A 60,948-nucleotide genomic window follows, 5' to 3' on the forward strand; every position below is an offset into this window, starting at 1 on the left:
CTTCAAATGTTCATCTTCTTTTTGACTACCCCAAGGGCAAACTCAGTTCCTGTTTTATTATCACCTTTCTTTTTGCCACAGAGCTGGCGTGGAGCAATCTCCAAATAAAAGCACTGCTTTTTCATCCAGAGTTGACAAAGTGCTCTATAAAGGTGAGCAGGCAATGGGAGTCTCATCCACCCAGTGAGGTTAAATGTCCTGTTTCAGGCCACACAACGGGGTGTAGCAGTTCTCACACTCAACTTGTGACTCCTCATCTCTGCCCTACTGGGAAACACTGTTAAATCTGTACACAAAGCAAGCACCAACAGGACAGCTAGGTGGGAAGGTGGGCCCTCCCCAGGATGATCACTTCAGAAAGTCCCTTGGAAAAAAATCCAACATTTCTTCGGGAAGAATTTCTCTCCAAAAACTGTGAAACTGTCCAAGGTAAGCTGCTCATTCCAATAGTTAGAATGACTTGGGCTTTTTCCTTCATGTCATCATCCTATTTCACTGAAGACACCTCAGTAGCATCACCTGTTTTCTGTACAGGGTGTCTTTGTTGAGTACCTTATGCAGCTACATTATGCTATGTACACCACTACAGCAGAAGGACAAATTTAGTTATCAATGAAACTGTTGACTGTTATTATTTTTTCTGATGATCTCTCCCCTTGTCTTTGAAAAGTTTGCCTGCGTGCTCCTCATCTTCTGTTCGTCTGCCTTCTCCAATCTTCTGTCATTCACATCAAAATAACGCACAATAAAAAACAGCTTTAAAGCAAAGAAAAATTATTGAACACCAAAAAGGTCAGACATATAAAGTTACTTATTTCTGCAATGAAAGTGGGATGTGACTCTTCTTCCCAAAAGCTTTCTACTGGATGGAATCTTGCTGAACTGAAGACTTTTGAGCATCACAAGATTCATTCATAAAACAGACATAGAACTTGTGGGGTAACTTGTTTTTAAGTTAAAATGTATGTTTGTGTGCGGTATTATCTTTAAAAATAAAGATATTAAAAAAAATATTAAAGATATTTAAAAAACCCTAAGATACTCCTTTTTAATATTTACTTTCTAAACAGAAGTGATAGCAAATCAAAATTTCTTTAAAGGCAATTTTACACCAGGAGATTGTAAAATGAAAAAACAAAAACAAAAACAAAAAAAACAAACCAACAACACATTTATATTGAAAAACTTTAACTAAAAAGACATTTTTCTAGTCAATTTTCATGACTGATCACAGACTGCATAAGTAAAAGGGCTAGCATATATGCATGGCTGAATCTTAAACATAATACTGCTCACCATTTATATTGCCATTTGTTGTTGATTTGTGCTCCTCTTTTATCTACAGCTGCTTGGAGTCTGCAAAGCTTTAACACAGTCAAATGTGCCCAGGAAGACAACATCTGGTAGGAGTAGCTCATACACTGAGACCCAGAACCTACCACTACTAAGGAAGCCTACTACCAGTTACAGCTACCAGTTACCAGCTACTCCCAGTTACAGTTGCTCCTAAAATGGTGACTACTTCACTTGCAATTAGTGGAGCCACCCAGAATAATGAGGTGCAGAGGGATGGTGGAGATGGTGGCCACCACAACATCAGCCACCACCTCTTCTATTTGATGGGGCTCAGGAGGGACACCCAGGCAGCCTGAGAAAAAGGGGGAAGAGCAAAGCAAAGCTGGAACCCCATCCCAGGACCCAGGAGAAAGTGCCAGGGCAGTGAGGAGGAGGAACAGTGGAGGCTGAAGAAGAAAATGATGCACTGAACAATTAATTGCCAGATTTTAAGGTAATCTAAACATCATATAATCACCAGCTAATTTAGATATTTGTGCAGTTGATTGAATATATGCAAAGAAAGCATCATTATTTATAATTATTTTTAAATGTTTGGAATTTATTAGAGTTGACTGTGGAAAAGAGATAATTAAAGATTTTATATATAATTAATGTGCTGAGTTATAAAAAGCACTGCTTAGGGTAGGGGTTTTCCAGCAGTTAGCAAGATGGTTGAGACTGTAATGACAACTGTACATTTAAAGATGTTTTCAGTTCACATAAATATGTATAGAAAAATAATTTCACAGTGGGTGCACAAACAGACCTTCATCTTCAATTTTTGAACCATTATACATGAGCAAGTACAGGGGAAAGACAAAGTTATGGGAGAGAAGAAAGTCCAGACTGCTAGGAGACATGGATTTCTCTTGTCTTCAATATGTGCAGAATCCCTGCTTATGCAGGCAAAGCCAGATGTTAATTTCTGAATGTGTTCAAAATTGTTTTTTCAAATAAAGTTGATGCACAAGCAGTGCAAAAGAAGAGAAGAGTTTGAAAAACTGAAGGTACAGCTCTTTTTATTAAGAAAAAAACTCTTTAGAATTTCTTCATAATTTAATGACTGGGAGGAGGGAGGGCCAGACTTTTCACTTCAGTTTACTTGAGAGAATTTAGGTGGTGATATTTGTTCAAGCCCTAGAGGCAGGGAGGCATCCTTTAGCAATAGAGTCCAATTTAATGGAAGGTTCAAGGAAGATGGCAAAATTCATCCAGCAAACAGGTAAGTTTTGTTTGGTTCTGCATATGCTCTGCACTCACCATGATAAGAAATATTTGAGTTTCAGACCCTTTGTCATGTTTACCTGCATGTTCAAGTCAAAGTGGAAAGCCAAAAAACTGGGATGTATTCTGGGAAGGGCCAATTTGTGGTGCAGGGCACTAACATCAGCCCTAAAAGAATTTCTTTACAGAGAGGGTGATCAGACATTGGAATGGGCTGCCCACTGAAGTAGTGGATTTTCCATCCCTGGAGATATTTAAAAAGAGACTGGATGTGGCACTCAGTGCCATGGTTTGGTAACTGCAGCAGTAGTGGATCAAGGGTTGGACTTGATGATCTCTGAGGTCCCTTCCAACCCAGCCAATTCTATGATTCTATGATTCTATGATTCTAAGGAACCCAATGCAGTTGAGCTGCCAAGTCCTTTTGCAGAGTTCATGCCAGGGTGTGCTGCAGGAAGCCCAGGAATAGTGGGTTCTATTGGTACTTCATGCTCAGGGAATCAGCCTGGGGGGTGGTCCAGGAGTCTGTTAAATGCTCAGAGGTGAAAGTTGTCCAGACTCCATGATGGACAAAGAATTACAAGCATGAAAATTGTATGGAAAGGCCAAAGTTCTCTGGCTAGGAGCCTGAGATTTATCATAAAGAGACATATGCACCTACTGGTTTCCAGTAGCTTATATCTGAATCTCTGTATCACCTTTCAAACTGGCACTGAACATCTAAAGCTATCAAAACAGAATTTTCCATCAGAGGTACAGAAAGACTTAACACTTCACCCATCAGGAGGACTGGGCTTGCCAGATTTCCCCCACACTGTGCTATTTGGTCTTCATGCTCACCAGGAAAAATAAATTCAGACTGTGCACGGGAAAGCAAAGAGCAGATGGTGAACTGGAGCCTATACAGGGAATTCATTTTTCTCTGAAGGAAAAATACTAGTATTGCACATAATATTTCCTCAAAACAGGTAGGTGAAAGAAAAAAAAATATTTCTGTGTTTCTTGGGTTTTTTTACTTAGGTTTTAAGATCCTTACTGGGTCCTTGCTATTGCCTGACTGTCTGCTACACATGGAGAGACTCCCTCACATTTTAGATAACCACTTAGCCTCCTGGAGAACAAGAGCAGTCAGGGTGAGCCTTGTGTAACCTCCACAAACTGAAATCAATCCCTCCTGTAATGGCTTTCCCAACTCTTTGCTAGTGTTTCTCGCTAAGCCAAGGAGCATACCTGAAACCAACAAAGAGGATATGATGCAGAGTTTCCCACCACAGAAACTTCATTACATCTTTAAAACTAGAACTTAAGGCTGCTTTTTGAAAGTCAGATGTCCTTTTCTTCAGCACTTTGAACATGAATTTGAGGCTATACGTTTGTATGGACTTTAAAATGAATATTAAAGTCCTTGAAGAGAAGAGAAAGTCCCTTAAGTTGATGTTTTCCACATGTGCCTGAGATTTAAATACTACTAAAAGCCATTTATAGCATAGACCTTCATTGATGAGAGCAGCATTCAGTGCCTGCTGTCTACTCCCCTCCCTGCTGCAGAATATCTTAACTTTGCAGGAGCACTAATGGCAGAAGAATACCTGACACCCCCAAATTAGCTGACTATTGAAGGAATTTATCACAAATTGCCCCTGCCCCAGCATCCTAATAAATAAATAGCAAAGAAAAAAAAACAAAGGCTCATACCTCAGCTTCAAAGAGTGGAGGCTGGAGAACTCAATGCCACCCACCTGCTCAAGGTGTCATTTTGCCCTCATTGCAAACAGGCACTTACTCTGTTTCTCTGCAGAGTGAGATACTTAAAAATTGAGAACATATGCCTGCTAATGGAAGATAATACTGTGGAAAGAAGGAAGATATAACTCCTAGATATATGTTCCCTGGTTTTAGGGATTTAATGGGAAAGAAGAGAACTCCTGATGAGTTAGTTATTCTCAGCCTACTCTCCAGTTGTGGTCTTACTCCTGCTCAGGGTCCTGGTATTTAGCAAATAAAATTCTTTTTCCACACTAGTGGGTTTCTCCCACCAAAATCTAATGAGGTTCTGTCTGGGGGCATAACACTGAGGGATCTGAGGGATGGCCATAGATTTCAAAATGCCAGCTCTGAGATTGCTCCTCAGACATCCCCAGGAGTGCCAAGCTATCCTGGAGCTCACAGCCAAAGAGCCAAGGTGGGAGGGCACCACAGCAAGCAGATGCCAGCTCTGACCAGGGACTCGTTTCACCCTCCCAGGTCTTCAGCACTAATGAGCAGCTTGAGGACCCCACTAACATGTGAGATACTCTGTCAGCAGAAGAACACTGTCCTTCAGAAGAGGACTGCATGGTGGTTTCTGTTCAGGTTTAGAGAACTGCCATTGGCACACTGTGCCATGTGGCTGTCACCATGCCAAGAGCAACTCCAGAGGCCCTCCTGGTTGGAGACAAGAGCTGAAGATGCAAACCTCAAACTTCACCTTCTTTGTCACACAAGAGAGATGAGGAGGATCTGCATGAAGGGGAGAACAAATGGGCTCTGGCAGGACTCTGCCACCCACCCTGATACAGAGGCACTGACTGCCTTGCTTTCCCAGGTCATGAGCTGGGGTTTCTGCAGGAGAACCAATAGCAAGGGCAGGCTGAGCACAGGTGGGTTCATCAGACACCTCTGGCTTTACTTTCCATCCTGATCTCAGGTATGGTGTTACCCATTTCCTCTCCTACATCTGATCAAACTACAAATGACTCATTAAAAAAATCCCGATGATTCAAATCACAAACAAAATAAGTCACCACACCTCTCTAGAGCACCTCTTCTCCTCTGCCTGTGAACCCCAATGACAGGAGATGCTGGCTCCACCACACTGAGATGAAGACCTCGGGAGGCAGGAGGGGAGCTGCTGTGAAACTCAATGCCACTGAGGAAAGGATGTGAAAGCAGGTCATGCAGATGTATCTGCACCTTGGCTGGGGTCTGGGGTAGGTGAGTTTTGAAATTACATATGTCCTGGGGCTTCTAAAGATGCCCAGCACCATCCTAGGTAGGTTTTAGTCACATGCCTCTGGCTTCCTAATTAAGTGGGAAGCCACAAGCAGAGCAGAGTCAATCTATTGGAAGAAGTTTCCCTCTTCTGAGGTTGTTTCTGTCCAAGAGAATGACTAAAATGATTATAAATTATATTATTTTGTCCTTAAAAAGTCAGAAGAAAATCTGCTCTGAGCCAGGCTGCTCTTTCCCTGGACTTCAGAGAAGTGCCTGTTTGTTTCCCAAACAGACCTTTGTGGCAGAGGATCAGAGACCAAAAGGAAATACCTGGCTCTGGATGGCGACTGAAAGGGTGGGAGAGCTGGGAAGTGGCACAGCCCGGGCTCTCCCACGGCTCCATCCCTAGTGATGGAGTGCAGCACTGTGTGAGCCCTGAGTTTGTGCTTGTGACAGAGCTGGTGAGGTTCAGGAGAGTTGCAGCAAAATACTCAAGTTTAGAAATGATCTAGTTCCCGTACCATATTAGCTGTATTTCCCTTCTGTCATTGCCATTTACAAGGATATTGACATATAAACCAATGTTTGTTTTGTTGAGCTCATTTTCTCTTCCTACCTATTTCCCCTCTGAAATCATGAGGTGAACTATTTGCAGAAACAATATATTTGATAAATATACTCCTTTTTCCTTTTCACAAATTATCTGGGAAGAGACATTGATTTTTTTATTACTTTGTTCATTATCTACAGGTTTTGTCAAATTGTTTACAATAACACTCCAAACCATGAATTGCTACCAAGCAGCCTGTCACAGCTATCATTAACAATTTGACTTAGTGATTTACTTTCTGGAGCTGAATCTTGAATAATTCCTCATGTCATTTCCAAATCCCAAAGACACTGTTAATTTGCTTTGCAAGAGCATCTTCTCTTCCCTGTGTCAGGATGACACTGCTCTAGGTGCTGCATAAACACAGATGAAAAAATTCTTATTCCAGTATACAGGCTAAGTCCAGAAATTGCTGGGTATCACCAGAAAAGCCTGAGCACAGAAAAAGGCTGCACTGGTCAATATGATGGATGTCAGTTTAACATCAGAGCACACAAATAGTTGTCAAATATTTTGTAGGCATAACAGTAAAGAGCCTTTCTAAGCAGAGACAGGAAAAACAATGGGGCATTTTACATAAACACCTAGATCATTTTGGTTTATTCAATTTTTTGATAGTAATAATCCCCTATATTATTTAATATTACATGAGTTCTTTCCAAGCCTCACAGGCTAGCTGCATGAACAACTCTGGTATTAAAACACCTAGAAAAACAATATTTGTAGAGATATTTGTGCTCTCCATTACCATTTCTTGTAATTATATTTTCTGATAGTAAAAGACATCACAGTCAGAGCAAATATAAGAAAATATACTTTCTCAACCTTTATCTTAAAAAACAATTTCTCAAGTCCAATAAGGAAACATTCTTATTTTAACTGCAGTTTTTCCTGCCTGAAGAAGAAAGAGTTTACATGAAGTGGCAGAGAAAAGAGTCCATGTATGAAGAATTTTCCCCATAATTTTCTGCAAGGAGCTCACAGCTCTTTAGAACTAATAATCACCATTTCAATATATAAAATCAAGCTTCAGCAGAATCGAGGCAAAGCATATCATATGTGACTGCTGGGATTATATAATGGGGAAGTTCGCATTGACTTTTATAAAGCATTGGATTCCAGAGATTTAAAAATTAGGCTCGGAGGCTGACCCAGTTTGGGTGGAAAAAGCTTACAGAATCCCAAGGAAGAGCATAGCCCAGGGAGAAGTCTCAGGAGGTACAGTATTTTTAACCTTTCAGACCTATGTGACAAAGAATGAATTCTGAAAACTCTGGGTAGAAAAGAGGTATTTAGTTTTGAAATTTTAGAATCCTCTACTCCCTCCCTTAGAGCTTGACCCTGGCAGAAAACTTGTGCAGAAAACTTTTTTTTCTTTTTTTCTTTTTTTTTTTTTTTTTTTTTTTTATTAAGAAAAAATTTTGGAACAGCCTGAAGCTGCCATTTCCCTCCTCCCTCCACAAGTGTGCGAGACAAAAGCAAAACACTTTCTAGGATGCAACTCAGCAAAAGAACTATGCAAGGCTAGAATTCATTTTAGCTGGAATTGAGAAAGTTCTAACCAAATATGGCTTTCAAAAACTTTTGAAATAAAAACCATGTATTTACCCTCAGAAATAACTTTTGAAAATACTCTAAAAGTTTTCCAGTGATTAAGTGTGCCTCATTAGGGATTTCAAGCAATATTTGATCTGGACAAATATTCTGTTGAAATAGTAAATTAATCTACTTTCAACCTATTGCAGGTTTCAGCCCTTCTTATGAATGTGACAGGACCTAGCTGAGTAGATTTTATTAGATCTATTCTAGCTGAGAAGATTTTATTAGATATGCTGGACACCATGTCAGAGATGGATTTATTTGTAGTGGAGTACTATTGCCTGGGCATTTGTTTTTCAGATCAGGTAAAGATGAGATGCTCATATTGTTTCCTAATCTTACCTTACCAGTGCATACATTTTTTTATTGCTCTGAGGTAGAAAGAGGGCTGAGTACACATCATTTTGATAATCTAGTTATATAGTACTTGCCATTAATGGTCTGAAATCCTCATTACTGCTTCACCTTCATTGTATAGCATAAAAGGACTAGACTAGGGCTTTAACACACAGCCATTCCCAGATTCCCAAACATGGAAAGGTAGGGAAATGCAAAAAATAGAAGAGGCAGAACAAGAGTCTCATTTCCAAAGACCCTGCTAAAACCCAGGGCACAAATCAGGTGGGGAGATGTAGTGAAATGAGGCAACCAGGTGCCACTAATTGCCAGGGAGTGAGCATGAGCTTGTGTCAAGCCCACCTGTGCCTAATTAGGGCAGGCCCCCACTGCGCATGAGCAGGGCCAGGGGGCCAATAAAAGGTAAGGCCTAAGACACAGGTGAAACTCAGTCCTGAGCTAGCCAGCAGAGAGGTCAGTCGCTCTTGGAGCAGCAGCACCTATCCAGGCTAGTCAACTCTGAGAGCCATAGGCTTAGAGCGTTGCTCGTGAGTCTCTGCTGGAACACCTGGTTGGACTTTTAAGTGCTGTTCCCTAAGAGAGGTTCGTCTTGCTACAGGGAGAAGTCATTGAGATGGGAATGAGACCAAGCTGGCTTATGGCTTGTTGGACTAGAACTTTGTGGTATCTCACACAGGCATTTTAAGGATGCCTTTTATTATTCACTGTGGAAATTTTACAGCACAGGACTTGGGAGCTGCTCATGAATGCAGTGGCATGGCCAGAGAGAGACCAGAAAATCTCTGGAAGTGGAGCTCAGCCTTTCCTGATGCTTTCCTACCTTGCTCCACACCCCATGCTTTCTGTGTGGGATCCTCGCCCAGTGACCCCAGTGTGCTGGGCCTGGTGCAGGCAGGGCAGGACAGGTAGCTCTCCCCTTGCCAATGCTGTAAGACAAAAAAACCCCAGGGTTACATCCCCAGCTATTTGCTGCTGGCACAGGGGGCACAGCAGCAGCAGCTCAGCACTGGGCAGCTTTGGGCAATCAGGGCTGGGTTAGCTCCTGGTGCTGCTACCCCTCATTCCCACCCTTCACTATAAGTTGTCCCAAGACACCACCACCTGGAATTGAGGTGGGAATGGCTTGGGAGGGTTTACCTTGTTGGGTTGCTTTTTTTTTTTTGCTTTTTTTTTTTTTGCTTTTTTTTTCCTTATTTTTCCACTCAAACTAGATGAAATTCCTGATCGTGTCCAAGTATTGGAGCAAATGCCAAGGCAATGCACTGCAGTCCTGGCAGAAGGTGGCAATGCTTTGAGCTGGTACTGCCAATGAGGACATGGGCAATTTCTCAGATGGAAATCACTGGCCTCACAGTCATATTTTGTTAACAGAGCTAAACGCTTCCCATTCATTGCAAGCTGGCTTTGTTTGAGGCCTCCTTTTTTAGTGGAAGAAAAAGAATTCCAAGTCAATGCCTTAGAAATTAAGATTAACCTTTTTTGACATAATAACCTTCCCTAGCTCTTACATAATTTTCCTTTTTTAATTAAAAATTTTACCATGGCCACCTTCACCCAAGGATCAGGAGCACAATCCTGTTCTGCATTCCTCAGCCATCTGCTATTAGAGACACATCACAAAGCACACGACAGCAGAAAGGAGTTTGCACAAACTTCATTCTAGGGCAAGAAAGAGTCAGATTTTCTTATCTACAACTTGATATTCAGTTCCTGCAACTGAATAGAAAAAAAAAAGGCATTTATAACCTATTAAAAACCCAAGGATGATTTTAGTTTGGTGTGGTTGTTTTTTCTCTGCTGGAGAAATCAGTCTTTCAGAATAGCCTGGGAGTTGTGAATAAAGAAGAACTTTGCTGTGTTTATTTAGAGAACCTAACCCCTTGGAGCCAGCATTTTCACTAATGCATTTTACATTAGCAGGCTGCATCAGGAAATCCTGACTTTTGGTGCCAGGGGGGTAATTAATATCAGATCATGTTTGCAAAATGGTTGTGTTTATGTGGGAATGAGGACTGAGCTCTAACTGGCAGGAGGTGAAGTACCCAACTTTGCTATGGAGCTTCAACAGCTTTCTAGAGAGTGGGATATTGAAATTAAAGTATAAGGTCTTGATGGCTTATTAGAGCCACAGCTTCCAAAGAGAGCTGCAGTCTTTAGGATTCTGTTCATAAACCCTTCAGGAGAGTCTGAAGTGTTTTTCTGAAAAATGTGAGGGGACTGTAGAGAACATAGAAATGGTGGCTTTGCTCCTGTTGTCTCAGATGTTCCAGGAAGTGCCAAAATATGCAAAATATGGCTTGTGGCCTCTCTCTTCCATTGCTCCCTAGTCTCTGTTACTATCCACAGATGGTGCAAAAAGTATCTGTAACTCTGAAAAACAGTTCCAGCTGAGCTCTGTGTCTTGCAAGGACTCTGCTGTGCCACCCCAGTGCTCCTTGCCCTAGGAAGTCCAGTTCCTCCTGCATTTGGCACTCAGATGCTTGGCTGACCTGCTTCTTCCTCCAGAGAAAGAGGAACACCACCTCCTCTTCCTCCCTGCTCAAGCAAGTGTGCCTAGGGAATGGGAACTCCTTTCTTGATGGGGATTAAGCCTCCAAGCACTATCTGCAGCTCCAGCCAAGCCATCTCTGGCTCAGCTGAAGATGGTGGAAGGATATCCTGAGCTTCATTAGGGTCCCAGTATCAAAAAAAGAAAGGCACCACCATCTTCTATGGGTTGAAGAACAGCCTATTTTGTAGAGAACTTGGATTCTCACCTTCCTGAAAGCCAGAGTTTCTCAGCACCAAGTACTGATCCTTAGTAGGGCTGAAAAATCACTCAGGAAGATGGGACCTTCTGAATCATAACATCATAAATTTGCATAGACAAAGTTTAAATTAGAGAATGTTTTCTAAAGTTAAAAAGGAGTAATAGTACAGCTAAATAGCAGCAGCACTTGAGGTTCAAAGTAAGAGTTTCACCTGGTGGTTTCCCAGCATCCATTCCAGTGGGATGTGGCAGCTGGTTGATTCTCTGCAAGACCATTTCTTTACTCCCTCCCTGACAGATTCTTTGCTGGAAGCTCAGGGCTCCCTCAGCAGTGGTGGGGATAAAAGTAAAGGTGTAATCTATGTTAGAGCTAATATATGTTTTGTACAATAATGAGCCAATATACTATTATAGACCTTGTGGTCAGCTCATCGTGTTTGATAAATACAATCAATACATGTTATTCCCCTCTGAGATCAATCCACCACCATCCCTCCATACTCACCTCTTGCCAGCAGCCCTCTGGGGATAATTATCCCCACCAGAAGCTTACCTCTAATGTGCCCACTGTCTTTCCTCCTGCCATAAATTGGTCTGATACAGGCAGTAAGATAACAAAGCTAAACTGTATCATTATTATCACTGTTGTTCTACTAGTTTCTTGATCCTAAAATAGGGGTAGTAATCTGATAATTTGCTGTAACTATAGAAAAGGTCTCTTTACTTAATGAATTGTTTCTCATCTGGTATTTGGGTAAGTGATTATTCCTAAGTCTAGAAGCTTAAGTAGGTATGTCCTAAACTTGAATACCCTTTAGCAACACTGTCTACAGCTTCTGTTCTCTGTGAAGTGATGGACCACCTCTTCCTCTTCCATCAGTATCTCTGAATAGTTATAGTCCATTTTGAGGCTTGCCTTGATTTAATTTTAGGGTGCTCTACTATTCTTTTAAGCTTAATCCTAACAATGGGAGCTTTCTGTGCACTTCCTCTTTAGTCTGAAGATACTGATGAGCTCTTGATCCTCCACATTGGGATAATTTGTATGTTTACCCATAGTATAATTTAAGGACTATCCAGCTCTCCTGAACTCCTTTTTCTTTAGACTTTTTTCACCATGACATGTTGCCTTTTTATTCTCTCAGATTACAGATGTCTTCCTGGTGGAAGTTCCCTGTTTAACAGTGAGGAAAACCTGTTCTTTGCCACAGATCTCTTCTCCAGTGTCTCCAGCAGCATCTGTCTTCTCACACCTGTGTCAGGCTTCAAGGTGAGTCTTGCCTGCTACCCTTCTAGAAGATGGGCACGGTCAAAAGGTAAGCTGTCAACAGAACAGATATCTGAAGCTGTCTGTAACAGAACAGATGATCAATATGATGAGAAACAGCAACATAGGAGAGAGCTTCTCAATATTCACATCAATTATACAAGCTGCCTGCACTACTAATGGCATATCATGGGGTTGCCTACAGGTTACTGAGTTAGCAGACCAATGTGTTACAAAGACACAGGCAAACACACACCAGCAAGCATGACAGCCTGCAGCATCCTCCTGCAACAACTCTCAGCTCAACAAAAGTTGCTTTGGCCCACTCGCTCACTTCAAAAAACTGCTGCAAATTGGTTGTGCAGACATCCTGCCAAGTGTTCACTCTAATGGTGATGAGTGGTCACTTTAATAATGATAATAGGGCAGAGTATCAAGATAATTTAACCAGAAGGTCACCTCAACTATGCTTGGACCTCTGCTCTTCCACATTTTAAACTCCAGATTTCTAAGCAGGCAAAAGAACTACTGAAGCAGTCAAATCAACTCCACGTTCCTTGCTGCTTCCTCAGCAAAGTGGGTCTCACGTAAGATAGCTGGGTTTCTGCCATCCTTGTTTGCTGCCAGAGAGCAGGAAACATGAAGTAATGTGAACTGAAGGGCAAATAATCCAGGCTATCAGCTTTTAAGGTAATAAAGTGTCAGCACTCTTTATAGCGGAGCATAGCAACAGCCGTAACAAGCACCGATGAACACCAGGCTCCATCAGACACCTCAGCCAGGTACACAAGGTACCTGCAGCAGCTACAGGTATCCTAGTACCCACCAAAGCATCTACTTACAGTCCTAAAACCAACCACTTACCATCAGCAAAAAACTTCAAGGAACAGAATGGAAACCTTCACGCCTGCCTCAGTTTTGCTGTTGTTCTTCTTTGCCTGCATAAATGCTGAAGCAAAGGATGTGTCCAAAACTAGTGTCAAGCTAGCAAATAGTTTGTCATACTCAGCTGGGCAGGCTCTCTGACCTTAAGAAGTTAAAAACTTCATTGTTTATAAGCACAGCCCTTTTTCCCCAACAGGAAGCTTCTAAATAAGGTGTTTTCGTGATAGAAAGAAAACTTTTTATCCAAGCTGGAAAAAGCCTTGGGAGCCAAGCTACAGATGTAGTTATCTAGGTGCTGAAGTAAGAGTTGGCTCTGAAATTATCTGGATGACTGCTGGGGGGTGGGGAGGAAGATATATACAGATCATTAACCTTGTGAGATTGATACCGTATCAACTTGGCAAGAAACTATCTTAACAAGTAAGACAATAATCAGTATTTAGAGAGAAACTCTAAGAAATGTGGCACTTGTTTAAATTGTAGCCCTGTGGAAAGAAAGGCTAAAAGGCTCCAGGATGTGAGAAAAGCTATTACTGGAAAAATGCAAAGAATCAACTTAATACTGGAGATTAAAAATCTGATTTGAAGTTTGCTAAAAAACAGTCAGGAAGTATAAATGATATAACTTCATTTCATAAAAATAAAATATGCATTTCTACCAAGCCAGCCCTAGCAAATGGCATTTTTCTACACAAGTATTTGTAATGGATCCATGTCAAGATGCCAGCACACTCCTGGGAGCATCGACTGCAGTAGGTGATTAGAATTTATGCTGTGTAAAATTAACTTTCAGATTACATGAAAATTATGAACCAAAATGCAGAAGTATTTATATGGCAATTTACCTGTGCCATTTGTTTAAAAAGCATCAAGGTGAGTGCATGTAACACAATGCTCTGAAGAGTTCACAAACCAATAGCTCTGACTATTCCAGCTGCTTCCATTCCAGCCCCGCCTGAAACCTGAGGGGTACATATGCACCCACTGACATACTGCACTGCCTTCACTTGGTAAAGAACAACTGAAAAATGGTAAGGGAGAACAAGAAAACATTACATATAAAATAATGGGGGAAAATCCTCCTCTTGTAATATGATCAGATCTCAGGTATAAGCAAATCATACATTCTGCTAGATTAGTCAATGTTTTTTTTTCTTGAAAACCTGTGTCAAGGGAAGTTTATGAGAACTGAGTGAAAGCATTTAGCATCTTGCTAGTTTGAAACATAAATATTTCACTATTTGTATTATTTAGGTGATATATTTCACCACAGTGGAAAAAAGATAATTTTTCTGAACAGAACACTGCCACTCCAGATCTACCTTGCAGTTTAACTCTGCAACCTAAATCAACAGTCTGATGGCAATAATACCTATTCACAGGTTTTGCAGAGTGAAGTTCTAAAAGTTATTATTAAAAGAAAAAAATCTAAATACACTCCCAATACTTACTGCCAAGGCACCTGCAGAAATACTTTCCAAACTCTGGCATGCTGCTTGTTGCATAAAACTGTGAAGCATGAGGTTCAAAATTATTTCAAAATAAACTGTTTCATCTGATCTAATGGACCTGTACATGTTCTCATAGCTTGTCTATTGATTTTTTTGTTAATCCTATGTAGCCCCTGATTTCAATACTATCTTGACAACTGAGTTGGCAGTTACTCATTTCATAAAAATCATTCCGTTATAGATTTTAAAGGTGTTGCCTTTAATTTTCATCATGTTATTTGTAACCTTGCGAAAAATACACTAACTTGTACCACTGGCTAACACATACTGACTTCTGAAATTAAGAATCCCAAACATAGTTCATACGCTCTTGACCACTCATTACCCACTTACCTGAGCTATCTTTTCTTGATATGGGAGAGACAAGGATTAACACAGTAGAGTTTTGATAAAACTCTGATCATTATTACCATACCATGTTACCACTATTTCAACATTCTGGTAGCACTGTGACATCTGATACCTCCTGAACAGAGGTTTTACTGCATTAGCCACAGAATTTATCCTGACAATAAATGAATTGATATTATCCTACTCAGTACTTTGTTGGATTTGTGAATATTAGCCACTTCGGAAGTTCTGCTATGGTCCACTGCATACCACAGAATCAGAGAATTATAGAATTATGACCTTGAAGATCATTTATTTCCAACCTCCCACAGACCAGGTTGCTCAAATCCCCATCCAGCCTGGCCTTGGACACTGCCAGGGAAGGGGCAGCCACAGCTTCCCTGGGCAACCCATGCCAGTGTCTCACCAGCCTCACAGGAAAGAATTTCTTCATGTTTAACCTAAATAAATGTCTACAAAGATTTAAATCCCGCATAATCTAAGTAGCACCATTTCCACCTCTTTTGCTATCTGAATGTGTATGCTTTTCTGCTATTTATTTGCTAAGTGTTAATTGGTGCTCTCAAAAGAGCTCTTTATTATTAATCTCTATTTTTTTAATATTTAGCATTTATTCCCATCCACCCCCTCCCCTGTTACTTAATTTTCAGTGCTCCACAGCCCACCTTAGTACATGATTTATTTTTATAGTAGCAGCTTGGTGGAGAACTTCAGGCTTTGTGAACACACAAATAAAGAACAATGCCTTCAGTGTGGCTGTGCTGTCACCTGTTAAAATAATTTTATCAGATTAAGGGGCAGATTTTAAAAATGTATTTTAAAAATGCATTTATTATACTTTTTTTTTTTTTTTTTTAAATTTACCTTGCTACTTTTCTTTAGTTACCCATTAACTTCAAAAAAATTGTTAGGCTTTATTTCATACGTTTCACCATTATGCTTCCAATTTATGACACAGTACCTGTTGCCTACATACAGACAGAATACTTTCCAAAACTTCTGGCTTTCCAAAAGGGCTTCTGGCTGAATTCCACATAGACTTGGTGATGTAAAAAAGTTGTTTTCATTTTGTAAATTAAAGCTTTCTCCTGTTTCTTTGAATCTAAAATCTGATACTCTTTTAACCACATTAAATTCCTCCAGGATGGACAGGGGGTCAGACCCAGCTAGCACGGGTTTAGGAAGGGCAGGTCCTGTCTGACCAACCTGATCTCCTTATATGCTCTGGTGACCTGACTGGGGGATGAGGGGAAGGCTGTGGATGGAGTCTGCCTGGACTTCAGCAAGGCCTTTGACACCCACAGCATTCTCCTTGAAAAGCTGTCAGCCCAGGGCTCAGACAGGAGCACTCTGTGCTGGGTTAGGAACTGCTGGAGGCCCCCAGAAAGTGGTGCTGATCCAATTGGGGGCCGCTCACCACTGGTGTCCCCCAGGGATCAGTGCTGGGCCCAGTTCTGTTTAATATCTTCATTGATGATTTAGATGAGGGGATTGAGTCCACAATTAGCAAATTCACAGATGACATCAAGTCGGGTGGGAGTGTGGATCAGCTGGAAGGCAGGAGGGCTCTGCAGAGGGACCTGGACAGACTGGAGAGTTGGGCTGATTCCAATGGGATGAGGTTCAACAAGGTCCTGCACTTTGGCCACAACAACCCCATGGGGAGCTCCAGACTGGGCACAGAGTGGCTGAGAGCAGCCAGGCAGAAAGGGACCTGGGAGTCTGGATTGACAGGAAGCTGAACAGGAGCCAGCAGTGTGCCCAGGTGGCCAAGAAGGCCAATGGCATCCTGGCCTGGATCAGGAACAGCGTGGCCAACAGGTCCAGGGAAGGGATTCTGCCCCTGTACTCAGCACTGGTGAGGCCACACCTCATGTACTGTGTCCAGTTCTGGGCCCCTCAGCTCAGGAAGGAGATTGAGGTGCTGGAGCAGGTCCAGAGAAGAGCAAGGAGGCTGTGAAGGGATCCAACACAAGTCCTGTGAGGAAGGGCTGAGGGAGCTGGGGGTGTTCAGTCTGGAGAAGAGGAGGCTCAGGGGAGACCTCATCACTCTCTACAACTCCCTGAAAGGAGGGGGCAGCCAGGGGGGGTCGGTCTCTTCTCCCAGGCAGCTATCAGTAAGACAAGAGGGCATGGACTTTAAACTCTGCCAGGTGAGGTTTAGGTTGGATATTAGGAAAAAAATCTCTACAGGAATGATGATCAGGAACTGGAATGGGCTGGATTCTCTGTCCCCGGAGTTTTTTAAGAAGAGACTGAATGTGGCATTCAGTGCCATGGTCTGGTGACCATGGTGGTAGTGGATCAAGGGTTGGACTTGATCTCAGAGGTCCTTTCCAACCCAGATGATTCTGTGAAAATGTTTCAGCATCCTCTGTGGTGAAAACTGCAGAAGTACAACATCATTTTTGCACTGAAGTCCTTGCTCCTCTTTAATCAGGACTTTCTCAGAAAAACCTATTAGTTCAAACATTTAAATTAATTTTAGGTATGAAAATGAAAGCAGGACTATTTGCAAACAGATTTATTCTGCTTTATAAAGTGGCACCTTCACTCACTTATAATACTGTGAACTCAATTCACTTGGAAGAGTCAGCCAGCCACTGGCTCCCTACTGCAAGTCACTCACCGAGAAGGGAAGAAAAAAGTCTGAAAATTAAGCACAAAATACAACAGCAAAATCACAGCTTTAAGATAAATAAAAGGCACTTAACTCATTAACTCCCCCTCTTTACTCTATGGACATATGTATCATTTCTGTTCACATACTTGATATGCTGTGTCATTCAGTCTCTTAGGTTTTGTTTTCTACATTCTACATGTAAAATGCCAAATATAACACCACTTTTACTAGTTTCCTATTGGGTAGACTTTATTTACTAAAGAATACTTCCTAAAATGCTTGCTGTTTCGTTCTGGTCCTGTCATGTATTTTTTCTTCTTTTTTGTCCAGGGAAAACTAATTCTTTTTTAATATATAATTTTAGTAGAAATACTTTTGTGTGGAGCTATCTCCTCTCAAGTTGTTCCTCTGGCATAGTATCAGAGGAATAAGGTAATTTTTGTCACCACCAATTAAAAAGTTTTTACAAAACAGGACCGTTATAAAACAATTAAACCTTGCAAATGCAGTAGTCTCTAGGAGGGAAACCCTGGAGGAAATTCTGCTTATTAAAATTGCAATTTTAGTTTCCATTAAAAGGGAGAATAAGACAACAGAAGATGGGCTGGCAAGACAAATTATTTCTTAATGTCAGTTGAGCTTATTTCAAATGAGATAACATATCTACACCAGGTTGGGTTCAACACATTTTTGCCTCCTCAAGTCATTTATCTAATTCAGTCATCTTGATTATAGCCTCATGGACCTTCATTTTCAGAGTAAGAATTTTGTAACAAACGACCTACACAACATGCTGATTACTGAACAGTTAATTCTAATTAACTTGGCTATGGCAAGAGAATTTTGATAAAGTCCTAGACTGCAAATACAGTTTGGTTATTCTGGCCAAACTTCTATAAAATAAGAATCCACAGCAGTCTCCAGATGAGACATCAGAGTGATAGAGATCTAATTTAAAGAAACAAATGAGAAAATTAAAATCACAAATAATTTATTCTTCCGTTAGAACTGATGGAGTACAGTTTTAAATAGCAATGAAGTACACAGTGGTGGAAAATTGGCACAGAACCTACAAGCATTTCATTCATAATAATGTTCCTCATGCCTACCTGTTCAAACCTTGATGCGCATTTTCTACTGATTTTAAGAAAATTGTGTTCCATTTTAAAATGATGAACAAATTTAAAATCTTGTCTTCCATGTACAATGTCATACATATTACGAATACCAGTTTCCTCCCACCCCCCAACATGATCATCCAAGAAAAAGAAAACCACACAAAATTTTACTCCTGGGCTAATTTTAGGTTTTGTCCTTTTATAAAAGTTGTCAGGTATTCCTGAATGCATGTATTCCTGCACAACAGAATATCCTTGTATTTATCTGATATACAGAAGCAGGACAGTCTCAAAACCAATTTTTTTTGTGTACTATGCTATTGATCAAGGTGCTGCCTCTATCTCACATGCAACACTATAAGCATTAATGCAGTTCAAACAAAATTTGGCATTTACCTCACCAACAGGTTTTATATTTGATGTCAAAATACATCCCTTGGTCTCATGTTAACCAATAAGAAAAATGGACACACAAAAAAATGCCCCCTTTCTAAAGATATTAACTCCCAGTTAGGAAAGTTTAGATAGGTTTTACAAAGTCTTCTAGGCTATTTTGATACATACAAATTATTCAACTAAAGGTTAAAATACACTTACACAATATAGTCCTGTCCTCTCTATTCTTTTGCAAGTTCTTTGCATATTTAGCCAAGTAAAATTAACATTTGTCATTTTCTTTTGTTATTGCAATTATTAAGAGGGATTACAGCTTGCTTATGCAAAGCTGTGACAAAACACTTGAGAAATAAACCCCAAACATTTATCTTGCTACCCAAAAAACATTGCAGAAAATTGTCAAACTATGTTAGAAACAATTTTTATAAAAATGCTTTTCACTCAGAAAAACTGGAAAGCTTAAAAAATTAATCTTTGCACAAGACTATATTATACTGTTCTCAATTATGCTCCCATTTAGGTAACTGGGTTTCTTTTTCTTTGTACATGAACCTATCAGTGATGCTCTCCATCTTTTTTCATTATCACCTTTATTGTACACCATTTCGAGACTTTTACAAAATCACTTCTCTTGCCCTCACCCCTTTTTAACAGTATATTTCTTATCCTGCCCAGCGAGTAGTGTACTTGTCTTGCATATTTACCACATGAAAAACATAATATACAAAATATTGCTGCTGTAAAAAGTGTGCATTTCCCCTTTCCCCCTACAAAAAAAATCTGTGGAAAAAATATTAAATTCCCATAACCTTCATAAACATACAAAGCTGTTTGCACCTTTCAGTATGTAACAGTCTGTTTGACATACAGATCTCAACTCACTGCAAATTGTTATATCACATATTTTCTGTCCAATATTGCCATCTAGAGTAGAGATGTGAAATCAGTTTCTGAGAATCTACAGCCTTTAACAATTAACCCATAAAGACTGTATACCATGGAACAGCCACAACATTTTTCCAAAATCTAGAATGAATGGGAGGTTCTCATCTCAGGAACGTGTCCACAGTGCTGAGGAGACAATATGGCTGCTAGTAGATATTGCCTACTGGAATGTGAGTACTTTTTCACTGTTGATAATTTCCATACTGACCCTAAAAAAAAAAGGAACCCAAAATACATAATTAGTCCACAAGGCATATTTTCCTGTGTTTAAAGCTGAAAACCAGAAGACCATCCAAATTAACTATGATGTTAAAGGGTAAAAACAAATAACAATAGATAACAAATCAATGTAAGTAAGTGGTAGAGTTTCATGTCACTAAAAATCCTTTGTGTTTTAATGTAAAAGACTAATGAGACAGATTTAAAGCCAGGAACCTAATTTCATCAGAACAGTGTACCTTCAAATTCAAAAGACTTCTGTGAAATCTGCAGAACGCTGTCAAAAAGAAAAGATTTGCAACCTCAACTTTGAAAACAACTTCAAAAAGATAGCTAAATACAAAGTAATTTAGGAAAACAATCTGCTTTAAGACATACCTAAAAACATCCATGTATCAATCAATGGGCTGGTACATGTATCTCAAAAAATCAAGGCACATACTGGTGAACATGAAGAACTAGTCAACATATTCTACAGGAATGAACTGTTCTGTATATCAGGTACACAGCATTATTACCCTTACTGATAACCTCTATTTGTCTTGACAGAATGTCATGTATTGCAGAGGAATGTAGAGGTGAAAGCATCACAGCTGCATCCTTACTATCATCATCCTTCACCAGAGGTTCAAGGCTTGCAGAAACCAGTAGTGAGCTACTCCAAACTGCAGTCCCACCATTATCTCCTGTTAAGTACCAGCATGATAAGGCAGTATTTGATTATTCCATTTATATGTTGCAATGTCAGGGTTTTTTTCTGTAATATGTCAGGAAGAAGTTTCAGAACAGCTGCCAGATTAGAATTTACTAAGTGCAATTCCTTTGGGAATGGCTAGTATAGAACAGTGCAGAGGTCTTCTAGAAATGAATATGCCACTGGAATCTAGATTGCATGAGCTGGAGGTGTAGAACCTACCTACAGATCTACTTCTACTGTAAAGAAAGCTGCAGAAAGTTAGCAAACTGAGTAAGTTTCCTTAAACCTATACTTGCCATGAGCATTGTCCTGTAGCTTATTACTTGATGGAGGAAGCTGTTAGTTCAGTGCATGAGTGTTCTACCTGTTAAATATTTAGAAGTAATTGCATCCCTAGACTACCACACAGTTTATTGCTTCTTCCTTGTCTTTTCCTATTTCTGTAGAAAGAAACGGCAACTGTAACTACTGTCGCTTCTTGAAGCTTGACTTATCTTCTTCTGATATATCAGGATTTTATTTAAACACCTGAACCTCAACTTGATCTTTAGCCATGGTTGGTAACTGTCCATTTTATTTAATGCTGGAGAAAGCAGCAGTGTCAATAGTATACATTTCTAATGACATTTCTGAACCATTCAAATTGGTAAAAATTACAAAAAATGTAAAAATTACATTTTTACTTTTTAGTACCTTCTACAGGAATTAAACCTCAGTTTCTTTACAGGACTCCTCCACTATATCTCCAGCCTAGAGTTTTGGTGATTACTGTTTGTTTGTTTGTTTGTTTTAAACATTTCTTGGTAGTGATAGCAAAGAAGCAGTTGATTTTTCAGGTCACTTCTTTATAAAGTTCAAAGACAATCCGTGCAAAAATTGGCTCCATGTCTCCTCACACAGCTCTACAGGTGAAGTGGATTCAGCTGCACACCTGAGATGGTTCTACAACTGCAGAGGAGGATTACTGCACCTGTGTTTGTGCAAAACCAATTCAACCATTTTAATTGCAAAGCAGTAATAAACAATGATCCACCATGAGATTTCAGGAACATCATCTTTCATATTAGTCATTCTCCCATGAGAATATGAAAAAGATACTCCTAATTTTTAAGGTTCAAAACTACTTCCTAAGTACCTCACTTTGCCAAACTGCATTAAAACTTTGCAAAGTCAGAAGAGAATGACTCATTACTCCACACAAATGCTTCTGGGTAACTCAACTGGAAGTAGAAACCCTGAGAATTACACACACACACACACACACACACACCTGAAAGCTAAGCCCTCATATTTAATAGTTTAAATGTCCACAAGAAACCAGTATTATCAAGTAAGTGCACAAGAATCACAACTTTCTCAATTAATTAAAGAATACCTGGTCATATCCATAAGGCCTCTGCTGTGGTGGCTGTGGTGGCCCAGGCTGCGTGGGTCTGTATCCCCCATATTGCTGGCCTTGTCCTTGTGGATAATTGGGATACTGAGGTCCTGGACCACTCTGTGAGGGGCCTGGAGATCATTAAAATGTAAACAAACAAAAAAAGTTTGCTTAAGGTGTAAAGAAGGAGAGAACAATAAAAGCATTGCATTTTACAACTGAGCACATGTATCACCTACTGCACAAATAGGTCTTTTCCTGCCTAGAAACATACAGGGATCAGTGGTCCCCCTCCCACAGTTTAGGAGTTAGCTTATGGTGTTGGTCAAAGGTTGGACTGGATGATCTTGGAGGTCTCTTCCAACCTAAAGCATTCTGTGATTCTGTGACAGGGCCTGTGCTCCAATCACAAATGTTTTTGCCTTTACATATTCATTACCATACAAAGGTCCACAGGAGTTCATAGGACATGGCAGAACAAGAAAGGAAATGACAATTCATAAACATGAACACTTCTGGGATTTGGGGAGGCAAACTCTCCTCCTGCTGCATGCTGCTCCAGTTCCAGAACTTTACAGTGCCAGAAGCAGCCAGACCACCAGCTGCATTTGGACCTTTAGAAGAGACCAGCAGCAGTGCAGTGCCAGAAAGTCAGTTCTGACACCACAGCAGGCAATCAAATGGGATGTCAGGCAAGTAACTTACACACAAGAAACGTGAGATGTGACAACCAGTAAAATGCTATTGTGGTATGGGAAAAACCACCCTCTACTCCTTACTACACTGGTCATCTTAGCTTTCCAGGAAAAGGATAGAAAAACAAAGAACAAAAAAACACAACAACTTTGGCCCCAGCCAGTTTTGGCTATAAAAGGAAGCAGTTTTTTGGTCAATACAAACTTCTTCTGCTACTGCTCACAGAGACTACTATGGGAAGCTGCACATTACTATCATTGGACAGTGTGGTCCCATGTCAATCAAAATTAACCTCATCCCTTCCTTCCCTTCCTACTTTGGGAGAGATGGTGTCCTGTGTATTTCAGCAACACTGCATATGGATCTTTTGCAGTGGATCAAAGTTAGCTTTTGTAATACCATCCCATAAAAACTGGCAGAGTCAGGAAGATTTGCAACTTTTCAGAACTGCTTTCTTGTAAAATAAGCCAACATTTCCTATCTGCCACATCCCCCAAAAGAAACAGATGTGGTTTAGCAATAATATGATTCAGTGCTAGAGAAGGCTAGTTTTAGCTACAGGCACTGGACATTAAGATAACATCAGCTGGTAACTCTTAGTGACTCTAGATCTATGAAACAGTCAAAAAACATGACCTGGAGAAAAAAGATCCATAAGCTATTATTGTTCTAATCTGGTGTCAAATCCCCTTGAACTATGCATTATCAGCTTTCTACAGTGGAACAAAATCTTAAAGATTGATAATAATGACTGGGATGCTGATTTATTTTTTCAAATTAGAAGGCAATTAAATATTAAATCAAGACAGGATAATATATCCTGAAAAGTGATGTGTTCATCTGACAAATGAAACTTAGTTTTATTTATTCATGGTAATTCTTTATAGATTACTTCTAAATGTTCAGTGACAGATTCTATAAAATAAAAATGGAATTACAAAAATCTATTTCTGCTGAGAAATAGAAATTGAGAAGCATGATATTTGGATATACAAATTGCAGTTGGTAAGTCACTCCAACAGATTTCTTGAATCCCTTTCCTGGTATTTCTTAAACTAAAATCTTATTATGAAAATGTATTTCTTTAAAAATTAATTACAGTGAGCTACATATACCTTCACTCTGATCTCCATTACGTTCCTGTGTTAAGTGCAAGTGTATTATTTTAGAACTATGAATTCCTACATCACCTCCAAAAGGAGTAGATTTGCTCAAACTCAGTGGATTGTCTTACAGCTGCATTTAGTCTCAGCACAACAGGATCAAATGCAAACCTGGGATTTATCTACGTGGCAAACAAGTCAGCCATGAACTTCCTCACATACCCACAATGCTGAAAGTTTTAGCACTTAAACCTACAACAAAACTAAAAGTTAACATATATGGAATTAGATTTCAGAGAGCCCTTCTCCTACATACAAGATTAGTATGTACAGCTTTACAATATGCAACTAAGCAAAACTGAAAACAGCATTATCTTCAGTATGCTCTTCTGACCTCAAGTTTTCAGAAATTAAGAAGAGGTATGTATTTTTTTGTACATTACGTGTCCATTTCACAAGGTTTTCCTTGAATCCAAGGACAACATTACCTCATTTGTGGCAGAGGATTTCTCATTCCTACTGCACATGGGAAAGTTTGCACCACTAGTACAAATCCAAAAGACAAAGACTTGAAAACTGCATTGGCAATGCTTATATTCATTCCCTTACTGACCAGCACAAGAATTTTATGAGAATGATTCATGTAGCTTGGATGAAATCTTAAACTAGTCCTTTTAAAGATTTTGTTCTAAATGGCAAATCCAAGGATGAAAGGGTATAAAAGATCTCACTGTTATCTTTCTGCCTTCCTGACTGTGTTCACATACAGTGGACAGATAAGAGCAGTGTTTTCTGTGTCTTTCCAAATTACACACAACTGTTAAAATTTTCTCTAGCCACCCTCTTTTTCTGTGCTACATTGTTCTAGATTGCCAACAAGATCTACTTCCCAAAAGACATTGGCATTTATACCTTCTCAATTTGATGCAGAAAAACTGCATGCATACAGCCTTTTTGCACAACCCTGGCCTTTCAACCCAGAAAACAGGGATTAAATAACACACGAGGATCTCCCTTGGTCTTTTCTGTCTGTGTCTGCAGGTTCTTACCATAACCCTGCTGCTGTCCTGGATAGCCTTGTTGGCCTGGATATTGCTGCTGTTGTGGTGGGTAACCCTGCTGTTGGGGTGGTCCTTGATATGCATCTTGCTGCTGACCGTATTGCGAGTTTCCTGTAAAGATGATTGCAAGAAAGCAAAAACTTATAAAGATACCTACTTTATTCATTTTTCTCCTTCTAAGATGCACAGCCAACAACACAAGAACAAAATGAAAATGCAATATTTATTTCAAAAACTGAACAAAACAAAGAAAACTCAAACCAAACAGAAGAAATTCGGCCAAACAAACTGCAGTTAAAGCCAATTTTGCAAAGTTGAACTGCAGCATTTTCAGCATCTCTGCCAAACGAGCATTACATTTACTGGAACATCACAGTCATAAGATCATGACTATGCTAAATAAAATAAAAAAGAGACAAAATTAAGGACAGCTACAAGAGCACAGACTAGCTACACAAGATCAGCAAGCTATTTCCTAATGGCACTATAATCATACAAAATATATACACACACAAAAAAGATATACAACTGAACCAACAAACTTATGTTTAAATAAAAACTTCCACTGAGGTAAAAAAAAAAAAAATTAAAATATCTCTAGAGTGTTTTAGTCATTTTACTGTTGTTAGAAATGGCAAATTGTGGTTATATACTTAGGTGTCTGCAAGAAATTATTCTGAACGCTTCGGGTTCCCTGCCAGTCTCAAGACAGCCAGCAGCTAGTATTCTACAAGAGCTTTGCATGGGTATAAGTCGTGTTGGGCAGTAATCTCTGTTCCCGTTGCGGGTGAGGGAGGAAAGGGAATGTATGTATGTATGTGTGTGAAGGTATATAGATACCTCCTTCGTAGTAATGTTGTGAGGAATCCTCATAAGGCCTATCGTAGCCTTGTTCAGGATACGACGGTTGCTGATAACCGTAATCATTATGACCTACATCAATTCGACAAGAAACAGGAAGAAACGTTAATGGCCTCTGAGTGAAAACCCTAAAAGTATTTCATTTCTCAGAAAAATGAAAAAAAAAAAATTTTTTTTTCAACTGGATATACAGGAAAAAGAATTTTCAATTGTATTAGCCAAAGACTTATTAATATGATTTCCTTTCATATCGAATTAACATGTGACAGGAAAAGGAAAAAAAAAAGAAAAAAAAGGTTTAATGCAGTTGTTGTAGTAACATCACAGAAATGGATGGTCTTAACCTCCTGATAATCCTTGTGGGGGGGGTAGGGGAAAGAAAAAAAAAAATACTTTATCTTTCACTGAAAAAAAAATGAAAGCATTTAGGCCTTTCACATGTAAATAACCTGAATTAAATTAGAATGAACAAAGAAAGCAATTACCATACTTTGTCTAACACCTGTTCTGCTGATCTCCAATTCAAAAGCATATGCTAAAAGCAGTGTGATGTATAACAAATACAGCTCAATGAAGTTATGAACCAAAGTCTACATTAAGTTTTGCTTTTAAGTGACAGGAAAATAACAATTCAAGGTTTTCCCTACAAACAGAATTCCTACAAGCCTTAGGAAAACTTTTCCTCTTGCATTCCAGTCCTGAGTAGGATCATTACAAACCTTCCTTTTCAGAGGCTAGAGGCATCTCCAATTAAGAAGCCAACATATGTAGTGATCACCCCACCTGTTGTTGTTTTTTTAAAAAATATAATATCTTGCAATATACAGTCGTCTTGCAGATGACAAAAACATACCTTATTGATCAAGAAAACAAGCTAAAAATTTTGTTACAATTTAAAATTAAATTACACAAATTATATAAATTTGGAATAAAATTTTGGAATAAAATAAGGCAAGGAGAAAACAGTTCTAAAACTAAGTGGGTTTTGATATTAGTTCTGTGCCATACATCACTGACTGAATCAAATATAAATACGTAACCATTAAAGCAGGTTTTGTAATATGTTCTCTTTATGTTCTGGATAAGATTAATAATGAGGTAATGATAAAGAATGCATCTTTAAAAGGAATAGGTCCTTAGAGAAGAAATCTGTGCTTCCAGAGAGCTGTTGATGTTAAAACAGAATTGCCCTTACTACAGTAAGTTTCCTGTAACCATTTAAAATTCATGTGAATAATAGCAAAGCTCCAGTATGAAATTTTAATGAGTTAATGCAACTTGTAAAATAACTCTGCAGGTGTATCTCAAAAAACTACATACATGAGTTTATATAGACATAGCTTGATGTATCTTAAAATCAATTTAATAGAAATTAAAATTCAAACAACTTGTATAGTTGTGATTAGTAGTTGCTTTGGTGATGATACAACTTTGATTTGCGTATTTAAAACCTACGCCATCCCTTCAACTTTGTAAGTTGGACATTAAGTTGCACACACAGTTAACCCACTACTCATAAGGCAGTATTTTTCCTCTCCCAGTCTTTGTTCAGCCTAAAAATAGGCTAATTGCAACTTTCTAACTTACAGAACAAACCAATAGCCTTCAGCGCTCTAAATTCCAAGATGCAGAAGGACAGATTTGTGCAATTCAACATCATGGTTTTGTCTTGAACACACCAGGGCAATTTCTAAAAAGGATCCACAATTTTAAGATCCTCAGGGCAGGGACCATTTTATTCCATTGTAAAGATTAAGCTCAAGGTCCATGCCATCCATAGCAGCATCCATAACACATTTGTGCGACTTACAGTAAAACTAAACACTAAGTTAAACAGAATATTTACAGGAAAACCACATCTTTTAAACGAGTTTTTCCACTTTGATAAAATCTTTAATAAAAGGATATCGCCCCCTCTCTTATTTATAATAAAGTAATCACTGTTTTAATTCATCTCAATTATACTAGATATGCTAAGGAACCCTCCATACTTTGAGGTAAAGCAATTACAGAATTTTCGTTTTGAAATACTAGAATGGTTAAGAGTTTCAAATGGGAGTGTTACAAATTACATACTTCAAATTGTAAAATTAACTAGTCACAGTAAAGTAAACTGTAGTCACAATTCTGAAAATTTGGAAGGTTTTGTAAAAGTGAGGTATGATATCCAATTACTATTCTTGCCCCATTCCCTACCTTTGGGCATATGACTACATTAATATTGGGCAGGTATAGAAAATGGGAAAGTTAACATTTATGAGAGATTACCATCAGGGTAATATTGCTGGTTCATGCCTTCTGGAGGACCTTGTCCACCATGACTGTATTGGTCCCCATAATAGTCTTCCTGGCCTGAGTACTGCTGTGGTGGGCCTGAAAAACCACAACCAGTCAATACGTAAATAACTTGTTTTCTCTGTTATAAATTTCTATTTTCTGCTAAATTTCTGGTTTTACTATGAGAAATATTTCTCAAATGTACTCCCCACCCATATTGTTGCATTTCAGACAACATATGTAATCTGGTTTACTTAAAAAAAAAATAATGAAAATCTCTACATATACACACACACAGTTGTTTGGCTATACTAGATTGAGCACGTATATACCAAACTTCAGTTTTGAGCTCATTTTAGGAACAGGTGTATAGCAGACTAAGGTATTAAGTTATTCTTTTTCTAAAAGGACTAAAAAGAGTAAATATAAAAAAAAAAATGAAGCAAGGGTGTGGAACACTGTTCCCTTTTTTTTATTGGAAGAAACTCAGAACCAAGCAGGTACTTTGTTCCTTTTCTGTACCTATCATTTAAATATTGAAGCAGAATTCTGCATCAGCAAATCTTGTATGTGTATTTTTAGATACTTTTTGTCAGAGAGAACTCAAAACAAAATAAAAATACTTGTCTTCATGTTTCATGGTGATGCCAGTAATCTGCTGCTGCATGAACCACTCTTAAGAGGGTAACAAAAAGAGTCTGCAAACAAAGTCTGTGACACCAAATGATTTGATCAAAATTTGGTGTAGGCAAGGAAGTGATTTTAAATAGTTTTAAAGATGGTTATTTTAAATCAATGCAAAGACACTGAAATGAAGTCCTACCTTGCTGAGGTGGCCTGTATGGAGGAATCTGTCTCTGACCCATCATGTGATTTCCTTGGTTAACTTGGCCCATCATTCCCATGGGTGGCTGCTGCCCCTGGTAATGCTGACCACCTGCTTGGGGCATGTTGTACTGCTGGGAGGGAGGCTGCTGGTGCATCATTGGACCTGGAAAACAAAAAGTAGCAAACAGGTCTTTTGTAACACATGATTTCTGATGGCATCTTTCAAAAAAAAACCTTTTGGGAAAAAAAAATTAAAAAAAAAAAATCAGCTCTTTTAAAAATGGACAAAAAAGGCTCTATATTTCTAGTGTTCTCATTAAAATCAGCTGCTTCTGGGCCTATGCAAATGCAGGCAATCCATTCAGTAACCATGTTACAAAATAGTACTCAGCCTAAATAAGGCTGCTTTCCAGGTGATTTTTCACACATTAGAGACATTACTTTGCTCAAGCTCAAGGGTAACTGAAACACTTTCAACATTTTTTGTTTGTTTGAAATAGCATCTGCAAAGAAGATGCAGATGAAAAGCTGATGATGAAAAACTCAGTAAGCCATAGAAAAAACTTTTAACATTGTGAATTCCTCAGGGCATAGTTTCAATACAAATATAGTTGTTGTTATAGTCCATCAACAAACCACTTAGATATTACAGAATGATGAAATGGTTTGGGTTGAAAGGGACCTATTACAAAACAAAGTTTTATTTAGCAGGTATAGGTAAACCACATGTATCAGTGAGTCAGGCAATCACATGCCAGGCAGCATGCAGGAGAGCCCACAGGAACAGAGGCTCTGAACAGTCCCAAGAGTTCTTTCATTCCAAGCTGCACCAAGTTTCTGTGAACCACAGGAAGAGACCAAGAGAGATCAAATAATGTCCACGTTTTATCAACTGAGAAAGTCTTATTAAGGCTGAAGTTGGAGAAATGCCAGCTTCAGCAATGAAAGCAGACACTTAAAGAGCACCCTACTGACACCATACAATGAAAATTATGTCATCTCATTATGTGAGATTGCAGGTTAAGTTGATATAACTTTGAACAAAGAGCTGTTCTTCACTTCCTCTGTAGTACCACTTCAGAAGAGAGCTATTCCAGCATTCAAAATATGAGAAGAGTTATGATAAGCAGCTAAACTTCTTAATCAATGTATTTTTATAATACACCGAAACTAATTAACACATAGAGCACCCTTAAAATGGTGAAACCCTAAGCTTTACCTTTTAAAATAAAATTTATTTTTAACTTCAAAAATGAACTAGTCTCACTAAAAAAACCCCAACCAAATCAAAACAGTGAACTAACACAGCTACTCCTTATACCTACATCCAAGAAGACAAAAAAGACAGTACCATCTAGCCTTCTAAGCCTTAGGTTTTGCCACTGCATTTAATATTTTAAAATAACTAGGTGCTAAAGCACCAGCAAAGAGTCCTATGTTGAAATGGCACCACTGGGAAAACACCTAAATATATAGTCAATACTGACAATAGATTTATGTAAAGAAAGGAGTACAGTCACTTATATCCTGTCTATGTGAGGTTACAAGAGAAAGTTAAGCCAAATTAATTAATTGTATGAATTCAAAGTATGTTAGTTAAATCCCATTAAACCCCTGTGTGGAATCTCTCAGTGAGAAGTAAAGTGGCCTTATTTCTGTTAAGCTTCATTTTCCTCTGAAGATAAATATTGGCCACTCTGAAAATGATCCAGTTATGCTTCTATCCTTTGCACTGCAGTTTCTGTAGCCCAACTGGCAACTAAAAAAAAAAAAGATCCTTAAATTGATATTCTATAATTTTTTTTCCATTTAGTAAAAAGGTATTTCATTTTCTGATCTTCTGAACAAGCAGGAAATTTAGATCATTCCATTTCACTATTCCTCTGTTGGAAGGTACTGAGAAACATTAAGCAGCCTTGAAAAAAAATAAGAACTTGTTGCCATAATATTCCTAGATCTCAAGAAAGCTTGTTAATTAGCAATATTAACATTAGTCACAATACAATGTGATAAAATGTGTTAGGTCCCCATGGTGCAATGTGGAGGTTTTCTGTTTGCTTTTTAAATTAGAACTTCATTAACGCTTTGTAGAGCCACAATGAGAATTCACTACCCTGTATCAGACTGTGTATTGTGTTAATAACAGAGTGCCTGGCTTCCTTCCAGTTTAGTTCACATCTCTCTCTCATTAAGAAGATCTGTGAAAGAAGAACCATGGTATCTACTATCTCATGCAACAAAACCATTTTACGTAGTAGATTTGAGGGATAAGGAAACCGAATTTTTCTTTTCTTTTGAAAAGAATCAAAATTACAATAAACCTGCATTTATTCATCATATAATACTTAATATGACATAAACCTAACATAAAATGCCCCTTCACAAAACTTAGGACCACTAGTTCATGATCTCAGATCTTCTTGGTATTTGTAGAAAGTATTTTTACTCTGCACTTAATCAAACTCCAATCAGGTCCTAACAAACTGCATTCAGTAGAAGTCACAATCTTTACCAGACTTGGAGAGATTTCATACACAGAGGTTTACAAAACTGCAGTGCAAGAGAATGCTGTTTTCAGAAACTCTCCTAAGCATTTCTGAAACTCTCTTCTTTTTTTTTTTTTTTTTTTTTTTTTGGCAAATTCCTGCAACCATTTATTCTAGAAAAGACAAAATATCTGATTTGTACACAGTCCAAAATGAGTCCAAGAAAATACATGCAGGATTACCCTATGTGCAAGTACACAAGTAGCCTATTGTCTTCTTAAGAGACTATTTTAATTTTGGTAGTACAAAAGCCCTATACTTGTTTCTGAATGTTCAGAAGGCAGCCTTTAAGTGCCAATACACTTCAAGCATTCCTGGCATAAAAGTTGGGGGGGAAAAAAAAAACAACAAACCAACCAAAAAAACATACCCTAAGAAGTAATACTGTAGGTCCTGTGAGAAGTGCAGGCAATTTTGTTAACCATTAAACAGGCATTTTGAAAATGAACAATGTAGACCCAAACCAGTCATATGAAGTAAATGAATATACAAAGCAAGCCAAAGAACAGGTGAAAACTGAACTCCTCAAGGTTTGATTTAATTAGAAATAGTTTACATTATCAAGAAAACAAACCTTTTTCCTCAGCTGCTCAAAGTAACCTACACCTAACTAAGTGAAAAGTGTTCCTGCTACAGCCAATGTCTCATACGGAGGACGCACATACAGGGGAGAACAGGTATGTGAATTTATGTAAAAATGAGCTGGTATCTGGTCTTCGTTTAACTGAAGTAACCTGGTAGCAATCTCCTCACAAGAAATTAGTTCAAGAAACTGATAACAAATCATCAGATGTGTAAGATGAAGAGAGTGAAACAGAAATGCAAACTAGAAGTCAGTTTCTGATAAACCTAACAAATCTTGAGACCAGGAGTGCACTGAGAATGAAAAAGCTGCACAAAACCTTAGTGGTTTCAAAATCTCCTGAACTTAGTCTCTTAAGCAGAAACCCAAAATATTGGTGTCAAATGCTATGAGAGAACCAGATTACTCATGTGGCTGAAACTTCTGACCAAGCAAAGAAACAAACTAGACTCACAAATGAACCGGTGGCTTTGATGTTCTGATGAAAGAGCTATGGGAGAAGCTGGGTATAACCAAAAAAGCAACAGTACAAGTCATGGTTTCTTTAGTCTTCAAAATTATGGTGGTTTTGTGGCTAGGAAGAGGTCTATGCTTTAGACATTTCACAATGTGCATTTGTATCGACAAAGCGATCGGATACCCACACCTACAAAATGAAAGTACACCATGAGAGATTCACTATGGCAAATGTCATCATCACACTGACAGTTATATAAGAAAATATATACCTAGCAATGAAGCAGGGCTCAGCAAAACATGTTTATTGATTTTCTTCATGTTTACAAAAAAAAAAAAAAGCTCACTTTTAAATAGAAGAAATGGTGATAGCTCTTCAAAGAGCTAGCTTGCATATGATAAAATTAACTTTCAATTTTCTTTTGAGTCTTGACAGAAGGAAGCTACAATTCAGATATCCATGGTCAAATGAACCAAAATCTTAAAGTTGTTTAAATTTGAAGAGAAGTTTAAACATTAGCTCAAGAGATTCTGAGGATATGCTTTTTTTTGCTACCCCTAACGCATGATTTAGGCTGAAAACTAAAGGTAGTAGTAGCTTCTCCACACTTGCCTATTCCACAAAGTCCTCATCTCAAACTGAACCATAACTTCAGGTGTCATTTAAGAAAAACAATGCATGAAAGTAAGTAATAAAAAAAGGTCCTTTGTTACCAATGCCTTCTTTTGGACACTTCTTCCCACGGAAGAAAGATGAAAGAACAAACAGTGTGACACCTGTGAGTATCTTTGTTTTTCAAGACAGGAGAACTGTTGTGTCTTCTACAGGTAGATATCCTACAAATCCAGCTATAGCACAATGCCACTTCGGAATGTGGAGGTAACTTTGATTTTAATAGGCTAGATGTCCAAAACATTGAGATTGCCCTGCTTTGTCCAGTGGATGGCAAGACATTCACAAAAAGTCCTCAACCTCAGAAATCATTTTATCCTGACCTGTCATACCTTGAACACATTTGTACTCCAGGTAACACTGGATGTTTGTATCTTTATGTTCCTTTAGGTTGAAAATAAAAGAGCAGGAATTTTGCACCTGTTCCAGCTCTGATGTTTGTGTGATCTCTTCATACTTGCTAGCAATTGAAAGAGATCTAAAACTTTACTGGAATTTTTGTGAGTTTATATAAATGAAACTACCATTAAAAAAATCTCAGAGCCAGATTCAACCACTGGTCTTCTGCAAATGACAGAGCTAACATGATATTCCCATGTAGAGTTCACCTGTTAAAAGTAAACTAGCTCTCCCTTCTCACCCCAACAAGTATATAATGCTCAATAAATACAGATTGGGAACTTTGCTTCCAACACTTCTGGTAAGGAATAGAATCCTAGCAAAAAGATCTGAGAAAGAAAGTTTCTGAGCTGGCCAAAGCTGTAATTTCTTGGTCCTTGAACGTATGTGAATACTACTGCTTATTATTTTTCTTTAACAGGGAAAGAGCTGCTCAATATAAATGACAGTAACTTCCATGTAAGTTTCAGGTTCCAGAAAATCTTGCTTACATCTCCCCCCTTGGAAAGACAAAAACAGGCACGACTTTGAATATTTTGTCCAACGTAAGTATCTTCCCATACAAAAGAATAAAGGCATCTACAAGAAAAGAGTTTCCTCCATGTTCACTCAGCTCCTGCTGCTTCCCATCTCTTCAAAAAAGGTAACAAATATTCCTTGTGGATGTCTCAGGCTGCTTCAGTAGCTTTTTAACCAAGCCATCTCGAGAGTCTTCCGCCTACATTTTTTATTCCTAAGTCTAAAATGACTGAAATTCTTCTTTTAAGTGGACTGACTATGAGGCTCATGGGAGACCTCATCGCTGTCTACAACTACCTGAAAGGAGGTTGTAACCAGGTGGACGTTGGTCTCTTTTGCCAGACGACTTTCAACAAGACAAGAGGGCATGGTCTTAAGTTGTGCCAGGGGAAGTTTAGGTTAGATATTAGAAAGAATTTCTTTATAGAGAGAGTGATCAAGCATTGGAATGGGCTGCCCAGGGAAGTAGTGGATTCTCCATCCCTGGAGATATTTAAAAAGAGACTGGATGTGGCACTCAGTGCCATGGTCTAGCAACCGCAACGGTGGTAAAAGGGTTGGACTCGATGATCTCTGAGGTCCCTTCCAACCCAGCCAATTCTATGATTCTATGAAACAACACCATGAAAACTTTGCTTCTCATTTAAGATATTCCTTTGAGTACAATTTTATAAATCAGTGCAAATCAATAATGTCTGCAAAATAGAGACAGAATTAAATACAACAATGGGTTTTGTTACTCTGCATTTCTTAATTAGCATTTTTTCATTTTTTCTAACACCATCTGCCTAAAAAAATGTATACAGCAAAATACATTCCACTAGGAAACACATATAAAAAAGTTATGCTAAAACCACCCAAAAGTTAGATCAAATCTTTTTGCATGATATGATGTTTATCTATTGTATGATGGCATGCTTTCTTTTAAGTACTGATCTCATTTAGTATACAGTAGATATTCACTGAAAATCTAATTCAATATTTTGTTTCCTCCTAATTGTTCATGGGAGATGCCATGTCTTCTCAAAAACTGAAGACAGAATTATTAACATACTCATGAGTTTTCTTATGGCACTCTTAACAAAAATATCCAAATCTTTATACTTGCACAAAACTCCTGTGATATCAGACTATTATAATCTTTGTATCAGATTCATTCCGCTACAGATAGGGAACCCATGCAGGGAAAGATTAAGGTCAAAAACATCTACTAATTTTTAGCAGCCAACTTGAGATGCTAAGGTTGTATCTTGCAGAATATTTAGCATTATATTTAGCTAGCATTGTTATTAACTGACAGATCCATTAATATCTCTCCCCCTCCGTATGGATTATCCCTTTATAAGAAAACACATGTGCTTAGATGCTCACAAATGCTTCCTGACAGCAATGCTGAATGGTTCAGAAATTTCTGGGTTATTTTTTTTCCTGAATGACAGTGGGCATGCTACTAATTAAGAAGTCTTCAAGTTACAACTTCTTTGTTTCCTTTTTAGCTAAACTGCATCTCAATGCATTTTGCAGCAGCTCATTCTTGCTTTGTCACTTTAATGGGAAGCCTGCAGTGTCCATGCTTGCCCAAGACCCACTGCCCAGCCAGACTGGATATTGGCTACCTATCTAAATAGTCTGTCACAGAGGTCTCTGCCATTTTCTTCTCTGTAGTCTTTGAGTCACAAGTGAGTGAAGATACAAAAATATTTCTTGTAGTTGGTCACCAAATCTCAATACAAATGCAACAACTAAGAGCAGAGAATGGAAGAAACGTACTAAGTAGACCTAACTGGAAATAAACTTAGGTCAAAAACCTTTGCTACCAATATGTAACAAACATGTGGAACTTCAGACTTCTTCCTCCACAGATACTTAAAATTTTACTAACTTGGGACTATACTTTCATTAAAATAGCAAATAGCACCTTGTTGGCATAACAGCCAAGTTACAAAGCCTTGCTCTAAAGCATCAAGTACCTTCGCTCCCACATTTACACATGAAGTGCATTATTTACTGATGTTTTTGTGAGATACTGAAATATTTTCAAGAATGCCATTTTCTACCCTACTGTCAGAAATGGCTCTCCAATTTCTGTGAAACATTCACAAACAAAAATTCCCAAACCTTTGAAGCAGACATTTGGAATGGAAAAAGTCTAACCCTTGAGGGTTAAAATTTGGCAAAATCAGAATTACCCAATGTGAAAGCTTACTCTGGCCCTAAGCACAGGTAATGGCACCACTCCTGCTCTATAGAGAGATTTAGCTCTTGTTCTTGAATGAATAATTTGGTTAGATTTTTACTTTATTTTTTATTCTCCTAAGACACTTCAGTATTATTAAATGAACAATTTTCAGTTTTGATACAGTACTGAAACTACAGCAGGAGAATGAGAAAGAATAAAGAGCATTTATTTGAGATGGAATAATGACAAGTCCTAAACTGTAAGCCAGTCAAACTAAGCAAGTTGTTTTCTGTAGAGCAGTTTAGTGGATTGCTCCCTCACAAATACTGCTGCATTTTGCTAGTTCTGCAAGTAAGAAATTTCAACTGAGCATTTTCTAAAACAGATTTTTCTTAAACATCTTACATGGTTTACAAAACTACTCCATTGTGTATTGCCCAAAATATAGAGATAACTTGACAGTTCAGAGAGACAGTAAAAATACTCTCACTCTTGATGCTTTCTTCTATGTGCCTGTCTTTTGTTCCCTCTGCTGTTAATTTGTTTTAAAATACCATTAGCAATGTAGACAATGAAGGACTCAGACTTCCTGCTTTCACTACTGCTAAGAAAACTGCAGAAACAGCCATTCCTTGACTCATTTTTAGTTTAGTCTTTTGTCCAGTTTGAACCTATGACTTAATAACCTAACTGATCAGTTAAGATCTGTTTGTACTTCTCAGGAACAAATGGTATCTATCTAACAGAGTGGAGTTTTGGTCTCCAGTGGGAGTATACTGCAATAAGAACCATCTATTTTTCCTACAATGACCAAGAAAGAAGAAGCTTTAGGAAAAGAGGAAAACACATTATCCTACAGCATCAGACAAGAGACAAAAGCTTGGAATTAAGTAATTTCCTTTAGCTATTATACCTATAAGAGTCTATGCATACTGGGAAAAAAAACATACTTGCTGCAAGTGTGGCAGACATTTTTTAGAAGAAATTCTGCAGTATGCCTTCTAGCAGCTGGTATGTCCAAATCCAATGCAGTAACGTGACTTAACAGGTAAGCTAAAAATACAGCCTACTGACTCGTAAAGCCCATTTATAAGAATACATATTATACACACAATTTAATAATTTGGTCTGTTGTGACCCTTATGCAATATTTTAATTTCACAATATCCTTGCACTTCAACAAGGACTGTCAACAGGAGATATCACTTTTACAGGCTATGCAAATATCCTAAATACAAAGTTAATTTTGAACTTTACTACATACACAAGGACATCTCCTGAAAGCAGTAGGGAGTAGCAGATTTGTTCCTGGAACTGAATTTTACTTCTTTAAGATTAACAGACATTCCACATTAAAACAGCATGCAGCAAAGAATAAAGATTAACTAGGTACAAAAATCTGAGGGCTATCTGACTTCAATTTTTCAATTTACCCAGGAGACTAAGAAATGTATTTTATCAACTCAAGCAATAACGACATATAGACAGAAGTGGAAAACCTGAGGAAGATAAAAGAGTAGTTCAAATCTACAGCTGATGAAAGCAGATCCATTCCCAGCTTCTCACACAATACCTGAAAACAGTTCAATGTCTGCAAAGAAACAAAAGTCACATATGGGAGACACAGGGAAGAAGGGAGATGTAGAGTCATGCAAACATGAGTAGAAATGCATTTAGAGAACAAAATCTACAAGAACAGAATCTATTTAAAAACAGTTGTTTCCTTTTTATAGATGCTAACAAGCACCTCACTTACCTTGGTTTGGCTGCATGTTCATGTTTGGTCTGGGACCATAGTTGCCCATGGGCTGTCCCTGGCTCATCGTCATCTGGTTCTGCACTGGCATGCTCTGTGAGGATGGCACTGAGTGGTTATAGCCTCCCATTGACCCATGGCTACTTGAAGGCATGTTCATGGAACTGTTTGTCATATTGAGTTGGTTAGGTCCAGGTCCTTGCATAGGCATATGGTTAGGTCCTTCAGGCAGAAAAACGGAAAAAGGTGGCACATTAAGTATCATAAACCAAGCAAATATAGCCATACTGCATCATAAAACTACATAAAAGTCATTAAAAATGTAAACAAGGCAAGTTTTGATAAAGTTCACCAAAAAGATGCCACTGTTGCCAAACATGCTACACTTTCTTATTAAGTGACCAAAAAAAAAAAAAAAAAAAAGCCTAAGAAATAGAGAAAACTGGAAAGAGAAACATGAAAAAAACTATGTCAGTAGAGTCTCAGGAGGACAGTGTTTTGGATACATGTCTTGCCATTTATCAAAAAAAACCCCACCACTGTCTGCCTGCAGATGTAAAATGCTCCCGAGTCCTCTCCTGGCTAAAGAAATACCTGCATTAATCAAGGACAGAATCAAGGCAAAAATAAAGACCTAAGCTGTACACAGAGTCACAGAGGCAATAGCAACTGACCTGCAAACAAAAAGACATAGAATAAAAAGATTACAATGATCAAGGAACACAGCTACTAAAAGCCAGCATGGAGAAAACAGAATATATTTAAGATTGTTTATTCTCATGCCCTTTTCAAGACAACTTAATGAAATGAACACACACAGGCACACACACACAGAATGGTAAGGGGTTGGAAGGGACCTCTGAGGATCATCTAGTCCAACCCCCTTCCAGAGCAGCATCCAGTGGAAACGCCAAGACCATAGTATAAAAAGCCTTGAAATTGAAAAACAGTAAGAACACACTTTACAAAAAAAAGTTTTTTATAGTTTGCCAAAACACTTCAAGGGGTTCTCCTGCACACAGGGACACAACAGTTGATTATTTTATTTATACAAATAAAGGAAATGGGAAGAATGGAATATGAATTATATATGAACAAATGAGACGGTGCGTTCTGCAGAACTGCTTTAAATGCTACACTCATTATATTGTTATTGTTACAGCATATATGTTAGAAAAAAAGTTAGTGGAGTAGGTAACCATCCTGATCATAAACAAGTCTTTTTTTCCCCTTAATCACTTATGGACATTATCTTACAGGCTACAGGAGCCTGCAAGCCAGCCTAAGTGCATTTGAGACTATATCTGCAAGAAGAAAAGACAACTTTGAGGCAACTTGTTGGTTGTACACAAGCACCTATTATTCAAGTCACCTACCAGTGTCAGGACAAAAGTCAGCGAACCCTACAGCTCCTCTCACCTTTGAACTCTCTACATTTCTGTAAAAAAGCTCAAGAATTTCTGAAGATAGCTTGCCACCAGCAAAACCCAGTTCATCATCTCCTTCCAAATCCAGATCTGCCTTATTTAGCATCACACAAATTCTCAGTCAATGAATTTTTTCAGACAGGATTTTTTGCAGGTCATAGGCACAGGTAACACTCAGCTTCATCATGGGAAAAACAAGGCTCATCATGACTGTCTCCTCTGGGAGGATTATACAGACATTCGTTTGTCTGTATACAGGGGACACAATTAAGGGCCTCTGTAGTACTTCAGGTTCTTTATTAACCAGAATACAAGCATGAGAAAAAAACAACTTTTGCCTTTTAGGTAATGGGACAAGTCTACAGAATAACTTCAAATCAACTCATGCCCTGACTATGACTAGGCAGCCCTTTAAGCCTCCTACCAACCCTTTCACCCTAGCAATCCAGTAGAAGCCCTTACTCTGACAAGGCCTTCCAGAAAACCTTAGCTGGTATTTTTAAGAGCCTGAATTTTATTTCTTTTGGGCTGGGCAACTCATGGTTGTCATCCCCGCATTCTCTTCGCGCATTAGGGACTTCATTGCTTTTGGACAAATTATCTCTTCAGACATTCAAGGTTTTCTGGCTGTCTTCTATTAGAAAGTGTCTATGTAACATAAGAGCCCTATAAACACAAAGCAAATGAATACACTGCAGAAATTACTACTAATATATGCCCATGAAGTACAGAAAGGCTCACATACAGGTAAACCAGCACACACTTAAAAAAAAATAATAATTCAGCTATCCAGTTAACAAGATTATTCTGTTTCCCCTTTCCCAACTATGAAATTCTTTCTGCATGTCTTTCTGATATTAGCGATGCCCTCATCCTAAGCTGTTTATCTTCACACCCTCAGAGACAACTTTAAACAGTGAATGGGAAAGCAGGGACATTCAAAAAAGGGAGAATGTTGGAAGAAAGGCTAAATTAAAGCTTAGTGGGAAACTGTATTTAAGTATCTGTCTAGGTATAGACCAAAACAAACCCATTTACCTTTCACATATTTTCATAAGAGGTCTTTTCTTATTCCAACTAATTACAAAATATGTATGTTTAAGGAGTGACTTTTTTCCCCCGTGGCTCTGCAGTGAAGTCATTATGCTCACATTGTGACTTAGTAATCCTTCTCCTTGGAAAAGATCATTATAATAACAATAATACCATTACACTAGAGGGTCAAAGAGACTGATTTGTGAGAGCCAAAGTTATTCTCCATGGGAGCTGATGGATCTTAGATGGATAGAGGACTCTACAACCAGAATAACTTTGTCCTACTTAGGAAGCAGAATATATGACTCTTTGCACTTCCAAATGCAGACCATGACCAACATGTAGGATGAAACCAACTTCTCTAGATCTTTATTTTACACTTCTCATAAACAGCCTCTGTAGACTATTCAGCCCCTCTTCTCAGAAAAGCTGTCACTATCACGTCCATGTTATGAAGATTTGTACATAAAGACTATAATAATCACTGAATTTTTGACTTCATGTTAAGTTTTGCACAGTTATTTATTGTGGGTGTTTGTCATAGAGCTTATCCTTGTGAACACCAGAGTGAAGAATTTTCAAAAGGTCTCTTGACAGCAGTTTCCTTTCTTGGAAGGATCAGTATCTCAAAACGCTTTTGTACAAGAAGTTCCTCTTACAAAAAAAGCGAAGGAGTCCTGAACGAAAGCAATCCTGGGAAGGTAATGTTAAGTTGAAAGCCAAATCTCTTGAAAGTCAGAATAACTTTATGGGTGCAAATTCTGGAAAACAGCCTCCACAGAAAAAAGCAAGCTTTTCCAGCACCTACTTCATTCTGATCTGACTGCTAGAGGTTACTCCAGTCAGCACAGGTAGGCACGACGTGGAATTTTATCATCTTGTTTCACTGCTTTGTTTCTGTAATAAAAAGTGCTTGAGAAGTCAGAAAAGGTTGGATGGGGCTTTGAGTAACATGGTCTACTGGAAGGTGTTCCAGCCCACAGCACGGGAGTTGAAACTAGATGACCTTTAAGGTCCTTTTCCCAAGCCAAAGCATTCTTTGAAAGCTGACAAAACTTACGCCTAGAACAATAATCTGGAGCCCCATTTCTTCACATATCCCTTATGATTCAACATATCTTCCATAATAAAGAACACAGAGGATTAGTGGAAGCTGGAGGACTTCTTTTATAAAAGCGATCTTTTTTTAAAAAACAACATATTCAAAACACCCTCTAAGAGATATGTATTTTATTATTATCTAATTACCTAACTATGATGATTTTCCACTATCTTTTTATGGAAAGATTTGTGTTCACTCAGCCACAGGCCAATACCTTTCCCCAATAAGCCTTCCAAAGCCAGCTGTACTGCACGGTTTCAAACAGACTAAATTTAGCCAGTTCTGTTCAGAGGAATGCTGTGTGTCAGCTACATCAAAGCCCAAGGGCAGCCTGATAAACACTGAATACAGGTCACGTAGCTCTGTAGCTAACAAACTCTAAGAGAGCTGGTACTCCGGGGCATTCAAAGCAGTTTTGTCATCAACAATCTAGTATCCCCTGAGCCCCCATGTCGTTTCAGTTGCCAGGCAACGCTGGTGTTAATGTCTTAGAGGAGAAAAACTTACCAGGCATCTGGCCGTTCATCTGGTTCTGCATGTGTGGTGCAGGAGGGCCCCCACCTACCATACCATCTGAAGACATGTTGTGGGAGCGCGGAGGTGGGGGAGGGCCGCTCTGACTCATCCCTCCTGGACCCATAGGCATATTCTGTGTGGGTGGCTGAAAGGAGACAGTTTAGTCAAACAGGAGAAGCAGTTAGTCTGACAAATATATTATACGTACACACGGTACAGCAGTTGTCTATATTGTTAGGCAGGGTATGAAAGAAAGCGCTGGAAACACGTCTCTTGCTCTGATAGGTCTAACTCCTCTCAGTTTAATTCTGGCAAAGTGTTTTAACATTTTAATCAATTTTACATGAAGTACTGCATTCAGACAACACACTACAGCACCTTCAAGCACCACTATAGAATAAAAAAGTTACAAATCAATGCCTCATTAAAAAATTATACGTGAAGAGTTCAAGACTGCTGTGGAGCCGCTTCCTCCCGCGCACACAAAAGCTTTCCTTCAAAGCAACATTTGGTGAGCAGAAATACCACTCTTCCATTACAATTCTCTCACATCAACAATTTGTTGCTGTTAACAGACCTTGCACCAGGACAAAACAGGTACAACAGGAGATGAAAGCCTCTGAATGCTCATAGCTGAGCAAAAATTTGCACCTGGGTGTGGTAAAATGTTTGCGATCTCTTCCCCTCTCTCCCCCGAATCGCTGAAGGCCCGGTTCCTCATTTCGTGCCAAACACCCCCTACAGACTAGAAGCACATTAGTGCTGGCCTCCAAAGGTCCAGAGACAGCTGCCTAGAAAGGATGTTTTTGGCAAATTTCCTAATGAAATTGCAAGGAAAATAACTGAGTAACCTTGAGAGTTCAAAGAGGGAGAGAAAGAAAAACAGTAAACGCGAGAGGGAATTTACTATTAGGTTCTACCCATGGCGATACAAGGAGAAGCAGAAACTGCTAGTAGCCAGCCTATTTTTCCTATTAAAAACACCTGTGAGACTGTACAATCCCCCTCACATACCTTAGCCAAGTGCTTTCAGGGGAATAAAAATCATCTCTGTGAAAGCAAATGTCTGGGTCTGTGTCTTTGGAGAACTCTCTCTAAAAGGCCCTAACTATTCCTGCAAAACCCCTTCCATGAGACAACCACGTATATATTTTTTAACTTTGCCTCTGCATAGAAGAACCATGTAATACAACAGAAGGCCCTTTCTGGCCTTGGAGATGGCAACACCTGGGAAACAGACAAACGCATTTATTGACTTCCTCGGGGGAATAACATTAATTTGTGTATTCAACTTTTCTTCATATACTTTAAGTAGGTATTATTTTAAATACAATATATTTAAAAATCCCTCCAGAAATCAGTGAAAGGCTACTTTTTTCTGCAGGAGAAAGAAAGGAGATGAAGGGAAAAAAAAACAGCAAGCAGACATCTGCTCCTGCTAAAACTCTTTTCATTCTTCCATGATTAAGAGAATGATGTTTTATAAGCAGGTTTACTCATTTATTAGTAGAAATGCCAGAATATAGAAAAGGAAAGTGTGCAAGGCAGCCCTATTCTCTGAACAGTGCAAGTGAAATGCTGCTTCATTTTGCTTCATCTTCCTTCACTAATAAGCAAGCAAAAGCTGTTTCATATCAGACCTCCTTCCCTTCACCTTCAGAAGCCATCATCCTACTTTTGCACTCAACAGAAATAATCTAAAACTGATGCACAGAGACACAAACAAAAAAGTAAACAAAGACGATTCTTCATTTTTATTTAGACCATGGGTTTGGAATACAAGCTAAACACTCGGTACCTCCACATGAGCAGCTAGAGCTGCCCCATTTAGCAAAGTGCATAGCCAAAACAAGATCAAATTGAAATATTTTCAGAATTAAAGTGAACTACTTAGATTCCAAGTATATTTCACTCATAAGTCCAGCATTCTCATAACAGGTTAATAATGAAAAATGCTATAAAGTACTAAAAAATACCAGCTTGTACCTAGGTTTTACCTATCCTGAAGGTGTTATAGCACAAAAACAGGCATGCCCTTATGCATGGAAAGATGGATGAAAAAACTTCCAAAGGTTATTTAAGAAAATAAAATTATATATATATTCTAAGTCTGGAATTTATTCTGGTAGTTTGCAAAACAACTATTGTTTGACACTATGATAAACACTACGGTGATCAAAAAGCAACACAGAGAATGCAAACACTCAAGAAAAAAATATTAAGGATTTAAAAAATCCCACTAGATACAAAAACCTGCAAGAGACTTAAGCTACAAGAAACTAAGAGAGTAGTTAAAAGCACCCAAAAAGGTACTACCACAAAACAATTCAAGAAGAAAAGCTTCTGGATATAGAAACAGCCCAAAGACCTACGTGAAACCATTTCAGACTATTGAAAACAATGCAAGAAAAAGATACACTCTGCTATTTTAATTATACATTAAAATAAACTACCACAACAGACAACTAGAAGGTTGGAGAATACTGTACTTTTTTTTATAAAAAAAAAAGTAGTAGGACCAATTCTGGGAATCGTAAATCTGAGCCTTGTTCCCCAAGCTACAGGTAAACTGATGAAAATAAGAGTACTGCAGAACTCCAAGGATGATAAAAACAAAGGTGAGTTAGTAAAGTGTCAATGCAAGAAAGTCATATCCTTTAATCTATTAGAAATTTCCAAGTATATCAATTAAACTACTTAGCTCCATATGTAACAAAAGCTTCCTAATGGACTAAGCCATTTGAAAAAATTGTTGTCCAGGCATATACACATTCACTGCCCAGAGGAAAATGAAACTGCCCAAAAGAAAGAAATAAGCAATAACCTTACATGAAGGTCAAAGAAAAAAGTAATACATAGAAAGCCCATGAAACTATTGCTAATAAATGTCAACATTTGAAGATGCTGCATTATTAATTACTGAAAAGCAGAAGAAAGTTCAATAGTGTCAGGTGAAAATCAACATGGATAAATATATGCCAATTACAACAAATTTTGAACCACTCTTCTTCAGAGAGAAGGAATTCCTATTGCAACTAATCCAGAAAAAAGGAGATTTAGCCACTACCCATACATTTTGCTGGGAAATATTATTGAAAAATAATCCATAAAAACCATTAAAAATACCTCTGTTCACTTTTTGATTAGCTGCAGTGATTGATATCAACAGGGAGGTACAACATGCAAGAAAAAATGCTTTGGTATTCATGATTGTGCTATGTTTAATTTGAGGAAAGAAATCAAAAAAGATACTGTAAAAGCAGGAATACAAAGACATGCAACCAGTGATTAAAAGCTGGAATTCCTTTCACCTGAAACAAGTCAAAATGGTCTTTTTTTTTTAATTTAATTTAATTTTTTTAATTTAAGATCATCTAGTTCAAATCCCCCATCCACAGGCATGGACACCTCCCAATAGACCACATTGCTCAAAGCCCCACCCAGCCTGGCCTTAAACAGAGAGGGGGCAGTCACAGTATTGGAAGGAAATAAATGTAAGAGGATCTGACAGAAATATAATTTAATGTACAATATATACAAAAAACTAGATCATTCAGTTTATGCTTAAGCAACAAAAATTAAAAAATGAAAACAGGCAAATGGTCAATAAATTGAGAAATGGCATTAAAAATACAAGAAACCCCATAAATCACAGAATCTCTGTGTGTCAAGATTGGAAAAGACAGCTAAGATCACTGTGTCCTACCACCAATATCATCCTCCCCCCTAAAATTTTATATATATATATATATATATATATATATCACCATGCCCAATAAAGTATGTCCTGAAGTGCCTTATCTACTACACATAAACCTGAGGAATTCATCAACACCAGAACAAAGTTATGATTCAGAGAATTACACATAAGATACATGGAACTGAAAGTTATATAGGGTATTTTATGTGTGTTATAAGCCTTCATGTCATGGTCATACACACATCACTACTGATAGTAATTAAAAAGAAATATCTCTTGCAGATATAATTATTCTCCAGTAAATTCTTCCACAGTATTTTTCTACTGGTGATAGTCAGAAGAAACAAACAAACAAAAACATTTTAGAATGGCAATTTCCCTATTTCTAGATGAGTTGACCCAAGCCTTTACAGGTGATAAACTTCTTTAAAATAATCTTAATTACAAAACTTAAAAAAAACCCAAAACAAACACTCAGAAAAAAACCACAAACAAACAAAAACCAAACAAACCAAACAAAACCTGACCACATGCACACACACCCCCCAAAGAAGCAACCAACAACAAAACAGGTAATTTAACCTTTTTTGTTCATTACAGAAGTGAATTGCCTATCCCCAGAAATATGCACTACAAAGGATAAAGACCTTTTAAAATAAAAAATGATCATACAATATTCAAGAGACAAATATTAAGAAATAACAAAAAGAAAAAAAGAGAGAAAAACAAGAAACCCATGAGCCTTTGTGAAAAGAAAGTTACCAAATATGTACCCTACCCATTCAGTCCAGATATCAAGGGAAAAATAACATTCAAACGTAGTTATCAGAACCAAAGGAAAGGCTGCTTCCCTCGTTCTGCTGGATAAGGGTCAGAAAAAATGGAAATTTAAATTACTGCTGATTTCATTCCAATTATGAAGTAGAAAATTTTAAATATTTTACTACCATTAAAAAGTAAATTACGCAACTGGAAGATGTTAGATATACCTTCTCTTCCTAAATGCTAATTTTGGCTCGCTTCCCTAAACACACAGATTACAATTAATAGTTGCTATCAACATTTAAAATTTAACAGAGCATTAAAAAAGCAATAAGCTATTTTGTCCATTTCTGGAAATGTGAATAGGAAAAAGACTGAAACTGACCTGCACTTGTAACAAACAAAAAAAAAAAAAAAGAAAAAAACCTTAAATAATGAATTGAATAAAATGCAAGACAGCAAACAACAGAAGCTGCCATGGTGGAACCGTACTCTTGAAACTTTCATTTGTCATCTCTTTGCCCTACTTCATACTATGAGATTTATTTTTTTTTACCATCAAAAGCACCCTGAAAGATTTTTCTATGGAACATGTATTGTTACAAAAACGGAGATGAAATACCAACTCAGTCATCAATAAAATGCAAAAGACATAATCAATACAAATAGCTACGGATATTTAAAGTATCAAAAATACTGTTTTCTTGAAACTGTCAGAATAACAAAAGTTACATGGAACACAAATATAAAACACTCCTGATCTTTGTAAGAGAAGACCTAACTTGGGATTTAATGAATGATCTTTGTTTTCAGTTCCTAAACAACATTTCCTGCAAAGCAAAATATCCCATCCCAGGAGAACCCTGCCCTGGTAATATCACAGCTCCTGCCCCAGTCTCAGAGAACAGTGCTCTGTTGATAGGTGGTGATGGCACCTGAAGAGGTGTCTGACTGGGAACTAAGATCATAAAGGAATACATTTCTGAGACATGGAAGAGACAAAATGTATTTCATTGGGTTACAACTCCTACAAGGTGCAGGGTATGCTATTTAAATTTTTTTCATTTTAGTCTCAGTGCTAACAAACGTATCAGTTCTCAGAAAGTGTAGTGTTTGGGGGTATAGTCTCAGTGCTAACAAACGTATCAGTTCTCAGAAAGTGTAGTGTTTGGGGGTAGAGAAGCTTTCTACAGGAAAGGCATTTAGAATCATGTCTAAATAGTGAAGTTAATTACAATGTAATTTATTCTCTCACTGCTGGAATATCAGTTGTGACACCAGTATAATATGTCATTCTAAGTTTAGAATGACAACCATCTTCTAAATAACTATTTACATCAGTATCTTCAAAAATCAGAGAAACTCTGGCTTAATATTTGGACAAAATGTTAAAGTAGAGGTCTTTGTTTAAAGAGAAAATTTGAATCTTCAGTTGTTTCAAATTGCATTTATCACTGTATAAAGTATTTCACTGTAAAAATATTCTTTAGCGTCGTTTTAACCACCAAAAAAATTAACCCTAAATACTTAATCTTCACAGTGCAGTGGGTCTTCTGACAATTACAAAATACTCACACAAAGTTCTTAACTCTTGATACAGCCAGAAATTATTTAAATTGAAATGTACAGAATTTGGTACAAATTTAGACTGTTCTATTTTAAGTGACTAGGAGTAAGTTAACTGTGGACATTATCATGGGGAACACTAACCTACAGAAACCAGACAGCTTCAGAGGTTCTCTATACTTCTCCCTAAAACACTCAAGTTTGCACCTGAACTCAAAAGTAGATTTGTGTTCCACATATGTTTACCTCCTACCTCTTTGGCTTTTAACATAGTTCAATGTCTACTGCAGAATTCACAGGTTTTGCTTGCATTTAGTAACTTAAGAGAAAAACTCCACCTGTATTCAAGCTAGACAGCCTTACACTGACTCAAAGCAGGATCCTGCAGAACCCTCAGAGCATTTCCTTGGGTAAACAGTGAAACCACACAGGCTAAAGGACCCAGCACCTATCTATGTTATCTGACTGCCTGGTACAGCTCTCAGCAAACTGCCTAGGACTGAAACAAGCATTTATTCTGCAGATACTGTACTACAAAGAGACAAAACACATCTTCAAGTATGAAAGAATTACACTTCAGAGCACTCTGATAATTCAAACTGTCTGCTATTTTTACTGATTTCTGAATCAGCCATAGGAATTACTAGGCAATATAAGTAGTTTTTTGTGTACAGTGCACTAGCTCCCCATGTGGACACACCTGATTAGCAATACATGCAAACTAGCTTACTGAAGTTAGTAATCCTCTCATTCAAAGTGGAATACACTAGCGGCCTATGAATTCACTCACTGCTACCCTGGCAGTACTTCTTCCTGCTCATAGAACACAGGAAATACTTTTTACTAGGCAAAATCAACTTAGCAAATAAAAACATAGAGTACAAAGAGTTGGAGGAAGGAATAATCTAAGTAATTATGTTCTTTAAGGAAGATGCAAGCACAAATAGATTGGCTATTATCAATTATGGATTTACAGTAGCTCAACAGTTTCTAGTAGAAGTACAAGAACATGAAGCTTAATTTCTTTTACCCACCCCAACCACAGCAGCTCTACTTTTTTGAAGAGCAGCACTAAAGTTCCTTGGAGTGCATCCACATAACATGGTAGGTACAAAGGCACCTTGCCTGCCCTTTCTCAAAAATCTGCTACCACTTGCTTCTCGACAGGCAACATTCAACCTTTCTTATGCTCTGTTCTCTAGTAATTCAGTTTGCAAATAGCTGAATTTGAATTTCACATGGACTTGTTTCCTGAAAGGCTACTGCAGAATAATACACCATATTGCTTTGTCTATCTGCTTTAAAACTAATTTAATCTACACACTAACATTCAGTATATACAGAATTAGGCTAGAGGTTTAAAGACCAATGTGAATTAGGCTAGAGGTTTAAAGACCAATGCCAGCTGTGACCAGCAGGAAAACAGACAGCACTAACAGACTTTCTGCTATACTACCACAGCTAAGTTTTTCCCAGGCATTTGGTACATAACTAGATAAGAACTTTTTAAAATTTAAGATTCCTTTCATCTCTGGTATTTCCAAATTTTATTTTAAGCTATTAAAATTGAGCCACAATTTTATTTTCTGCATGGTATCTGGCTTTTTTCAAGTAAAACAGTATCAAGATAATTCAATAATATATATATTTTAAATAACTTCAGTTCAAATACAGGCTACTAAAAAATGAGTGCACTGTTCAGTTCCTAAGATCCTGAACTGTTTCTACAAACAAATCACATCACAAGTACATTAAAATCATAGATTGAACATTACACCTTTGGAAACTACTGAAGTGTATTTAAGATCACATGAAACTCTCCACTGATTGAGTAAAACCATCCTTATATTCTGAACTCATATTTAGCCACCCAAACTCTTCAGCTTAAACAAATCAAGACAAACAAGCAACAGAAAACCTGCAACAAAATCCCATCTTCCAACAGGGAATTTTAAGGAAGATTTAGTTAGATGCCAGTAATGATGTTTAATGGTTCTACCTCTTCAAGCAATTTCTTGGGAACTAGCATGCATTTCAGTGTTGGTTGATGTTGGGTGTTTATATAAAGTAATCATCATTTTATATAAAAGTGTTCAGTAACTAAAGTATCATGGACTCCATACCAATTCATGTGACAAGCTTGGGAACAGCACATATTAAGAAATGTCTCAAGTCCCACAAAAAAGCACTAGTTTTGAGAGAATTATGTCAAGCAAGGAAAAAATACCTGCTTTATATAAAATAATATAAATAATCTTTACAGTATTATGAAATTAAGTAAAACAATTTAATGCAATTTTTTCTAAAACTCAGACACAGTCAGTTTGCTTGGAAGCTACTTCACAGAGTTCAGTTGCTACTGGAAGAAAATGGAAAATGGCCCTTTGAACATAAAAGAAACGTTATGTTACAGAAGTGAGAAATAATCATAAGCATTTATTTTCATTACCTTCTTGAAATACACAGAAATCAAGCCCTCTTCATGACAGAAGGCAAGCTGCATCATGTTTAAAAAACAAAACAAACCACCTCTTTTTCTGTATTTAAAAAAACAAAACAAATGTTCCCAGTCAAGTAACTCCTGCAAACCTCAGTATTTTCCCATTACAAAACTCCAGCCAAAATGAAAAGGCTGTAGTACAAGACAAAAGTTCCCCTCTACTTTTCCCAATAAAGTGATGGCCATGAGTTGTTTTTCTTACAAATATTCATCAGTGAAATTATGTGGGGTAGAAAAAATGTCCAAGAGTAAAAGTTTGGGTTTTTTTTTTATTCCATACTTTGCAATGACTTTTTAATGCCTTTTGAGAAAAAAAACACAGTCCAAGGAAGAGAATACCTGCCGTAACTTGCAAAGAGGCAGCAAAAAGTTGCATCAGCTTCACATGAGGACTAAGCCATGGCTTTCATCAAGCTGGGAAGACACTCTGAAACAGCCCTGCCCTTAATAATGCTGCTGTTGACATGGCTAAGAAAAATCTGGTTGACCCAGGTAGATTAACATTGCATGGTTTTTGTCTTCTGTTGTGAAGGAAGGTATCTTACCCCAGAAGTCATCATTAAATACACAAAATTTATCATACATACCAACAGAAGCTTTGTTACGACACTGACATTCTCTTAACCCACACACTGCAACACTTGCTTCACCTGCTTCACCTTTTCCTCACTTCCAGGCCCCTTTATAGAACCATTTGTCTGCACAACACAGTTGGTTCACTATACTTGTGTTTACTATAACATTTATCTCATTCTCTACAGACAGTACTACACCTTCAGAAAGGATTACAATACCACATTCTAAACGATGTGGACACAGGCACAGAGCTGAACAGAAGCATTCTTCCCAAAAACATGAACCATTAGGTTGATGGTCAATGTAAGAGGATACAAAGTTACAAGCTAAAAATTACTTGAACTGGATATTAAGAGCTTCAATGAACCTCTTCATTTAGCTCCTCCGTTCAGCATGAATCCTATCTCAATAACAGTATTCTGTTTTCCACCTCATTTTATTGCATAAAGCATTTTATAAAAATAAATTGTTAAATTTCCTGAGAGTCTATTTACCCAATTAAACAAAAGCAAAATAAAGTTTAAACAAAAAAGTATAGTTTACTAGAAAAATAATCTTCCATAGATTAATAAAACAGATGCAATCCAACTGCAGAAGCTAACAAGACTCAAGTGCTCCTATGTTATGTGGGAAATTACTGTAATGGTAATCTATAAAGTTGATGTCTTCTACTATTGAAAATAGTAGATATTTACATAGCATCTTGCTCCATGTTGTCACCCACAACCCCTGAACCTGGTAAGACTGTTCAACAGCTGACACACAAGCATGATGAGCAGAAACATAATACTTCCAAGTCAACCTGAGCCTCATCAGTTCTTAAACAGAAAGCCAATAAAGGAAAGGAGGCTGAAGTTTATCTAGCATTGGAAAAAGTAGTAGCTCACATGTTCCCAAACTATACAAAGAATATTTCTCTAAAAACATCAGCAAAAAAGCTTTTTTTCCTGATTATGTTACCACATTCCAGGCAAGTCTTCAAAGATTTGACTTGGTAGGTCAGAGTGTCTACACTTAAAGACAGACTTAACACCTAAATGTCATTTTGTATTTTAGATGGAAGAAAAGCCAAGAAGCTACCTTTTATTCCCCCCCTTAGTGGTCCAAAGGGGACTCTACCCCAAACAAAAATCACACTATGTTATTTTCTCACTACTGTGGAATATTCCTTACATTCAAGATCAGAAATGCACTTCAGTCCTGATCTGCAAAAGTCTTTCCTGGCCCTATCTTCATTTTCTTTTAAGAAGAAAATGTCATCACATTCAACCTTAAGAACAGGGCTGTTCACCAGGGACTAAGATAAGGTCAAATTCATTTTCAGTTGTCATCAGAAACAGGATATGAATTAAGCCTCCAAAAACATATTAGTTGAGTAATACACACAGCCCTCCTAAAGGTTTCTTTTCCTCCCCCTCAGCTACAAGCAAGGATTTATAAAAAGAGAAGCCTCTACAGGCACAACAGGTTGGACATAATGAAGCACTGCTTCTATAGTCCTCTAGGTACCAACTTCAAAGGATGCTTCACTAGTAGCAATGACTGGAGAACACTTCTCTAGAGACCAAAGAAAAAGTAATTCAATTTCAGTCGGTAAGAACTAGTATCTAGGAACGGCTGTTTTATAGACATTCTTTTTAGTTTCATATTGAAGAAATGAATCAAGACTATATTAATTCAAGGGAAGTCTTATTACCAAGAAACAAAGAACTTGCTTGTGTTACTCACAATGAACTCCCCAAGCTTTCCCATTAACACAAAAAGCAAACAGCAAGCTATTTTAGTGTTTGTTGTATCTCTCCTTGCTGTTCCATAAAACAATGTAAAGGGGGAAAAAAATCTTATGTTATACAATAAAGAGTTCAGGAGTACAAACTGAGAAAACACCAGACTAAAAAGACTAACTACTACACTAAAAATGCTTCATTTGTAAAACAATCTAGTGATCCAAGTCAAGCCTGTGCAACTTTACTTCTTGCATATTATCATTATCTAAAGGTTAAAAAAGGTTGCTTGCTGTTACCTGGCAGAGGGAAAGAATTTAAGAGACTAACTTAGAGAATAGAAAAGCTGACCATGATTTACCCAACCTCATACCACTGAGGCAAAATAATGGACAATATTCCAGGGAAAAAAAAGAAAATAATGTTTTAAAAAAAAAACAAAAACAATCCCACCTCCTTATACTTTAACATAAGGGGAAAATCAGAGTACTGCTGCAGGAGCTAAGATGCACACCACTAACGCTCCTAGTTGAGAATAAAGAGGCATCTAAAACTATCTAGGAGGCAAGCCAGATAAATCTCTGCACTGCATACTTGAGTCAGGGTAACAGTCTTCAGTTAAACCAGTCAGATGCTGAGCAAGACCTAAACAGTGAAATTACTCCAAGTACAGTACTCCAAGAACTCCAAGATATTCACCATCAGAGGCTAAATGTTTGGTAATTAATTCAAACACTTCTGTTTGGTTTTGGTGCCTTGTTGTTTGTTTGATTTTTCCCCTCCAGGAACCGAAATGAAATGTACTCCCTACTTTTACACTACTTTTTACTTACTGCTGGTAGTAGAGACTGCATGTTCTGGTTGGAGTCAGCTATAGTGGCTAGGTAAACCAAGTTTGTATGCAGCATCTGCTGGTACCTATCAAAATAAACAAAAGCAAGGCAGATGGTAAGTCACAAATACAGTAACATCAGAACTTCCTTTAATTCTATATATTTAAAGTTACCCGTGTAGAAGATGATTCAAAAGACTTACAAGAGTATCTGTATTAGGAATCCCAAGCCTTTTCCCTCACACTTACCTATTACCCAATCTTTCCCAGTGTCTCCATCAAATTTGTGCTTTTACCTTCTCTACAACTTCTGTCTTGCTATGAATAATCTAGAGCTGGGTGACACTGTCCTCACCTATAACCCTTCTTCCCCACAGAATGCCACCAGGAGACATACATAGCGTGTGTGTGTCTGTTTCATACAGCTTCCATCACAAACACTGGGAAATGAGAGCTACTTCTACATGTCCTCAGATAGGAATAGAGGAGCTCCTTCTACATGTCCTCAGATATCAGAGATTTGTGTGAAGCATGAGCAAGAAGAGTGCAAACATTTCACCAGGGCCCTGAACTTCGGAAGCTCACTAGGGAATGATTTTTCTGCTACAGAACTACATTACAGTCTTAACATCTAGCCCACAGTCACAAAAATTACCTTGAAAACAGGTACAAATTATGAATAAATAACTACTGGATCGCAACCAGCTTAACACAGTAACTGTGCTACAATAAAAGAACTTCCTTAAAGCAAAAATACCTACTATTTATTACTTGCCTCCTACTCCCAGACTACCAATCCTCTTAGCAAGGGACTTGAGCTATGCTGTGATGCCCCATCTGTCACATGACTGTATCTGTCTGATTATAAGGATGCCTCAATCATCCCATGCCAAAAAAGAGTAATGGGAAAAATAATATTCCTTAATAATTCACTCCTTCCACAGTTCTCTCAGATCACTCTGCAGCAACTTCACCAGACAACAAGTGCACATGGGATATTCTTGCAAGACAAGCCTGTTTGTTCTTGAGCTAGTGCTAGGCAGGTAGTTTTCAAACAGTGTCAGGAAGAAGAAAGGTCTGTTCCCACATGATTTGTGTAGGTTTGAGAAGATTACACTTTGGGAAAGAGGTAGTTATGATGCTGAGGAAAAAGATCTTGGTTACACAGTCCCCATTTTTATAAGCATCACCATCATGACACCAACTTGCAGTAGGCAGACTGCAATACTTCAGTGACAGAAAAAGCAGTCATAAGGCATAGTCATAAAATAACCATAAATTGTAAGTGTAGTATCTGCAGCAAAACTTTGGTTTTCTTCACAACACAGTTCTCTTACAAGGTGAGCTAAACATATCAGGAATGTTGACCTAAATAGAAATTCACCCAGTGCACAGTAGATTTGGATTAATGTCTTACTGAGAGCATTCAGACGTCTTTCCTTTGTTCTGATAGTCCATTATACACTGAATAAGATGATTATTTTCATCCAACATCTGAAACGATAAAGAAGTTTGGAGTAAGTTTCGTGCTCTTTGTGGAAAGAAACAAAAGATAAGTTTGAGTCTTGCTCCTTTGAGTTTTTAAAAACAACAAAGTAGTATTCCAGAAAGTTTTACTTCAACCAATTAGTTAGAAAACACTCTTCTGCTCCCATTTTTCTCCTCCTGTTAGTTTTACAGTTTTCAGTTTAAGGGTTTCATATCACTATTACAGCTGCATTTGTGAAGCTTCCCATTCAAATACCTATGCTTGTTCTGCATTAAGTTGTTACAAGTTTTCAAAGTTTTGCGTTTCTTTGGTTGATCTCTACCAAGAAATTTACTTAAAAATATATGCCCCAAGTTTCCCTTCTACTTCTGAAGCCTGCAATTGTTTAAAAATTTAATAATAAACAGCACTGAAATTATTACTGATAGAAATTGAGGTTACCAGGCAGGTTTGTTCCAAGGAAATGCACTGGAAAGCTAAGTCCTATGAGTATGACTACCGTATCATGAATAATATCCAATTAAACTGAACCTTGTACATATATTCTGCATCATAGGCAAAACAGATGATTATACTTCAGAAGTATTCAGTAATATGAACATTTGTTAATTAATTTTATGAGGAAAAAAAACAGTAGTCCTAATATCATGGGAAAATGCAGATCTCATGGCTTTCTACAAAAAGCTCACAAATTCAAGGTGTTCCAAGCTCCAGAAATAGAAAAAAAATAAAAATCCTAGTTACCTAGAGATGCATATTCCCACACTCTCATCTTTTTAACCACCCTCCTAACTTTAGATAAGTTAGCAGAGACACAGTTAGTCTGAGCTACCAGCCAAGCTCCTCAAGTTAACTGAACAAAATGGAAAGTTCACTACCAAATCAAAATTTTGAACTTCCTTTGCTTCCTCTCAGTGGAAAGCTACTTTAGATCCTTCTACTCTACCCAGCTGCTGAATTTCAAAAAACTAATAGAATCTTAACTCTCTGAAAAGACTACTCCTTCCAGACATGGTTGAGTCTAGCCAGAAGATTCAAGCTTCTACAAGGAAAGGACAAACAATATTACATCACCTCTGTTTCCCTAGGAATCCAACCTAAACTAAGAGGGGAGAGGGGAGAGGGGAGAGGGGAGAGGGGAGAGGGGAGAGGGAGGGAGAGGGGAGAGGGGAGAGGGGAGAGGGGAGAGGGAGAGGGGAGAGGGGAGAGGGGAGAGGGGAGAGGGGAGAGGGGAGAGGGGAGGGAGAGGGGAGAGGGAGAGGGGAGAGGGGAGAGGGGAGAGGGGAGAGGGGAGAGGGGAGAGGGGAGAGGGGAGAGGGGAGAGGGGAGAGGGGGAGAGGGGAGAGGGGAGAGGTACTGACACTTTTTTTCTTCTGACTTATCCCTCTCTACTACAAAAAGGGTATGAAGATGAAAACTCAGAACTTGTATCTATGCAAGGATAAGACAGCCACCCAAATCTTCCTGAATTCAAACAAGTAATCCACTAGAACTAACTAGAGCAATCACGGAGCAATTTATTTTGCCTGAAACTCCTGGATCTGGAAACACTGTCACTGAGCAGTAAACACAGAGAGAACTGCAGTATTTTGAATCACTGTGCCTCAAAAACTAGGCAGAACTGTCGCTGCACCCTCTGATGAGGATCCAACACACTGCTACACACATTTCACATGTATTAACATCTAGTTTTGTACGAAACGCAGTGACCGTTTTCACCAGAAAGAAAATATGGAAAAAGGAGTTAATATCTTTGACACCAATGTCTAAAATAGAACTTGCAATGGAAGTCTCAAATCAAGGCTTTCCTCAAAATGTCTCTGACCTTCCAGAGAAAGCAGTAGATACTGAAAGCTTTGCAAGACAGGAAGACTTTCAGACTGCCAGTTAAGCAGTTGCCTTCTTCACTGTAGCCATGTAAGCTGGATCTCTTGGGGGTGGTGGTTCAGTACAAAAGGAATGCAAGGTCAAGAAGCAAACAAACAAGGAATACAGCTATATCCTAGATGGGGCTGCAGGCACTGCTGTATACAATTTTGACTGAGCAGTTGCTGATAGAAAATGGAAACAGTTCTTTGCATGAGTTATAAACACCTACAAATATAGTTTCCAGCTTGCTGAAGATATCTTCAGGGCTTCTGGCCGCTTATGTACACTACAAAGATTCAGCTTTAACTATACTAGGGTTTTGCCACCATCAAATTAATGGTTTGACTACAACACAAGAAAACTTAAATGTCTGCAGTCATTGTATGCACCTCAGTGACTTGATGTCTCTACTGACTACCTTTGGCAGCTTTCTACCCAGTGGGTATGTATTTTTCACCTACACCTCTAAACCACTTACTTCTGCTACATAACTGTGGAGGTCTCCATAACTATGGGGTTTTCCTTTAGGTCCTGCTTCCTACAACATCTACCTTGCTGAGGCTCCCATTTTCTACTAAATCAGAGGTTAGTTATATTTGCCCAAAAGGCTTCTACAAAAGGAGCCTGTACCAGCCTGAAAGCTGCAATGGCTACTTTTAACACTGTCAGTCTTCAATTAAGTTTCTGAATGCCACCAAGTTAGCAGTGAACTTGAACGTGTTCCTTCGCTTCCACCGATACAAGACATCGAGGATTGTAACAAATCCTATACATGCTTTTCTTTGATTTCTTTACCGAGTTAACTTGCTCCCTCCCACAAAAGCTTCAATGGTGTCGTCGGGACTCGCTGTCATTGGCTCCGACCATAACGTTCTTCTTTAATAACACTTAAAAGTTAGGGGGAGGGGAAGAAGGGGAAACCTTCCTCGGCGGGCCAAGTTTGGGAGCTGCAGCAGCCGCTTACCCCGCGGGGGCGGCGCCCAAAGTTAAGCAGGGTTTAGCACCGACCCAGCAGCGATCCGACTTAAAGCCACCTCTCTCAGGGGAGTTACTCGACTCCTCCGCTCCCACAGTGCCAGGCCGAGTCCTGTCGGATTAATTCACGCCCGCGGCCCTTAAGGAACCCCGGGAGCCCTCGGGACAGCCATGAGCTGGGCAGGGAGGGGAAAGGACCAGGGCCATGGGCCGCCACCCCCTTTCCCCGACCGCCGCGCCCCACTCCACCGTCTGCCCCAGGCCTCCCCTTGGCCCCGGGACTCCCGAGTAAGTGCTGAAGTGCAGCAAGGCAGCGCCTTACCGACCGCCCTATCCGGGCCGTGTCCGGAGCACAGCAAGCGCCGTGCCTGGCCGCCCTCTCTCCCTCTCATCCCGCCGGGGCCTTGGGTGCTCCAGGGCTCCGCCACCCCCTTCCCAGCGCGGCAGGAAGCAGCTGCAGCCCCCGGGGCCGCGGCAGGGCCCAGCCCCTCCTCTTGCCCTCACCTTCTGGATGGCGGCCGGCGTAATCTCGCCTTTCCCCCGCTGCCTCGGGGCCGCGAACGCCACCGACATGTCCGGCCGATACCGGGAGGGTCCGAACCCCCCCCGCCCGCCCGCTCACACACCCCGGACACCCGCAGCGTCGGGAGGCGGCAGCGATACGGGAAGAACGCTGAGAGCGAGGGGGGGCGGGGGCGGTGGCCCAGCGGGATGGCCCATCCCCGTCCCGCCGGGGAAGGGTTAAGGAAGATCGGCTGCTCCTCCCCCTTTCCCGCTGCGAGGGGAAGAGGCGATGAGACCGCGGCCGCCTTCCACCACTCGGCAAAAACAACGGGACCGAGAGTCGGCGCTGCGCCGTTTGAACGTGGCCTCCCCTTGTCACGCGGCCTTTTGGGCTACCCCTTTCCTTACGCGGCGTTGGTACGTTCCAGCCTAACCCGCCTCAGCGCCGGACGGGCAGCGAAGTGGTACGGCCGGCAGGGGGGGGAGGTGGGGGAGCTGCGGTACGCACGTTACAAGGGCCGCGCTCCGGCTGTGCCCAGCGCTGCGCTCTCCTCCCCCCCTCTTCCAACCCCCGCAGTTGGTTGCACCCGGGCAGCCCGCCCTGGCGGCCAAGCGGGGCGGGGCGAGGCGGGGAGAGGCGCCTCAGGGAAGCGCCGGGAGGAGTCGGCGGTAGTTGGGGTCGTATGGTGGCCGCGTTATGCCTTGGCAAGGTTGCCCCGGTTCTGGTGTGGTACCAGCGAACCCCAGCCCGTGAGGGGGGTTGGCAGGCACGGCCCGGGTCCTAACCTCTGGGGGAGGTGCGGCTGCCGGGATATTTTTGCCGGTTGCAGTGCCGCTCCTACGGCAGTGCCTGTGCTGCCTCCCCGGCCAGCGCTGACAGGTTGGGGTGGGTTGGGGTGGAGTGAGGGGCGGAACAAACCATGGAGAAAAAGTTGGAAGTTCGCTGGTGTTGCGCCTCTTTGCCTACCGACCGGAGCGGCCGCGGCTTCCCTGTCGCGAAAACGAAGCGGAGCAAGGAGCAGTAGCTATCACCGCAACTTTAAATACATTATATACGCTAAAAATGCTGAAATCGGTCTTGATTTTTTATTTTTGTTTCAGTGCGGCCCCTTGGAGGGAATCTTTTTTTCGCCTCAAGTCTTCACGTCCAAGTTTGCGAAGTCTTGAGACTATTCTTTACATTGATGGTAGTTTCAAAGGTTAATGGTACTGTAAAGTTGAAAATCCGCCCCTAACTAAAGCATTTTAAATCTGCTTTTTTCCTGGGCACATCCCCTGGCTCGGTCTGTGTGCTTTGCAGTGCCTCACTGCAGACTGTGAGTCCTGTCCCCAAGCTACAGCCTTTGGTAAAGTGGTTTCTGCCCTCCTGGTTGTCAGAAGCGTGTTGTGCTCTGGCTGGCTGGGACATTGCTTGGTGACATGAGGCCACAGCACAAAACGTGATTCTGGTTCCTTGCTCGGTGCATTGCTTGCTGTGTCTCTCAGCTGTTGCTGGCTGAAGTCCCTGGCTCTTCCCACAGTCCCTAAACCTTTTGGTTACAGCTCACATTTGTCAGTGTTATCCCTGGGCACCCCGTGGCTGTACAGCTGCCTCCCAACTGGCATGCTCTGCCCTCAGACTGTTTCTGGGCTGGCTCCTTTCCCCAGGTCCCTAGAGATTGCTTTTTCTGGCTCTCCTGCCCTAGGATTGACTGTGGCTGTCATCCCACTTATTTCCCTTGACAACCATTTGCCAGGATGCTGGCTGCAAGCTGTTCTTGCATTCCTGCAGCACCTCTGTCTCCCAGGATCTACCACCTGGGCCTGATGGTCTCTGTGACCAGAGTGGCTTCACTTCTGCCCTGTCTCTTCATATTTTACAGGACTCTGAGTCGATGTAATGCTAATCTGCTTCTCTCTCCTCTCCAGAAACTTATCACTGGCCTAGTCCTTGCACTTTAGGTCATACCAAGGAGGAGAACTGATGCTATCATATCCATTAGGTTCTTTGTGTTGCACTCATTCCATGATATCTGGGTCCATTTTTTATAATACAGGGGGTTGGATGTGTGTTTTTCTGTCTCCCACATGCTTTATCACCATCGTCATCACTATTGTACAAAACCAAAACAAAAAAAATAGTTGAAGAAACCTGTTTTTTTCTAAAGTTCATCAGTTCATGGTGATTCATGGTTATTATTGTATGATTTTGGGG

The 60,948-nt window shown here is 39.1% G+C and overlaps 1 protein-coding gene across 2 annotated transcripts; it reads right to left on the bottom strand.

Moving 5' to 3' along the window:
- Window positions 1-18,463: 18,463 nt before the first annotated feature.
- Window positions 18,464-58,935, bottom strand: SS18 (SS18 subunit of BAF chromatin remodeling complex). Of its 2 annotated transcripts, XM_030445454.1 has the most exons (10): window positions 58,755-58,921; window positions 55,335-55,411; window positions 53,919-54,003; window positions 42,249-42,402; window positions 38,178-38,399; window positions 29,062-29,229; window positions 28,230-28,334; window positions 25,089-25,211; window positions 22,238-22,371; window positions 18,464-20,155 (listed from the first exon to the last, which is right to left on the bottom strand). In XM_030445454.1, exons 1-10 carry the CDS (start codon window positions 58,821-58,823, stop codon window positions 20,129-20,131), a joined length of 1,164 nt encoding a protein of 387 aa, XP_030301314.1. In that variant the 5' UTR covers window positions 58,824-58,921; the 3' UTR covers window positions 18,464-20,128. The 2 variants fall into 2 exon arrangements, with proteins under 2 accessions (XP_030301314.1, XP_030301315.1); XM_030445455.1 differs by lacking the exon at window positions 28,230-28,334 and having other exon boundaries at window positions 58,755-58,935.
- Window positions 58,936-60,948: the final 2,013 nt, after the last annotated feature.

This window comes from Calypte anna, chromosome 2 (assembly GCF_003957555.1).
Source record: "Calypte anna isolate BGI_N300 chromosome 2, bCalAnn1_v1.p, whole genome shotgun sequence".
In the NCBI taxonomy this organism is placed as follows: Eukaryota; Metazoa; Chordata; class Aves; order Apodiformes; family Trochilidae; genus Calypte; species Calypte anna.

Coding starts and splice junctions, on each gene's coding strand:
- SS18 (XM_030445454.1), bottom strand. CDS start 58,823: ATGTCGGTGGCGTTCGCGGCCCCGAGGCAGCGGGGGAAAGGCGAGATT. Junction 42,403..53,918: donor TGCAGTCTCTACTACCAGCA/GTAAGTAAAAAG, acceptor GTCTCCTTTCAG/CCACCCACACAGAATATGCC. Junction 38,400..42,248: donor GATGAACGGCCAGATGCCTG/GTAAGTTTTTCT, acceptor TTCTGCCTGAAG/GACCTAACCATATGCCTATG.